Below are 72089 nucleotides of genomic sequence, written 5' to 3'. Positions count from 1 at the left end.
TTACATGGTGTATAACATAATGGTTTTAAATGTTTTGTCAAGAATTACAAATCTCAGCAGGTTTTTTACAATTAATACATCACCTCTCTTTCCCTTTGTTCCCCTCTAGGCTATCCTATGCCCTCTCTCTCTCCGGTTGCTCTCCTGTCTTCTCTCACAGTGATGGTCCCTTTCTTTCTTCATACTATTGACATACATTTTTACTCAAACCTCAGAAGTAGCTCTTCTGCATCTCTGCACATTGCAGAGCATTGGCCACTAGGGGGCAGATATGACCAAGATATTTAATATGTTTCTACCAAATATTTAAATTTTAACCCATTTGAAATAGTGCCTTTTCGAAGTCAAAGGTGTATGTGGTAAATTTCATGACAAATAAAAGCCCTGGGATTTATTTGATAACTCAGCTTTTAGTCTTTCTTTTTTTTATGAGCTATCAAATGTTATCTTTGTTCTCAATTATAATCAAATTAAATTTATAATAAAGGGACACAGCACATTGTGAGTTTGTGATTGTACTAGACAGGCAGTAGTTGTTAGCACATTACTCTGTACTTTTGAGTCCGGGCACTGATAGTCTTGTGGGTATTTATTAATTTTTTCGTTTGAGAAAAAAAATCTTTGAAAAGTACTGTAAATAGAGACTGCTCATTCATTTCCCAGCCACTCAGACCCGAACAATCACACAGAAACTATATTGATTACAAAACTGTTTGGCCAATATTATTATATATTGGCCAAAAGTATTCCTACTGATATTCTGTTGTACTCATAGATCAACACTTTATCCAGTCATCAACAGAAAGATTTCCTGCTGCAGCAGATGGGAAGACATATATTATGGGAAGGGTCTAAACTAGAGGTCTTTATCTAATCCCTCCCCTTCAGCTCATGGAATCCCAAGGAAGAGGAGGTGGAAAGATTGTAAAAACCAGAGGGGATGAAGGAAACCAAGAGAACATGGCCCTCTGAATGGACTAGGCAAGGTACATATATATCAGAAGTAGTAAACATGGAACATACATGGGCCTGCACCAGCTTCTTTGCATGTGCGCTATAGCTATCAGCTTAATGTTTTTATGGGACTCCTGACTGTAGAAATGAGTGAGCCTCTGAATTTTTGTGGCTACTCTTGGAACACTTTTCCTTCTGTTGGGCTGCCATGTACCACTTCATTATGATAGTTTTTGCTTCATTTTATTATATTTTATTTTGTTGTATTTGATTATTATCTCTTAGAAGCCTGTTCTTTTCAAATGAGAGACAGAAAGGGAGTGGATCTAGAAGGGAGAAGAGGTTGGAAGGAATAGAGGGAGGGGAAACTATCCTCAGGATATATTGCATGAGAAAAGAATGTATTTTCAATAAAAATAAATAAAATGAAATCTTAGGCAATTAATAATTCAGGCAATTATCTGTTGAACACCTGATTCCTTGATGCAATCTATGATTTGATGCAAGAAACTTCCACAATTATCTCCTTTAAACTTAAAGAGGAGAATCCACAAGTGATTTTTGTCATTACATCCAGTGAACATTCTCTGGCGTGGACATAATTCTGATGTCCTGAATGTCTGGTTTAATGCCCCTTTTACTATTGAAAAGAGTTTACTCAAGAAAGTGAGAGACTTTAATCTTCTAGAAACATTTCACTGACATGTTTCTCTTCAAACCCATTCCCAATCATAAGAGAAAGAGAGAGAGAGAGAGAGAGAAAGAAAGGAGAGAGGAGACACAGAGAGAGAAACACACACAGGTGGATTATGGATTGATTGATGTTTGGTTTGACTTGTCAGCACATCTGGTCATACTTCCTAATCAAAGAGCCACTTCAAATTTTTCCTCCTATTCACTCCTCCCTGTGTCCTTTTCCCCCCAAATCCACTCCTCCTCCATTTCCCTTCAGAAAAGAACAGATCTCCCAGGGATATCAACTGAGGATGTCATGACAAGATACAATAAGACTGGACACATACCCTCTTATCAGGGCTGGAAAAGGCAAGCCAGTAGAAGGGAAAAGGCTCCAAGAGTAGGCAAAACAGTCTGAGACATCCCCACTCACACTCTTAGGAGTCCCACAAAACACCAAGCTAACAACAACAATATAAAAATAGAGGTCCCAGTGTAGACCCATGCAGGCTCTGTGATTGCTTTGCCTCTTTAATTTCAATGAGCCTCTCTGGACCCTGCTTAGCTGATTCAGTGGGCCATGTTCTCCTGGTGTGCTCAGTCCCTCTAGCTCCTACAATCCTCCCTCCCCTTCTTCTGCAAGGTTCCCCAAGCTGCAAGGGGAGGGACATAGCGGAGATCTTGAATATGGGCTCTTTCTCCACCTAAACTCTGATAGACAAAATCAAAATCAGGAGTACTCAGTGAATTAAGGTCAATGAAATTCATGTAACCTTCAGTTTGCCGTCATTCACAAAAGTTCTAGCATTACAATGAGACACAAGTGCGCCATGATGGAATGATTCACCGACACACAGAATGAGAACATCCTATCCAAAGCACTGAGACGAGGGAGGTCTCAAAACTTTCCAAGCTGAATTTGTCATGAAGACAGTTGGAAGCTACAACTGTATCAGGAGATGGCTTAGAAAAAAAAACATATTTTCTCTTGCTTTGTAAAATTACCACAAATTTAGAGGCTTTAAAATACCTCAGACTTACTGTGCAGTGTCTGTGGGTCAAGGAACCAGGTGGCTCAGCTCCACTTTCTGTTCAGAACTCTGTTTTATTTTCCTAGTCTTACCCTCAATAACAGAGCAATCTTGTCTTGACCTCATAGCCACCTTCCTGTGTCAGTCTCTGTAGAAAAGAAGCTCTATGAGATAGATCAGAGCTTTTCCTAAGGTAGGGTCAACCACCACACTTGGCTCCCATGGTCTCCTCTTCAAGGTCTTCTCCTGAAACTCTGGATCAATCTGGTTCCCCGCTCATTCAGTTTACAAGAAGAACTCTGTTCCTTGTGTGTGTAAGACTGTGTCCTCTGTTTTCTTATTACTGACCAACCCTAAGACATTCTAATCTCCTAGATGATACTCCCAGTGCCTTGGAATTGACCTTCACAGTCATCCAATGCTCATCCAAGGTGACAACACTAGACATTCCCAAGGCCAGGTGCAGAATCTCCCCAGACCCATCAAATTTCCTTTGCATCTCTCCTAGTGTAGCGCACAAGGCCTGTCTGCACTCTATGCGCTACCACACAGATCATGAGCTTCAAGCAAGGGGCTGGGGATTGAAACACACAAAGAAAGACGCAGACAGAAAAACAGAGACAAGAACCTCTAGTCACTGGTAAGAAGCCCCTTATTCAATAGCACCACGGAGGCTTATATACCCAACACAGTCAGGTGGACCAACAGGTGAAAACCTCATCCTCTGTTCCTCAAGGCAAGGCAACACGCGCTTGTGAAGCAGAGCTGGTAAACAACTTTGACACAGCTTTCAGTAACTCAAATCAAAAGGAAAGTAAAGATCTCTAGCAGGGAAGAGCAGCTGGAGGCCAGGACTCCAAATGGTCCCAACACCTAGAAAAACTAACTTTTCAAAGGGCTTACCTAATTAGATCATGGGGAAATAATTTATCCTTCTTAAAATAAGAAATATTAGCCATAGAATCAGTATCTTATTGTATTTAGATATCACACCTGTAGAGTCTGGGGGACCCAAGAACAAAGCCTTTCTCTTGCAGCATCTCTTTAGCACCCTCTGCTGAAAAGGCTTATTCTCATGTGAGCATGTGAACTAAAATACATGCGAAGAACCTAGAGGCATTTTTAGAGCCTGAGCGATGAAGAGTGGGTATAGAGCTGGGAGACAATCAATGGATAACTGGAGGAGAAAAAGATATGCTGGTGTTGAGGGGGAGGGAAAAGAGGGAGGAGGAAGAGGAGAGAGGGGGAGGGAGGAAAAGGAGGAGTGGGAAGAGAAGAGAGAAAAGGAGAGGGAGTAGGAGGAAGAGAATGGGGGAGGGAAAGGAGGGAAAAAAGAGGAGGGAGAAGTGGAGGAGGAGGGAGGAGAACGGGAAGAAGGAGAAGGGCAAGAGGAGGGGAAGAGGACAGAAGAGAGAAAGAGGAGAGGGAGGAGGAGGGGGAGGAAGAGCAGGAGGAAAAGTGAGAAAATTGGAAGAACAGCAACTGTAAAAGCATAAAAGCATCATAAATAAACGCTATGGTAAACATTTGTTCCCTGTCAGTTTAGATGAGGGGAGCTGACCCCCAGTGAGATAGTATTTAGAGGTGCACTTCGTGAATGATATCGTTTCCCCTTATGGAAAAGAGATTCTGGAGAGCCTCCCCCCTTACAGTCTTTTGAAGACAGATAGAAGGTGCCAGCTGTGAACCTAAAGTAGATCCCTATTAGAGGCTGGGTCCGTCATCTCCATGACCCTATACTCGGCAGCATGCAGAAGTGTGAGAATGCATCCTGCTCTATGATTAACTGCATAAAGCATTTACAAGGAGAGTACTAAAGACACCTATAAATCAACCTATAGAAAAATTACCACTTCTCAACTGACCAGTGGATCTTATATACCGATAAACCATTGCTCAAAAGAGCAAAAAGAAAATCATCTACTACAAGAAAACAGGATTGATGAATATGGTTAATTAACTTAAAATTCGTGTATACTGGGTATAACAAAGATAAGAAAAAGAACAAAAGCAAAAAACAAGACAAAAACAACTACTCAGCTTTTTTTTTTTCCCTGAGAGGAATGTTGTCCTGCCAAAAGGGGGCTCCCTTGCTACACTCCACTACCCATGATGAACACTTTTCTCTAGAGAGTGTTGGGGTACATTTTGCCTATCATTGACTGACAGCCGGACAAGGCCACAGTCTGCTGAAACTGTCATCTACATGATACAATTTACACACTATGAAGGGTAAAATTTCCCCCACAATGACTGGGGAGATGGCCATTCAACAAGTACTGAAACTGGTTTCTCTGAAAACTGTCTTCTTATTGCTAAAAAGTTCATCTTAACTTGATGTTCAAGTCTTCCAGTATAACTCCTGACATCTGTATTTGCTCTGACACTTAGAACCCAATGACTGTGTTGTTGACAGGTGTAAATGCCAGTTAAACAAGAGAGGCAAGAGAGGTGTTTTCATTGTTGGCCTCAGGCCTCCGACTATTCTTAACCTCTAGCTGCTAGCACTCACCTGTGACTTTTTTCAAATGTTGTCGCATTTAAACCATTTATAGAATTCGCACTTCAGAGCTCCGCTAATCCTTATTAACTTTCTGTTAAAGTTAGGTAATTCCTATCTATCACAGCAATTTCACTCTGACTCTGAGTAAGCTGGGCTCCTCGCGTCTTGAGTTATACACTATTTCCTACCTCGTAACATTGCCAGTATGTGATAGGACTTCAATAACATTCGTCAGAAACAGCACATCCGAGCTTCTGTCAAGTTGACTTATTTTTCTCCTTTTTGTCCAAATATATTTTAAAATATGTTTGTTTTTCTACAATATACACTTGCTATCTTTGCAGAATTGCTTTCTTTTAGGTCTACTAAATTCTTCTTACAAAGAGAATTCATCTATCAGGACAGATCCTGGTTTCAGAAATGAGGATTACTCACAACTTACAATTTGTTTTTCATTAATGTTGTTGTTGCTGCTGCTGCTGCTGCTGCTGCTGCTGCTGATGATGATGATGATGATGATGATGATGATGCTGTTTTTTCACTGATTCACCAAACAAATACGGAGCACCAGCATGGTGTGCAGTCCTCCTTATAAAAGATGGAGCGGGCAAGGGTTGGCTGTGGCACCATTCTGTCATGAGACTTTATTTTCAACATCAGAATAAAATAATAATTTAACATAGGAAATAGATCTGTCATGATAGGAAAAGCAAGCTTGTGTTGCTGTATAGTTACAAGGATAAATAATTGTTTGGATAAGATGGCCCAGGATGATCTCTTTGAGAAAGGAGCATTTAAGTCTTCAAAAGTGAGAAACTGGCTGAGAAAGTAAGCAAAGAAAAGGTTTCATAAAAATGGCAATCAATTTCTGAGGCAGTAGCAAGCAGATCAGAAGAGAGAGAATGTCTTCATTGTGGTAGAAAATGAGAGAGAGAGAGAGAGAGAGAGAGAGAGAGAGAGAGAAGCTAAAGATGGGGGACAATGTGGTAGGAGAGCACAGTGCCACCAGCCCAGATGGGGGCTTGCAGCCACATCAGCGCGTTTACATTTAATTCCACTTGGATGAATTACATGCTATGGTTTCCTATTAAATGCATCATTGTGGCTACTGGAAGAAAGTGGGTTGAAAGTAGGGGATTGGCAAAAGTAGGTGCCAATTCAAGTGGGCTGTGACGGGTTGGTCTAGAGTCATAGTGGTAAGGATAAAAACAAGTGAAAACTCACAAAAATATTTTGGACATAAAGCAAAAACTCTGCAGTGGTTTGTATATGGGACTAGGAAGGGGAAAAAAGGCCAACTAAACATTTTGCTGAAGAAACTCACTGTGTTTTATGAACCATAGGGAAACTGAAGAAACGAGGTTTAGCAACAGAACCAAAAGATGCTTTTGGTCTCTCTCTCTGTCTCTCTCTCTCTGTCTTTCTCTGTCTCTCTCTCTCTCTGTCGCTGTCTCTCTCTGTTTCTGTCTCTCTCTCTCTCTGTCTCTGTCTCTCTGTCTCTCTCTGATGGAGGAAGGTCATTGGTTAAATAAAAAGAAACTGCTTGGCCCTCATTGGTTAGAAGATAGGTGGGAGGAGTAAACAGAACAGAACGATGGGAGGAAGAGGAAGTGAGCTCAGACTCCACAGCTCTCCTCTCGGGAGCAGACGCCTCAGAGAGACGCCATGCTCCCCGCTCCTGGGAAGATGCACGCAATGAAGCTCCAACCCAGGATGGACATAGGCTAGAATCTTCCCGGTAAGACCGGTGCTACACAGATGATAAGAAATGGGCTAGTCCAGGTGCGAGAGTTAGCCTAGAAGAGGCTAGATAGAAATGGGCCAAGCAGTGTTTAAATGAATACAGTTTGTGTGTTGTTATTTTGGGCATAAGCTAGCCAAGCAGGCGGCCGGGGTGCTGGGAATGCAGCCCCGCTGCCCTTATTACTACCTCTCTCTCTCTCTCTCTCTCTCTCTCTCTCTCTCTCTCTCTCTCTCTTCTAGCTAGATACCAGTGAGCCCTGAACCACTTTCTTAAAACTCCAGTCTTCCCCTCGTCTCACAGCCTATATTCCCTGAACCTCTTCTTCCAGCAGAGGGCAGTGTCACTTATGCCAGACACGCTCGTGCATCTCATGTCTGTCGCCACAGACAGCAAAAAAATCAGTAGGCAGACATTGTTTCTTGACTGTTCTTGAAGGCCTGAACCACTGCTAATAATGATATAGAACATAGCCACTGTGCAGAGAGCATGTAAACAAAACAGCACCTTCAAAACGTCAAGTAGCCAGATGCGATGGCACATTCCTGCTGTCCTGTCACTCACACACGGGAGGAAAAGTAGAGGTCAAAAGGTAACAGCAATTTCTGAACCAGCCCAATCTATGCAGAGAGTTCTAGGCCAGCCAGGAATGCAGAGTGAGACTGTCTCTAAGCAGCAATAGTGAACAATTAATTGGTTTAAAAATACAATTTTAAAACTTTTAAAGCCAAATCACAATACAAATTTAAAAAAAAAAGAAGAAGGAGGAGGAGAAGGAGAAGAAGGGGATCAAGCCTTTCTTTTTTTAATGACAGATCACCATTGTTTGCCTCTGTGTTTGTTTTCTCCACTAATCTCTGAGGTCACATCAATCCTCACCACTAAACCTGTCTGACAACGAGGAAGGTTCACTGAAGGGCAGTTGGAACCACTGAAGGTCCATTCCCCACACGACTCCACTTCATGTTAGAGGGAGAACTGTAGTGATCCATGTGTTGATTTTTGTCAACTGTGAAATGGGGTAATGGGGAGAAGCAAGAGGAAAGGGAGCCAGGGAGAGGGATCGCAGGACAGGACATGCGTAGCCAGGGTTGTAGACGTTCAGCTCAGTGTCTTAGCCATTCCAGTTCTCAGCTGATGGAACAGGACACATAGACTCAACAGCTTATGGGCCACAGGAATCTATTTCTGCCACCTCTGGAAACTGAGAAACCCGGGTCAAAGCACCATCAGACTTGCTGTGTGCTGAGGGCTGGTGTTCTCAGGAGCAGCTGTTTTCCTAGTAGCCTCCAACTGAGGGTTCTTCCAGGCCTCTTTGGAAAGGGCTTGTTCACAAGGGCTCCAATCCTATGTAGCCTTTCCCAAAGACCACATTTCCTAACGCCCTCACCCTGGGGTGAAGATTTTGACATATGAGCTGAGAAACAGAAAGACGTAATTCCTATTATACAAGTTTCTTTTTTCTTATTAAAAATTTGGCAAGAAATCATTTAGTTCTTGGAATTAAAAAAAAAAATCAGACCCTCCTAGACCAAACACTAGTCCCTAAATACACACACACACACACATACTAATAAAAGTTGATGTCATTGCTTAATGAGAAGAAGCCCTTACACCCAGACTGATAACCCACGCTATTGACCTGACTTCCTTACCTGAACCAAAAGAGCCAACTCCTAATATTCGCCCTTTGACCCCCACACATGTCTGCAAAGAGAATAGCATGCTGGTAACTTATGGACCATGATATGATGATTGTAACCACCTCACAGCCGGCCACTTAACAATATTGCCTACTGTTCTACCTCACGGTGTTATCTCAAGACCCTGACTCTCGGGGGTACACAACAGGTGTGTTCAGCTAAGTTGACTCTGTTCTCCATCTAGATTTCTCAGATCTTAGTCCCTAACATGATTTCTGGCTCACATTCAGTCCTGTATCTAGAATTAATGAAGAACAGTCTGATGTAGAATTTATCCAGAAAAAAGTCCAATTTTTTACGTAGGCTGTATGTTTCAACACAGTATAATCTTAATGCTTCTTCATATTTCAACATAATGATCAATTAATGAAATGTTGTGACACCTTACAATTCCATTTAAGGGTGCTCATAGTCTATATTTTAAATATTTTATAGTGTATAGCATATGCTATACTATAAGCATACGACATAGTAAGTATTACAGTTATGTGATATATTTGACTAAAATTTCCTTATAATTTCAATATATGGATGGGCTGTGTTTAGTTGATAGAATGCTTACCTAGCATGCATAAAATCCTAGGTTTGATACTCAGCACTCCATAAAAAATTTCAATGTATCTATGACTAATTCTTATTCACCACAGCTCTTGTTATGATTTTTCAAAATGTGGATGCCAATTTCCCCTTTTATATAATCAACACAGACGAGATTAACCCACTTTGCTAACTGCAGGACAGATTCCATTTCATTTCTAATTTTAAATTCAGAGGTTGAAATCTCAGAGTTCTGCAAATACTTCATTGGATTTTATTGACTTTAAATCCTTGCTTACACTGCATGGAGCCTGCATAAGGAATCGTGAACAAATTGTATAGAATAACACTCCATCTTCAGGTTTGCCTGAAAGTGCCTCTACCCATTGAACTATTTTGTTAGTTTTTGAGAAGTGTCTGTCTAAAAATCTAAAGCTTGTGTTGTTTTCCTTTGTAAACTACTTGGGTGACCCTCTATTGTTTGGGAACGATGTAAAATTTATTTTTTTTTATTTATTTTTTTTTCGAGACAGGGTTTCTCCGTAGCTTTTGGTTCCTGTCCTGGAACTAGCTCTTGTAGACCAGGCTGGCCTCGAACTCACAGAGATCCGCCTGCCTCTGCCTCCCGAGTGCTGGGATTAAAGGCGTGCGCCACCACCGCCCGGCTCGATGTAAAATTTATTAAGGCCCGGCCCCAAGTCCCATCACACTGTACAAACTTGTCTTTGACTGTATCCACCTGAGCCCTGACATTACAATACCATAACACGACATGCTTGCCCAGGTATCACTAGTGAACACACCCATCTCTGTGCCCAGGCTGGGCTTTCCCTGTAGTCTTCATTCTCATCTTCTCCTAGAGAAACTGCCAGAAAACTATGTGAAACACTTTAGAAGTCACCAGTAGGAAAGGGGGATCATTTTCATGACATTAATATATTATACACCTTTACTATTTATTAAAATATGGAGCAATATCAGCAAATCAGGAACATTCTAATTTATATATGAAAAATAGCTTCTGAGAGTTTGAATAATATACTTGTGTTTGAACAAATCAAAGAAAGAGGTATTCATAGATTAATCAGCGAGTTTCAGAAAATTTTCAAAAATCTAAGTACAGATTAATCAAGGATAAAGGCTAACATGCATTTTCTAATTAATTATAGTCAATCTATGCTTTCCTACTGCTGCTTTATGGATTATTATGAAGGGAATGTTCCCACAGCTTAATAATTAATATGCAGTTTTAATCTGTCCTTTTAAACACTAGCATGGACTGAAAGCAGCTCAGCAAATATTTGTTAAAAGGGAAGGAAGGACCGGCGCTCCCCTAGAGATGCTATTATCTTACAATTTACACAGGGGGATTAGTAGAACCAAGCATCTGGTTTCAAAGATATGGCATGTGCGGATCAGTAGCTAATACGTGCTGTTTCTGCTAGTGGAAAAAGCCAACTCCTCTATTAATGCTCTGTTCCACTGCCAAATCTTCTAGTAGATTCGGTAGAAATAGATTCAGCAGAAATGCTAAGGTGTAATCATTGGCCTTTCCTGTAGGCAATCCCAGTAAAGCTGACTTCGTATGATGAATGAACGCCTTTCTTAATAACGACTAAACTGCTTCCCAGAGCTTTCAGAGAGCTTTACACATGACATGCTTAGCTGTGTGAAGTTCTGTGAAAGGAGTAGTAGCAGATCACTGAAACCAACCAAGAAGTCTGTTTCTACACTTGTTTAGTGAAAGGACACCTTTTGATGCTTTATCTACTCACACATATGTTGATTCTCCCATTCCTTCCACCACTTCAACTTTATGAATAAAACATTATCTTCAAATAATTATAAATCTTCAACACTTTCAATGCCCAGTAAAAAAAAAATACCTTTGTGCCTAAGAAGAGATTTATTATCCTAAAGGCAGACATCTTTGTTATATTTCACTGCTGTGATAAACACCATAACCAAAAGCAGTATGAGGAGGAACATCCATCATCAGAGGAGCCAAAGCAGAAACCTGGATGCAGGAGCTGATGCAGAGGCCATGGAGGAGTGCTGCTTACTAGACTGCTCCCCATGGCTTGCTCAGCTTGTGCAACACAGAACTACCTGCACCTGGGTGGCACCACCCACAGTGAGCTGGGCCTTTCCATATCAATCAAGAAAATGCCCACAGATTTGCCTACAGGTCAATATAATGGAACCAATTTTTCAGTTGAGTTTCTCTCTTCCCAAGTGACCCTACTTTGTATCAAGTTACAAAACCTACCCGGTACAACAGAAAACTGTTTACCAGGAGTTATACTGTGGCCAAACTGGAACACATAGTATTTTGACCTCTAAGACATGTGATTGCACATATAAACCATATGCTTAGTAATCTTGCAAGAACTAATGAAGAGACAATGTGCTCAGACCTCTTCCTGTGGCAGTATAATTGATTGCTCACAGGAAAACACGTGATTGTTCCTTTAAAAGTGGAATCATTGTTTTTCAGGAAAAAATCCTTAGTACCTACAACAGTAGGTGATGTGGAATTGCCTCTGTATGCTGTGAATACCATTGGTTAGTGAATAAAATTGTTTTGGTCCTGTTGCAACACAGAATAGGGCAAGGCAGGGATTCTAAACAGAGAGAGGAGGAGAGAGTAGGCAGAGTTAGAGAGAAGTCATGTGCCATGCAGGTGACAGATACCTGATGCCGAAGGACAGAACCTTACCGGCAGGCCACAACCACATGGCGATACACAGATTAATAGAAATGGATTAATTTAAGATATGAGCTAGCCAATAGGAAGTGTGAGAAAATAGGCCAAGCATTGTTGTAATAATACAGTTTCTGTGTGATTATTTCAGGTCTGGGAGGCTGGAAAATAAATGAGCAGCCTCCGCCTACAAGTAGGTACCATGGCAACCAGGACCAAATAAATTCATTTGATCCTTTCCTCAATCTCTCACCACCTTATTTTCTGAAGTCGGTTTCTTATTAGATCTGGAATTCACTGATCTGGCTATGTTGACGGGCCAGCAAGCCCCGAGGATCCTGCAATCTCTGCCTGCCCAGCACTGGGATTCTAGGCATACTCTACCAAGTCTATGAATATGGCTGAGGTTTTTTGTTGTTTTGCTGTTGTTTTTATTTATGCTAGGGATCAAACTTGGTTTCTCATGCTTGCTTGCAAAGGATTTTTACCAACTAAGCCATCTCACTACCCACTCCAATAAATACCTAGTTAATAAAGGAAAGTTGGAAGAGTACCATGCTACTTGAGATAATTTGCATCCAAGTTAATTATTCTATCCAAATTAGAAAGAAATCATCAGTCAACATTTTGACATGAACGTCACAAACATCTGGCATTGGCATGTCTCTGAGTCTCCAGCTGCACTGGAATTATTACTACTTTTTGCTAATTTGAAAGTCTAAAATTCCTACTTATGGTGAAAGATAGAGACTAAGTCATGCTGTGTATTCTGAAGGAGAGACTGCAAATGTTGAAATTCAAACTGGATGTCACAGTTCCCCAGGCATAATGAAGCATCGGAAAACCCTGGAGCTAGGCTTTGTATAAAGTGATTAATGACAGGATTCGAGTTATTGTCATTATCTCTTCTTGAAAAGGACACCTGAGAGCATTGGCGGCTGCAAGAGGACTGTTGTTGAATGCTTTGCCAACCTCTGAACCATACTGTGGAGCAACGAGAGGCAGGACAACGAGGGCATCCAGGCTAAGCTGCTGACGTCATCCCGGCTCCTTCCAGCATGGGAAGTTGGACAAGGTCACAGATCTGGGTTTCGTCATCTCTAAAATAGAATAACAGTCATGTATGTTGTGCCTCCTACGAGGGTCTGCCTGAAATGTCACTTTTTATAGCAAGCAAAAGCTTTATAAAGCTCTTCTATTTTTAAATTTTGACTTAAAGCAGTTTACAAAACCACCACCAAATGTTTTAAACACTGAGGTATGCCCCTGTATTCCTAAGGAACGGGAGGTTTTGCATTCTTCGGCAATTTATTTACTGAAAAGCTTCAGTTAACCTGATGGTACTCTTGGTAAATAACTGCTTAATAAAAAACAAAAACCAACTTCAAAAACAGCTCAAAACTCTCCACCTCCTCCCCCTCTTCCATAGTTTCTTGAACCCCGAGAGGAGACGTGTGATGAAGACATCCCATTTGGGACTCAGTTTCTAAAGAGAAAGAGAAAGAAGACATAGACTTGGGTGGATGGAGAAGTGGTGAGGATCTGTAGGAAGTTGGAGGAAGGGAATACCACGATCAGAATATAATATATGAAAACAATTAATTGAAATATCCATGGTTAAAACAAGTGTATTTTTTGTTTTGTGAAATATCCAGTATGGGTTGACAGAGGTGTGGAGGAGCAGTGTACCCTGGTGCATATAATCATCCTGAGACCGGGGCAAAGAGGAAGTCTGCACTGTCTTCAGTATATGTCTGCATGGACTACTCTGGGTGCTGACATTACCCCTTCTTTAGAGAAGAGGAAAGAAATACATATAATCATACAAGGAAATGGTCTTTAATGAGGTAAGTAAGTTAAAGTTGATTGAGAAGGTGGACCCTAACCCAGACGTGAGTGATGACCATAAATGAGAAGGAATACAGACACAGAGGGAGGGCTATGTGAGGATGTGGGCACAGGCCACCTGTCTGTGTGACTATTTGTATAACTGCAATTGAAGCAGACCTTGGTTGAATGATGAAGGAACTGACCCAGTCCTCTGCTTCCCTTACTCTCTGGAACTATTCCCTTTTGTTTCTCAGTAGCAAACCTTGGACTAAATCTTTATTTAGACTATTCCTCTTAGTTTGTTAAGGATTTTGTACTATATTACTATAGAATGGTAGCAAAAAATAAAAAAAAAATCACTTCTCACACATCTGAGAGCTGAAAAACTGACAGTAAACTACACATAAATCTTGTGTCTGGTGAAGGTCTGTGCCCATATTTGAAAATAGCTATCGTCTTCATGACTCTTCACACAAAGGAGGCTAGAGAAAAGCAATTCCTCACTCATCCCTTCCTCGTTTTGTCTTGTTTTTGGAGACAGGGTTTCTCTGTGTAACAGTTCTAGCTGCCCCAGAACTAGCTCTTGTAGACCAGGCTGACCTCAAACTCACAGAGATCCGCTGGCCTCTACCACCCGAGTGCTGGGATTAAAGGTGTGTGCCATCACTGCCCGGCTTGTCCTTTCTTATATGGGTACTAAAGCCACTCTAGGGGCTCCACCCTGGTCATTCCTGTGTAACTAGTTACCACCAATGGCCCCACTTCTGTCTTTGGTCAGAGTGGGGTTTGGTGTTTCAGTACCTGAATTTAGGGAAATTTCAAGGTTCAGTTTATAACACTGTTGTTGGTATTATTTAGCAATATTTATTGTAAGTTTTGGTTTCCCAGAGCTTCTCTAGAAACAAACCAATTAAGTGGGTAGTATGCCAAATAGATTTGGTTGAAATCTCAGGTTTACAGATTATGGTGTTTTGTTTATATATTTCTCTCATAGCTGAGTAACTTAAAGTGAAATGAAGAGGCCAAGTTTCTAGGGTTGTCTACTACATAGGACTACACATAGGAATTTCAGCCATGTAACCATCAATACAGCCCTTTGAGATCCACAAAACTATAAAGATGGAAAAACATAAACTCACTAAAAGTCCTTTATGTCCACTCACAAGCTAGAGAATATCTTGATATTTAATTTTTCATATATTTTATGCATATTAAACATGTATTTTATTTTAACATTGAGTTATCTTGAGTTTTCCCTGACCTAACATCACTGAGGTATAAAGGTAGCATAACTTTTCATGTTTTCATGTAGAGCTTTCAGACATTAATATTCTCTCTCCAGGTTATAAGATGGTTCTTTGTGGCAAGCTTTTATTTGATGAGGAGAACCATTGTATTTATTAATATTTCTCACCTTCTGTAGGAGGCTCTGCCTCTGTCACTTCATGGGGTCCCTGAAAGCTCCGGAGACTCTATTCAGAGATGACTATTCTAAGACTCTGCACGATGCTTTCTGAAAAGCTGGCTTCCTGTGACTCCCAAGATTTTGCTGCACTTTTGTGTGAAAAGGGTAAGAAGGACAGGTGGGCACGAGGACTGTTATACACAAAGGGATCATTTAACAGGGCACCACTGAAGGAGAACTCGGGAAAATTGTTCTAAAGTTTTACAAAACCAAGTGAAAAAAGTAAAGAAAAAGAGAAAAGAGGGGTGGAGAGGTGACTCGGTGGTTGACAGCACTGGCTGCTCTCCAGCAGAGAGGGTTCAGTTTTCAGGTTTTTAGACTACGGTGATATACATATGTGAGCACCTATACAGGATCTCACAAGCATCTTCTCTCCACTCTGAAGAGATACAACACCCTCTGCTGTCCTCTTCTGGACCAGGTACTTATGTGGTATGCAGACAGACAAGCAGGCTAGACACTCAAGCACCTTTATAAGTATTCTAAAACATATTTTTGCATAAATCTTCTCAAGAATGATTAAATAGGAACAGTACAAAGACACCAAAATTACTTTATAAGGAGATTAGCTATATGAAGTCACATGGATTTATCTTTAATAAATCCATTATACATACACATTTAATTTATAACCATCTTAGTTAGGATTTCTTTTGATTTATCTATATATTTTACTTATCTATTTATTTTACATCCTGGCTGCAGCCTGCCCACCACCATCCTCCCCTCCCAGACCCTCTCCCTCACTCTTCTCCCACCCATCCCCCAATGTCCTCCTCTTCTGTCTCCATCAAGGAAAGGGCAGATCTTCTATGAGTGTCAATAAAACATGTTATATCAAGTTCCAGTAAGCCTAAGCACCTGCCCATGTTTTAAGGCTGGGCAAGGCGACCCAGTATGAGAAGCAGGCTCCCAAAAGCCAGTAAAACAGTTACAGCAGGAGGACCAAGCTACAAAGCTGTAACACATATGCAGAGCGCCTAGGTCAGTCTCATGCAGGCTCCCTGGTTGTTGGTTCAATCACTTCAAGCCTCTGTTAGTCCAGGTTTGTTGATTGTGTGGGCCTCCCCATAGTGCCCTTGACATCTCTGGCTCAGAAGTTACACAATTCATCAAGCTTTTAAAAGCAGTGGCCAACTGCAAGGAGAACAAGACTCTTCAGATGTTGAACCACTAAGCAGGTCTCCCAAGGATACAGCTTTCTCATGTCACCACCCATGCTGTGAGCATGGACATCTCTGAGTGACCCATGCTCCTGTTAGTCACCTCTCCCCCGTGCGACAGTGAAAAATCCCAACAAAGTTATCTGGTACAAGTTAGACATGGCTAGAGGCGTTTCCTTTATCTATTTTCAGTGCCCTAACTGGGATTAATAGGCGTTTATTTACATAATCAGAGGAGGGCCATACAACCATTACAAAGAAGAGAAACTCCAATGTGAATACAGGGCAGTATTGAAACTAGTTAGCTTTAGGCACATAGCACAATGTTATGTTGCCTTGCTCGGCATATGTGGACCCTGGTTTAGTTCCCAGTGTACACACACACACACACACACACACACACACACTCACACACAGAGAGAGGGGGAGGGAGGGAAAGAGAGAGGGGGAGGGAGAGAGAGTTTATGTAATATTCTTTACACAGTAACATCTATGTCAGGATTTTGAACGTAAGAGATTTGCTTAATTCCGACATAGTCATTTCTTGGTGTTCACAAGGGATACCAAAATCTTCAGGTGTTCAAGAATCATGTAGAAAATGAAATAATATTCATATCAAGACATCATCCTTTAAATCACTTCTAGGTTTTTTTATGTCTTTATATAACTGTATTGCTTAGAAATAATATCAATAAAAAGATGTCTACACCTGCTAAGAAGTCAAGAACAATGGCACTGGGTTTTGATCCTACTGCACGCAATGGCTTTGTGGGAGCCTAGGCTGTTTAGATGTTCACCTTACTAGACCTGGAAGGAGGTGGGAGATCCTTGGACTCCCCACAGGGCAGGGAACCCGGTCTGCTCTTCGGGGCTGATGAGAGAGGGGGAGTTGTTTGGGGGAGGGGAAGGGATATGGGAGGCAGTAGCGGGGAAGAGACAAAAATCTTTAATAAATAATTAAATAATAATAATAATAAGCCTCTACTGTACCCACCAAAAAAAAAAAAAAAGATGTCTACACAATGATCAACACATTGGCACTGTTTCATAAGAATGCTTTAGATCTCTGACTGGCCAAACCCCCAGCTGTGAAGTCTGTGGGTGAGGAATCCACTTTTTCCTAACACTAGGTAGCTGGAATTCTCATTAATGGATCTTATACAAGAGCCTTTTGAGCCTTACGAGGCAGGCAGTTTGTATGACACTTTAGTTAAACTGTGATGGTTTAAATTTCTTTTCCCACCTGTAATGCAGCCAGGATTCTTGGAAGCTGTGATTTTAGGTAAATAATTCCTATTTCATATATTTAAAGTGATATGAGGTTACAATGGCAAAATGGTGTCATAATAAAGATAAAATTGGAGAACTGGAAGCACATGAATCTAAAATTCTAGGCGGAAAAGGTTGATTTTCATGGCTTCATGAAGCCTGTGGGAAATCAACTTCGTCTTAGCACAGAAGCAGAGAAGTGGTGAACACCCTTGGCGCTGATGAAAGAGACCGGAATCTCACAGAGGAAAGGAGGCTTTCACTGTCATTGCAACACGGCATGACATCTACAAGGTTTATGCTCAAAGCTTCCACAGTGGAGTTGTGAAACAAAACAAAACTAATGTTCTAAGTAATCTCACAGTTTCGTGTTGGGTCACATTCATAGCTTCCCTCAACCACATGTGGGTCCATGACTTTCAGTTTGATACACCTGGGACAGGGGCTGTTTACTCCCCCAAGATGATACGCCGAGGCAAAGAAAAGAAGGCCTCTCTTTGTCACATTAAATGGTTTGAACTTGATCTTGTGGGCAATGAAGAATAAAATCAAATTTCAAAGCAAAGGAGTAAAATAATTCTTATTTTCATGAATCAAATTTTAAATTTGTTGTGAAAAGTCAAAGTACTAACTGCTCACGAGAGAGTAGGAGGAAATACAACAACCATAGCTACACATCAAGCAAATGTAGCCATGCCTGACCTGCAGTGGCCAAAGCAAGGAAGAGGGAGTAGAGAAGTCTTTCAACAGCAGAGCAAAGGATGGCTGGCATCAATCAAAGTACCACTGAACACGGATGCTCTAAATGCAACCTCTATCACAATGGTGTCAACATTTTAGAACTTAATGACTTTCAGACTAACTTGTAAACAGTATTCAGAATTAGAGTAAAAATACTGAGTTTTGTGGAGAGCTTATCATCTTATAAAGAGTTATTGTTAATGCCTCTGAGAAACAACTGATTTCTAACAATGCTAGATCAGCTTCTGCTCTCAGATTTCATGTTTTCTTTGGAAGTTGTTGGTATTAAAATCTTCCCTGATTGCTCTCCAATGCTTCTCCTCTCCGTACCTCAGCAATCTAGTAAGTTCTTAAACACAGATCAGGTGGGTGATGCTAATGCTAGTCAACAGGCTAAATGGTTGTTGTTTCCTTAGTTCAGAAAAAACTTCTATCTTAACTCTGAAATAAATTTCGGCAAATTGGTGCACAATAAATTTTTATTTTTGTTGGATGTAAGTTATAATAAGAGTAAATTTATGAAGATCTAAATGACCTGTCTCACTGGGGTCAAAGATGAGCTCTCTTGTGTGATGTGGGATTCTTCTCTGTAAGCTGTGAATACCGTTAATAAAAAAAAAAAAAAACTGGCTTGGCCTGATAGGGTAGAACAGAGCTAGGCAGGGAAAACTAAACTAAATGCTGGGAGAAAGAAGGTCAGGGTCAGGGAGAAACCATGGAGGCGCTGCCAGAGATAGACGTGCTGAAACTTTGCTGATAGGCCATGACCTTGTGGTGATACACAGATTAATGGAGATGGGTTAATTTACGATATGAGTTAGCCAGAAATACACTCAGGCTATTGGCCAAACAGTATTGCAAATAATATGGTTTCCATGTGATTATTTCAGGACTAAACAGCTGGAAACTAACAAACAGCCTCCTACAACAGTTGTGTATTTAGGAAACATGGAAATGAAACCCAGTTGGTTTCCTAGGTGGACATTGTTACACAAATCCTGTGCTTTCTTCCTTGGGCCCAAAGTACTGGGCTCTTTGTAGAAAACTTTTTGCTCATCCTAAATTTTACCACCTGCCTAGTTTAGATGAAAAAAAAGCCTTTTTAACTCCCAGGTCACTCCCGAGCTTTGTTTTTCAGTGTCTCTGTGAGGAAATCTCCTTATAAATTGAGCTCACAAATGCCACAATTCTAGAAAAACAACTCTGATTACTATTTCAGCTATCCTAATCACTCAAACTTTGAAGCTAGTGTCAGTGGCCATGAGATCCCAGGTGGATGTGAGGAGAAAAAAAAGAAGAAAAAAAAAAAAACAACTCCTAAACAAGCCAGGTGATAGTGGCACACGCCTTTAATCCCAGTGCAATGGTAGGCAGAGTAGGCAGATCTCAGTGAGTTCAAGGCCAACCTGATTTACAAAGCAAGTTCTAGGACAGCCAGGGCTATTACACAAAGAAACCCCGTCTTGAAAAAAAAAAAAACTTTGAAAATACATAGTAACCAACTATAAATTCCCCTCAGGAGGAGGAGGAACATCCCTAGAGGAGTGGAGTCTTGCAAAAGGGTAGCCTGGGTTTCTGAGTCTATAGATTCTGGTGTGTATGTGCATGTGTGTCTGTGTGTCTGTGAATTCAAGCCCAACCTGGTCTATAGAGAGAGTTCCAGGACAGCCAGAGCTACACAGAAAAATCCTGTTTTGAGAACACGAACAAATAAATCTTTAATAAATAAATGGACCTGATTATCAATGTGTTTTTATTTTGTTCTTATCCACTTAATCTCAATTGCCATTTTAATCCCATTGAATAGAATCCATTTTAATAATTTACTTGCCATGGAACAAAGGTATTAACCCCCTTGTCATCTTATTTGGAAATAAACACTCAGAACTCATCTAGAAAGCCAACAACCAACTAAAGAATTTTTTAGTTTGGTGGGAAGTGATTTTAAAACCAACTGGACTCAAACAAGAGTGGAAAATACCAAGATCAAAGAAGAGTAGAAATATTGTAAACATTGGAATCATAGGAAGGAAAACATAAAATGAATCCAAATGGCCTCAGATTCTTTTAAGAAGGAAGGAGGAGGGAGAGACCCAAAAAAGAAATGTTTAGCTATGAAGTCAAACTTCAAATAATATTCTAAGAGTTTAGTAATGAAATTTCATCTGTTTTCTGAACAATCCTTCTAAAACTAGTAAGAGGCTAGAGACCAGCTAAACCTTGTCTCACTATCTGCTTGGGTTGTTTTTATACAACTTCTTGTCCATATTCTTTTGGCAGACATTTTTTTCCCTAATCAATTTGCTTAGAGTTGGGGAGAAAACTAGGCTAGGTATGAAACAGCCAGTATGGAAACAGCGATGAAATTTTGCATTGTTACATAGGTCATTTATTTGTTCTTTGTGCATTTCATGCTGCAACATTTGGCTGGTTACCTGCATGCTCAAAAAGAAATATACCAATGGTTCCCAAAGTGTGTTCTTCAGACTAGCATTGCCTGATACCCTCATCTGAAATCTAATTACAAAATACATTCCTCTCCTACAACCCCAAACTTACCAAACAGCAGGTCACAGCAGTTTGTTTTAAGAAATCGCGCATCTCCAAGGTATGCACACCAATATTTAAGACTTGGTCCCTGTGTGTCAGTCACTGTAGCTGCATCTCGATGTCACTGTCTGTACTGCTGCTACAAATTGAATTGTGACCTTCCAATTATATATTATAATTATTTTTGTTAGTCAGATCTTTCTATGGTAACTAAGGTCAAAATGATAACAAGAATGAATCCTATTAAAGTTTGTCTGTGGCTGTCCTCCTCAGGAAAAACAGGGGCATAGATGTTCAAAGAGGGATGGCCACATGAAGACAAGGGGAAAAGACACATCTACAAGACAAGGAGACAGACCCTAACCATACACTGATCCTTCTAAGCTTCTGCAAACATAAGAAAAAGTCCAGCTAACGTCACTGGCTAGGCTCATTGTGGCTCTTTGCCACAACAGGTCCAGCAAGCTAAATACCTTCCTATCTCACCACAAACCATGTGATGTGAATAGCAGTGTATAATGGTGGCAATTCAAGTTTGAGTTCTCTGAAGTGAGTCCAATGACTAGATTGCTTACTAGACAGGAGCCACGGGCAAGGTGCAAGCCTTTGTAAGGGTTATAGCACTGACATTTAAAGCTGTTTGATATGGTGGACTTCTGTAGGGGAAGTGAGGCTCAGATAAAAGAACCAGAAATGACACAGATGAGTGGGCATGGGATGAGTAACTAAAGCATAAAAAGAAAATTGAAGTGCTCACCACGTAACAACAAATATCAATGGAGAGTCCCACATCTGTACGACTTCCTAAAGCCAACTAACCTTTTGTGATGAATATTAGCCCATGCTTATCACAAAGCCATTTAAAGTTTCAAGCCAGCCAAAGCTTTTAGACAGCATGCAGCTCATACTGATGCAAGTAATAGTATATACATATTATTATCGTTTACTCTTTTACTACAAGTGTGAATAGCACAAAACCCATTCCTTCACATAACAAAGGAACCACTAATTTCTTCTCCAATTGAAAAGTGTGAGTAATGAGTTGAAGTCCAACACTATTTACCAAGTGAAAAACCCTTCTGAGAACCGGGTAATGAATTAAGAAAATGTACAATCCCAGTTTTTATATTCAGATCCTAGAAAGCAGTTCATAAGCAGGCAACCCAGCATTTCAATAAAATCTCATTTTATATATTAGTGAGTACCCTTATTTAGCTCCTAACCTCACATTCAGCACAAAAACAAGACAGAATGAACTTTTAAGACTGAAAATGAGAAAATAAAACTATTTTCTGCATAACAGATACTCATTTATGTGCGAGTTAGTATCTAGGAATTTTCTGCTTCATATACAATTAAAAGATACATTCTGTCTTTAGAGTATTTCTGTCATCTCATGAAGCCCACCAGCAAATAGCAAGTTTTCTGTCGGTACCCACAACTAATTCAATTCAGTATGCTCTCTTGGAAAAAAGTGATATGCCTTTTATCCCATTTTCATTAAACAATTACAAAGACTTTAAAAAGGTCTGACATGTTTAGTGCTTATTTGCCTGTAAGAATGTTATTCTCCAGAAACCAGTGTTTGGATAGTGTGTGAAGGTACGTACAGTAGGAGACCTCATGAGACAGATTATAAATGTCAAAACAGAGCTTACACACTCACATCTGTGAGCTTGTTGGAGACATTTCTACTATTTATTATATGAATAAGAACAAATTCAGTTTACACACTGATAACTCAGGAGTTATCAGTGAGTACTTCCCTCCATTGCTCATTACCCAACACACTGTGCGATAGGTCAGCTTATTACCCAACATAACAGCGACAAGGACAGTTTTGGATTCAGGTATACATTAATTTTTTTTCCAATTTTTTATATTTACACTATCTGTTTAGCCTCATCTCAAGATCAGTTAAATTGCCCAAAAAGTAGGCTTAGAGAGTATGGATAAATTACCCAAAATCTGTAGAGATTAACTCCTTTGCCACTTCCCGGAGCCTTGCCCCCACCACACTATGATGTCACAGCATGGTCTCATTGCAGGTGCACATGGGCAGGGTGACAGCATAGCCATGAAAGGGGCTCACAGAGAAGGGACCCGGGGCCTCAGAGCAAGTTCTTCTCTGTGTCTTTCCCCAGCTGAAATGCACAGACATGTGCGCTGCCGAGCTTCCCCAACTACGACGAGGGCAGATGGAGACTGGCTTCTTCGTGTTGCAGTTTATAGGATGCCAATGCCTTATTGCTATTGGAAATAAATATCGGTTCTGAAAATAAGTGAACCATCCAGAAGTTTTTCCAAGCTGTAAGTGCTCTTGAAATTCAACATGATAACATTTATGTAATGTAACAGCAATCACAAACTGTAATGGCTTTTTACAATCATATGCATTATATATACATGTGCACATACAATACATAGACACACAAATTCATACACATAATACATTTACACTTGAACACACATACATACATGTATACATATGTACACCACAATAACCAACACGTGGTTGTCAGCTTAAGTTTAAACTGGGCACAACCTTTTACAATGTCAGGTCCAATTTGCAGAAGGACATTGTTGTCTATTATCTGACACATTCTCTACATGAGAATCAATTTTATTGTTGATGTTCTTATTGTCTTTAAGTTACGATTGTTGTATAATTATAGTATGTATTCCTTGCAAATTCACTACAAATAATTTCCTTTATGTCTTCAAAAGGCTATTTGCTGATTTTCTTTGAATTTACTCATGAGAATTTACCAAAATCAGTAATCATAGCTAATGTAAACTATCAACCAAAAGCAGAAATTTATAAAGGTACTAATTTAGTTTTATTAAATTCTCAGAATTTCTAGAATCCGAAATCATGTTTACAGATAAAAGCTAGTTTCGGAGGCTGAAGGAACAGCTTAATAGTTAAGAGCACTGGCTGCTCTTCTGGAGGACCTGGGTTCAATTCCCAGCACCCCCATGGTAGCTTACAACAATCTGTAATTCCAGTCCCGTGGGATCGGATGCCCTTTTCTGGTCTCAATAGGCGCCGGAAAGATACATGATGCCCAGAAAGGCATTCGAGCAAAACACCCATACACATAGCAAAGGAGGGGGGAAGTAGTATTTTTAAATACAGTCAAACTTGATGAAAGCAAGAACTTTTTAAATATAAAAATGCATTTCTTTGTCAAACATAACCACTAACCCTGGTCACCAGTGAAGCTACAATGCTCCGGATGACTACCGAAACCAAAACTCTTTCTGTTGAATTACACAAACAAGAAAAGAAGTGTGAATTATGACTGGGAAACTTGGGGACAGAGTCTTGTCTCTTGGTCTCTGGTTAACTACAACAATAGGTCTCCAACTCAGCCTAATCTCAGATCCTTCCCCTCCACACTGATAACTCGGGCCTTTGAAAATGTGGTCCAGCAGATTCGGTGAAACTGCTGTCAACAGAACTCCCTATGCCTGTGTTTGTAAAGCAGAAACACACTAGCTGCAGACAGACTTTGTTTGATTGGTTTTCTTTTATTCTCTGACACAGAGATGACATCTCAGATAAAGCAATATTTGCCCTGTGTTTGGCATGTACCACTGGGATCTAGATGGTTTACAGAGCCCACGATGAGGCTTAGTGGGTGTGCTACCAGGAGCTGAATCTGAGCTAAGATCAAGCCTATGTTTCTCTACAATTTTCAGAGGAAAAGAAGATCACTTAAACACTGATAATCAATTACTTTATAGAAAAAAATTCTTCAAACAATAATTGGCCTTCATAAAAACCAGCGCAAGCAAGGACACGTGTCAGTTGTGACAAAAACGGCCATGCTCACCAGCCTCACTGGGTCAGGCTGACCCAGCAGATGTAGTGGTCTTCACAAGCCACTGTGCATCCCACATGTCATGGTCACGCAGACATTGACCAAGGGCATGTGGACTGGTAAACCGACAAGAACCACACACACAAACAACTGAGTCTTTTGTCATTTTGAGCCTAGCCTATAAGTCAATGAAATGACCATTTCATGGTATAGGTAGCATTAAGGTATCTTGGAAAATAGGTAAAGTTCATTGGCATCGGGCTTCAATAGATTCATTTATTCCAAAAACACAAGTCACACAACTAAACTCAAAAGTTGCGTTCCACTCAACTCCACTGCATTGTAACCGTCTACCTCCTGTTGACAAAAACAAGTGAAAATGCACAACCATGCAGCAGCCAGTACAACAAATTCAGAAGCTGTGTCCCTCCAGTGTACTCCCGATCCATACACCGCAGTCCAAATTTTCCAGTTAGGCTATCGATCTGATTGACTGAGATGTTTCCAAAACTCCCCCCGATTTCCTTCCAGCTCTGCATCGACCTACAGTCCTGCTTCACTAGATGCTTGCTGACTCTCCTTCTCTGCCACTGGAGACTCAGAAATAGCGGCGACCTTTAAGGAATTCTTGATGGAGCTGAGCTCCCAGATGTGCAAACTGATGATGTGCACCCCGCAGCAATGACTGGCAAGCTTATACAGGTTCTTAAGGACGGCCTTCCGCAGCAGAATATAGACCCAGGGGTCTAAGATCTGATTCCACGTTGCCATACGGAGAGCAAAGAGTGTCGTTTCACAGGTCACTGGGGAATTGTTTCCATTTATTGCAATGTTGGCCATTGTTACCTAGAAAACAAGCAAAACAGGGAAAGCTGTTGGTCACAGGCATTGCTTTGGTCCCATAGTTTTCAACTTGACTACAGATGTGACATGACCTTTGTACCGCATCCCACAAAGCACTGCTATTTTGAAAAATACTGGGGAAATACGGTGTAAACTGTGCATGCGATTTTAATTCAAATTGACATGAACACTACAAAAATGATATTCCATTGTATAAAACAGACTCATGGGGGAACAAATATTGATATCAGCAACTAGCCTTATACTTCTGGGAATACAAATTTTAAATAAATACACATTTGCTTATTCAATAGAAGATGAAAGCATAGTTAAACAAATAAATTATACATAAGTTTTTAAAACAATGAACTTTGCTGGACACTGTAATACTGGTATTCTAAGAATCATGAGTTCATGGCCAGTCTGAGTTGCATAGAGAATCTCTGTCTCAAAAAGAAAATAAAAAAGAACTTTAGAATTTCCCTTTAAGTAGCTACAATATTACCAGCCTCTTCACCTGATACCAACAATCCTACTTTTCTTCATCTCCCATCTTTACTCAGCATACATTCCCAGGAGTCTGCATGGAACTTTCCAAAGGCTTTGTAGAAATGACTCTCTACATCAAAGATGGCTTAGCCATAACAATGTCTATTTTGGTGTCCTGTGTCCATTTTGCGTATACATTGTTGTAAAGACCATTTGTGGGACTGGTCGTCATCCTATATTAAAATAAGACAAATCACCAAGTCTAGCTTTGACTACCACACACGAAGTACCAAATAAGAGAATATTGAAAATATCCTGTCTATGAAAATGGATAACAAATAAATTAATAGAAGATAATTCAGAAAAATTATAACTACATTTGGTCCATTGAGCCATCTGGATTACAAGATTATAGAGCAAACCTGAACATTCTAAATGAAAAAATACCAAGACTGCTGTAGGAAAGAGAGGTCTCTGTCCACATCAATGGCATCAATGTCTGAAGGGTGGGGCCCTTCAACCAAGCCTTCATTGTCCTTACAGCACACTCCACAGTGGCTGCTGCATGATGCACCCAAAACTTGACCCTCACAACCTCAGATCACAGGGACAAACCCTCTGCTCTCACTGCTTGGGAGGCCTCACTGGTCCCAGGAGTATAGCACCCTTCTGAGCATCAGCTCAAATTGCTTTTCTTTTAAAATACTCTGCCATATTTTTCTGGTCACTAATTCCTACCTATTCTACAACCTTCACCTAAGAATAGTCTCACCTCTCTTTCATCATCCCATCAAAATGAGTTTGGAGCTGAGGTGCTTCTGGTTCCTATCCATGCCTACTTAGCCACTCACAACACATGCCAATCCTGAACTGATCTATTCATTTGTGAGTTCTTTTTATTTCTATTACCGAGTACAAAGTCGACACTTAAAATGTACCTCATAAACTCATTCACGTTTTTATTCCTCGAGGCTGTGCCTCACAGGCCAACTGATCACCGGAGAGACCTTGGCCCTCTCCTCACAAAAGTCCAGTATTTTGAGCCACTTAAACTTTCTCAGTGCTTCTGCAGCAGCATAAACTAATGGGGATTGCAGGGTAGTTTGATACCCCTCAAAAGAAACAGGATCTTCATCCCAAGCAGATCCTTTGGGAAACAGCTTCCTTTCCAGGAAAATAATGAATCCAGCTGCAGACCTAAATGTGCTGCAACCAACGAAATGAAAAGTGTATCTTGCAGAGAGCCCCTGGATCAGACGCAGCCTCCGTTACTGCTTCCCCTAACCATGCAATATGACCGAAGAAACCTACCTATAGGGGTCTCAGTCTTCGCAGAAAAGGGCCAGGACTTGATGGGCAATTGGAATGCGGTGTTTTCACTTTGCTTTTCATCTTCACTCATCCAATACCCATTTACCTCCTTCGGCCAGGCATTGAGCACAGGCTGCATAAAGCAGACACTGTGAAATCTGTCACCTGTCTGTGGGAATCTTATCATATTGGTTTTGGTTCAAGAACGAATGAGTAAATATTTATCTTGCCTTACAAATATAAAAAGCATATACTTTCTATTAGTGAATAAACCATGCCCCTGGTATCTCAAAGCTCAGCCAGACACAGCCCTGTAAATTTGGGAGCAAACGTTTTCCATGCGATCGCACCAAAGAGCCAGGCTTGTGCTGGTGACACGCACATTGAGAGAGCCTGTGACATGGCGGCCCCCCTCTGACTGGCCTCTCTCCTGGAACAGTAGTTTGACCACCAGATGACTGCGAAGAGGCAGTCAGTCATCTGCTGAAAGAGCCCATGTCCTAGCCTCTCTCTAGAACACAGATCCAGTGCCCAGCCATTCGTCACTCTGCTTTACACGGTAGCCTCAGCCATGAAGAGCAGTTACTCCAGGGCCGGATCATTAGTTAGTCATCAAGAAAAATATAGGCAGACTATTCCTGTAAACGAAAACACCAATTATGATGTTATTGATAATAGTACATCACTGATGGTTTAGAGCAATCATGGTATCCAACAAAGGATAAATTGTGGTCATAATGGACTATATGCAGGAATTGGTGTTGGGATTTAGTGTTAGCATAAAGAAAGTAAGGCACCAAATGATTTTTATATGATCTCAATTCTGAAAAAGAAATGGCATTTTATGCATGCAATAAAAATAGAGGTATTTATCAATGTTTCGTTGGTTTTCCTTTGTTTTTTTGTGTAGTTTAATAATATTTTAGTGGGTTCACACATTGCTTTATTAAGCAGTACCTCTCCCAGCTCTGGGAGTTTGTGGAAATAACAATTTGATTAAAGAATAAGAACACATGGGGGCTGAGTCCATGTTAGCTAAAGTTTTGCTATGGAAAATATTAAACCAACATATATTCTGTGTTTGCATGTGTGTTGACCTGAGTCAGGACTCCAATGGCCATTTAGAAGTGAAAGCAGTGGTAAACCAGACATGATGACACAGAATCCCAGCACTTGAAAGGCTAGACTCAGAGTATCTCAAGTTTGAGGGCAGCGTGGGTTACATCACAAGAGTAAGCAAGCCTGAGTTATGTGGTAAATCCTTGTCCCCAAAACAGAAGACAAAATCAAACAGTAACGGCAAATTTCAAAAGTGTGTTTATGTTTCTGTCTCTTTGAGCTTCCAAGAAACAGACTAATCTAGCAGTGAATGGATCTCACTGCAGACTGTCCAGGTGTTATGTCCAGGTGTTATGCAAGCTTGCCATGATACTGAAGCAACACTTAAGAAAAATCTTTTTAAACAAATGATTAACTTAGCTTTGTTTTCTAGCCAATCATCACACTAAATTATTGTCATCTCAAGTGCACATTCTTTTGTCTGACCAATTTGAGACTCTTGTCTAGCACCTGACTTACACTAGGATAATCGGGTTTTGTTGGGTGAATTGGGACGTATAACATCTCTAAGTGGAGAGACAAACATGATGCAGTTATAATACTGCATGTAGCCGGGCGGTGGTGGCACATGCCTCTAATCCCAGCACTCAGGAGGCAGAGGCAGGCAGATCTCAGTGAGTTCAAAGCCAGCTTGGTCTAGAGTGAGTTCCAGGACAACCGGAACTGTTACACAGAAAAACCCTGTCTCAAAAGCAAACAAACAAATAAAAATGCTGCATGTAGCACAGTAAAGATAGGGAAGTTGCTACAAGGAGTGCTGTTTATAAACACCAGCATGAAAATACATTTGTCTTTGGAAGTTGCTACACGGAGGGCTGTTTATAAACACCAGCATGAAAATACATTTGTCTTTGCAATGTTGTACTGCATTAGCTCATCAGTTGTTCCAGCTTAACTAATTTAAAGAGCTGGAGCTGCAGCTGAGTGGTTAGACACTTGCAGAGCAAGCATGAGATCCTGGAACTGACCAGCGCACATGAGAACAAAAATGCTGCTATTGTTTGAGCCGTTCTGAACTTCGCATCCTTCAGATGTAGAATTGATTTTTTCTTTGGCACAGCATTTTTTAAATGATTTAAGTGAATATATAATCAAATCATTTCCTGGAGAAATGCCCTATTCTTAGATACCAAGGCCTTTGTGGAATGGTCACAAGAGTGCTTTCCATATGAATGACGTTTGTGAAAATTACATAGAGTTCTCGTCTAGTCATTGAAGCAGATTAGGCAGGCTGGTTTTATGTCAACTTGACACAAGCTTGCGTCATCCGAGAGCAGGGAATCTCAACTGAGAAATTCGCTTCATAAGATCTGACAGCAGGCATGCATATAGGGCATTTTCTTAGTGATTGATGGGACAGGGCCTGCCCATTGTGGGTGGTGGTCCTGGGTTTATAGGAAAGCAGACTGAGCAAGCCATGGGGAGCAAGCCAGTAAGTAGCATCCCTCTGTGACCTCTGCATCAGCTCTTGTCACTGGGTCCTCTCCTCTGAATTCCTGCCCTGAGTTCCTTCGGTGACGAACTGTTACATGGAAAAGTAAGTGAAATAAACCTTTTCCTTCCTGTGTTGCTTTTGGTCATGGTGTTCTTCACAGCAATGGAAATATAACCAAGACAGGAGTTTTCACCAGGCTTGACTTCACATCATAGTTTATCTTAACCTAAGCAGATCATTCTTTCTCTGTCAGCTTTAGAGAAGGCTGCTCAGTCCTCCAACAGATCACTTGGGTATAAAGAAGCACAACCCACTGGTTGCCAAACTATCATCCTTCATAACGTTGTCACCTGAGGGTAATCTTCACATTTTACTCTTAAGTACAGAAAGCTGATCATGACGACTCAATGAGAACCCAGTCTCACATATAATAAAAGAAACTCTTCCCAGTATGATGTGGGATTCCCCTCTGTACGCTGTGAATATGTTTTATTACCATTTGTTAAAAGTTTCCGTAGATGCAAGTAGGCACCATGAAGAACTGAGCTGAAGCGTGAATTGCTGCTGGCTTTTCACCTTGTCCTCTTATACTCTTTCTGTCGCGTCTCAGAATCACCCATCAAATGTAAAATCTTAATTTAAGGGTTTTCAGCAAATAAATGATTGAGATATGGAAATTCTATAATTTAGTCAGGGAAAAATCTTCATACTCAAAAACATTTATTGCCAGGCAGTGGGACACACGCCTTTAAACTCAGTACTCAGGAGGTAGAGGCAGGTTGATCTCTGTGAGTTTGAGTCCAGCCTGGTCTACAGAGCAAGTTCTAGGACAGGCTCCAAAGCTACATAAAGAAACCCTGTCTTGAAAAAACAAACAATAATGACAAAATCTACAAAAACATTTAGTCTGCCAGAGTCTGTAATTTTCATTTTGTATTTTTAAATATATATAATATATTCCTATAATTTATATTAATTCATATGACTATTATTCTGGAACTGCATAAAAGTAAGAATTATTCCCATGCAGGTTATTGTCACAATTATTTTACTTTTTTGAGTCAAAGTCTCAGTATGTTGCCTAGACTGGCCTTGAACTCAATGTATAGCTGAGTCTGGCCCCTGATTTCATGTCCTGAGGTTGTTAAGTGTGCAATGCAACTCCCTTTTTTTAAAGATTCTGTTTTCAAGAACAGGATCAATCTGCAGAGCTAAATCACCTCAAATGTATTTAATCACAAAATAGCTTGTAAATGCCAACTTTCCAAACACTAAGGGCCCCAGTGCATTCCCTCCACAAAGTTCTGGTGTGGATGGAGGCTACTTGTTCATTTACCCATTACCCAGGCCCAAAATAATCACGCAGAAACTGTATTAACTATAACACTGCTTGGCCTATTAGCTCAGGCTTCTTATTGGCTAGGTCTTATATCTTGAGTCACCCAATTCTATTGATCTGTGCATCACCATGAGGCCATGGCCTGCCAGAAAGATTCCAGCAGACTCCAGCAGATGTCTTTCTCCTTCAGCAACTACATGGTGTCTCCTTGGCTCCGCCGACTCTCTCTCTCTCTCTCTCTCTCTCTCTCTCTCTCTCTCTCTCTCTCTCTCTCTGAGAGAGAGAGAGAGAGAGAGCAATAAGAAACCAAAAGGAGATCAGGGGGATACAAACTGGAAAAGAAGACAAACTCTCACTGTTTGCTGATGATAGTTTGCATAAGTGATCCCAAAAATTCTACCAAGAAACTTCTACAACTCACAAACACTTTCAGTAATGTGGCAGGATACTAGATTAACTCAAAAAAATCAGTAGCCTTCCTGTACACAGATGATAAAAGGGCTGGGGAAGAAATCAGAGAAACAACACCCTTCACAACAGGCACAAAGAGCATAAAATATCTCGGAGTAACTCTAAACAAACAAGTGGAAGACTTGTATGACAAGAACTTTAAATCTGTAAAAAAAGAAATTGAAGAAGACACCAGAAAGTGGAAAGATCTCCCATGCTTTTGAGTAGGCAGAACTAACATAGTAAAAATAACAACCTTACCAAAAGCAATCTACAGATTCAAAGCAATGCCTAACAAAATCCCAGCAAAATTCTTCACAGACCTCGAAAGAACAGTACTCAACTTCATATGGAAAAGCAAAAAACCCAGGATAGCCAAAACAATCCTTTACAGTAAAAGAATGGAGGCATCAAAATCCCTGACTTCAAACTCTACTACAGAGCTACAGTACTGAAAACAGCCTGGTATTGGCATAAACACAGGCAGAAGAACCAATGGAACCAAATAGAAGACGCAAATATTAATCTCACGCTCCTTTGAACACCTGATTTTTGACAAAGAAGCAGAAAATATCAAATGGAAAAAAGAAAGCATATTTAACAAATGGTGCTAGCATAATTGAATATCAACATGTAGGAGAATGAAAATAGACCCATATCTATCACCATGCACAAAACTCAATTCCAAATGGATCAAAGACCTTAATATAAAGCCAGCCACACTGAACCTTATAGAAGAGAAAGTGGAAAGTGCACTCGAATGCATTGGCACAGGAGACCACTTCTTAAATATAACCCCAGCAGCACAGACACTGAGAGAAACAATTAATGAATGGGACCTCCTGAAACTGAAAATCTTCTGTAAAGCAAAGGACACGGTCAACAAGACAAAATGACAGCCTACAGAATAGGAAAAGATCTTCATTAACCCCACATCAGACAGAGGTCTGATCTCCAAAATATATAAAGAACTCAAGAAACTGGTCATCAAAAGAACACATAATCCTGCCCTGTGGGAAGTCCAAGCCCCCCCCCCCCGCCGCACATCCAGGCCTAGGAAGTTTTGCATCCAATAGACTAGGGTCCCAAAAAGCCAGTCCATGCAGTAGAAACAAGTCCCAGTGCTTTTATCAATAGCTTCTCAGTCAGCCCCCATTTTCAGCCACATTCAGAGAGTCTGGTTTGATCACATGCTCATTCAGTCCTAGTCCAGATGGATTTGGTGAGCTCCCATTAGAAGACAGTATGCAAAAGTAAGTCTTCAGATCAGTCCATCTAGAATTTGTCAAAAAATGATCATTTTCCTAAGAATAGTAAGAGTCATTATGCTGAAATTATTGCTTATTTGCAAATATATTGAATGTGTAATTGAAATACTCTCCTAAATTGATGTTCTAATAAAAATAAGACTACAAAAAAGAACACATAATCCAGTTAAAAAAAAAAACGGAGTACAGACCTAAACAGAGAACTCTCAACAGAGGAATCTAAAATGGCTGAAAGACACTTAAGGAAATGTTCAACATCCTTAGTCCTCAGAGAAATGCAAATCAAATCAACTCTGAGATTTCATCTTACACCTGTAAGAATGGCCAAGATCAAAAACACTGATGACAACTTATACTGAAGAGGTTGTGGGGTAAAGGGAACACTTTTGCATTGCTGGTAGGAATGCAAGCTGGTACAACCCTTTTGATGTCAGTGTGGCAATTTCTCAGAAAATTAGGAAACGACCTTCCTCAAGACCCAGTAATACCACTTTTGGGTACATATCCAAATGATGCTCAATCATGCCACCAGGACATGTGCCCAACTATGTTCATAGCAGCATTGTTTGTCATAACCAGAACCTGGAAACAACCTGAATGCCCCTCGACCAAAGAATGGATAAGGAAAATGTGATACATTTACACAATGGAGTACTACACAGCAGAAAAAAAAGACATTTTGAATTTTGCAGGAAAATGGATGGAGCCCGAAAACATCATTTTGAGTGAGGTAACCCTGACATAGAAAGACAATTATCACATGTAGTCACTCACAAATGGTTTTTAAACATAAAGCAAAGAAAACCAGCCTGCAAATCACAATCCCAGAAAACTTAGAAAACAAAGAGGACACTAAAAGAGACATACATAGATCTAATCTACATGGGAAGTAGAAAAAGACAAGCTCTCCTGAGTAAATTGGGAGTATGGGGACCTTGAGGGATGGCTAAAGGGAGTGGGGGAGAGGCAGGGAGAGTAACAGAGAAAAATGTAGAGCTCAATAAAAACCAATTAAAAAATCAGTTTTAGTAGAAGAAAACTAGCATATATCCTACCAGAATTTGAGGCACTTTTTTTAACCATGCATTTTATGGCACTGTGAATTCTGGTTTCCAGTAATTCTGACTGCTATTAAACCCACAGTTAATATAAAAATCTGTTTATATTCTAAATATAGACACAGGCATTTTCATCCTAACCAAGAAGTGTTTATCTTTTATGGCACAACCAGAGCGATCACAAACACCATATGTATGAATTATGATGAAAATGACGAGCTGGAAGCTGGTCACAGGACTAGAAAGGCTTTGTTTCATGAGCAAATCCTACTGTATTTGACTGTTTACAACATGCCTTGTATAGCAAAAGCAGACGGTACCAATAAGGTGTTTTGGTAAGCCATCTGTCCTGAAACACATAATGTTTTTCCAGAGAGAAATTTCCAATTGCCCCAGTGGTTTGTTATTGCAGTAGTTTGAAAAAATTGCCCAGAGCATTTCTAAGCTCTAATACAATCATTTGTCGTTAGATGGGCACTCTTAATGAAATGGGTGTCCCATTAAAAATAAAAAGACAGTCATAAATTTTGGAGAAACGAAGGATTTCCAAAAGCCATCCCAAGCTCTGAGACCACATGTGCTCTCCACAGCTCTCTGGGTAATTTTATATTCTCTTTCCAGACAAGGAAATGGAACAGTGGATTGCACAGCTGGAAGGAGCTGGGCCAGGATGAGACATGAGGACTGCTTGACTCTAAACCAAAACTGAAGCATAGTGAAAAACAAAATGCATACAAACTTCTGTCCAGGAAGTGGCCGTTGCTGATCAGTCAGCCAAACTAATTTAAATCATTTTAGTTATGATTTTTTCATCCATTTACTTAATGAGTAACTATGATAAGACAATATCAGTTATTGGTGTTTAGCTTCTGAACTAACCCATTTAGGGTCATACAGTTATGCTTTAGTTTGGTCTTTGGTTATTTCTCATTTTTTACAAGGTTTTAGGTAGCCAAGGCTGGCTTTAAACTTACCATGTAACCGAAACTAGCCTTGAATTTCTTTTTGTGTTTACCTCTTGCTTCTTCTCCACAAATGCTGAGATTTCAGGAATGTTACCATGCACTCCTACAGCTGTGCTTTTAATTTTCTTCAGAGGGGAGTAGCAAGCTGAAATCCCTCTTCTTTGAGAGTCATAACTCATGATAGATACTAATGTTTTAGATTACTGTTTAGAATTAATTAATCTAAACATTTAGATTAATGTTTAGAATCTTTGATAAAATTTGCCTTTGCCTATGTAATTTTCAGCAGTTTGAATACCCATCCTATCTATCTATGTATAGATATAGATAGTTGTCTAAATTTATATATGTATAAATACATATAGTCTAAAATTCTTGGCCATGGAATGCTACACTTTGTGTATTTCCTTGAAATATCTAAGTTCACAGTGGTTTCTACAGTAGAGACATGGGTCAGAGGTCTCAATCCATGGTCATTAGGTACCAAGACTTTTGGTGGCAAACCAGAGAAAACTGTTCACCTAGTGACATCTAGGAGCAAGGAGTAACAGAACAGGAATTAGAGTCTCAAAGGTATGCCTACAATTATCTAACATCCTTCCACTAGACACCATCCCCAAAGCTTTTACCATGGACCAGAGCTTCAACAAATAGGCCTGTAGGGTACAGTAAGATCCAAATTATAGCAATGCTTTCCAAGAAATGTCATTGGGGGCTAAGAAAATGGCTTAGTGGGAAAAAGCACTGTTGTTCAGCAACTATGAAGACGTGAGTTCAAATCTGAGTATACCCTCAAAAATCTGGGCATATTTCTAACTGTAGCATGGGTTGGGGGCAGAGAGAGGTGGATCCTGAAGGCTCACAAGCTAACAGGCCTAGCAGAAAGAGCAGATGGTTCAGTGAGAGACCCTGCCTCTAGGCAACAGTGTGGAGAGGAGCAAATGAGCACACTCTGTGCTACTTCGGCTGTCTGGATTTGGGCTGCAGAGTCCTGGTGGCGCCCAGCAGAGGGCAATGGCAGCTGTCTACGAAGGAGGAATAGGCTGCCTAGCCAGCCTATAAAAGAGAGATTTTTATCTTACAAAAAAAAAAAAAAAAAAAAAAAAAAAAAACCAAGGTGAATGGAATCTGAGGAATGGCATCTGAGTTGACTTCTGACCTCCACAGACAGGTGTGTGACACATGCACCCACATCCATGTGGACACACATATATAAACATACACAACACATACACTTTCTTAAAGAAAAAAATCATTTCTCCCATCTAAGGACTTTCCTATGGTCAGGGCAAACAGCACAACTATGGCACAAAGGTTAAGACAACTCAGAGACTGAAGAGAACAAAAAGAAATAACAGAATAAAGAACAGGTCTACAGCTCTGGTGGAGGGGAGTTAAAAAGGCAGTTAATCTATGGCCAGCACCCAACCAGCAGGATGGCCCTCCTATCCCGCCTGAGGGTACAGGGTCAAAACTACAGCTTAGATCCTTCTCTATGTATGAGCTCGGACTTCTTCCAAACACATGCGCCCTGGAAACCTTGCCATGACCTGACCTCTGACTGGGAAATGACAGAGTTAAAAGGCTCTTTTGGAAGTTCACACTAGGGCCCCAGGGAGCAATCAAAAGACAGTGTCAAAGCCCAATATCTTTCTCCAGAACCTTGACACAGTTTACCACAGTGATGCTGTGTAAATAAACATGAAAAAAAACAGTTATCAGTTCCAAATTGTTCTTAAATTGTGAAGACATTCAAGAAGGGCAACAGAGAAACCTTTGTGTGTATTTTATAACCATTTCCAAATCGAAAGCTTAGTGCCAGCAATCAGTATCCACCGTTCTCCTGTCACTCCGTAACACTAAGTCTCTCTTCCTCTGGAGAAATCAACGAATATCAGAGAGTTTCTTGTTTGCACGACTGCGTGAAACTGAACCTCAAGTCCTATCAGCCTTTTTTCCGTTATATTATTTCTGCTACTTCTTTCTATCAAGTTGCCAGGCCTTGTGGTATTATTTGTAACACCAGAAAGCCAAGCCCTTGCTCTGCAGTTATGTGAAAGATATTGTATTCTTGAGAGGTTTTGCAAGTAATGCCACAAAAATGGCCTCACTTAAAACAATATGGTTTCTCTAGAAACATGCAAGAGAAAATAAATAGAGCCAACGCCTTGGATTCCGGTCAACTATTACGGATGATGAAGTGGATTGGCATCCCGATTTCCTTGACGGGGTTAACTAGTGTCTAGTATGAGATACAAAATCCCTCAAATCCTGAACCCCAGAAGTCTAAACTCCCAAAAGGTAATGAAGTCTAGTTGGCACCTTAGAGAAGATTTGATTTTATTAAGCATGCTCATATTTAAAAAAAAACCTGGGATATTGCATGAACTTCTAATGGCATTTGCTACAGTTGTGGAAAGAAATGTACGAGGAGAAGACAGGGCCATTTAGCCCATGCAAGAAAAGAAAGTTCATGGGGCTGGAGAGATGGCTCAGAGGTTAAGAGCACTGCTTGTTCTTCCAAAGGTCCTGAGTTCAATTCCCAGCAACCACATGGTGGCTCACAACCATCTGTAATGGGGTCTGGTGCCCTCTTCTGGCCTGCAGGCATACACACAGACAGAATATTGTATACATAATAAATAAATAAATATTAAAAAAAAAGAAAAGAAAGTTCATGAATTAACAATAAAACTTAAAAGGTCCTTCTCAAAGAGAACACAGGTAAGAACTCATTTCACAAAACAAAGGCTAAATGAGCCCAATGTCAAGGGTTATGGCCAAGAACACAGTATTGACTTCCTATGGAGGAAGTTTCCTCTGAAAATGAGCTCCTTGGAAGGCCATGGGTCTTCTGTAACAGAGTTAGTCCTGCCCATACCTCCACAAATAAGCTACACATTCCTTTGAAGTTAAGATCTTATTTTAATCATGTTTATATGTCCATGTAACACATGTGAAAATGTCAGCGGGAGGTATTTGGTCACTGCCTTTCAATTACCACAGAATTTTACAACCAGGGCCATAATAGTGTTAAGGAGTAGGTAGTACTTAATTTATTAGATGCTTAGCTGGATAATATGTGAAAACACATATGGTCCTTAATCCATCTTTATCCAAACTGAATTTCACATACTCTTAATAATTTGTTAAGGGACATGTGGTTAGTATGCTCACAGTTGGGGGTAAGCAAATTCTGCAGCATACATTAAGCTATAGGAACTGACTTCACGGGTGTAGAGGTTGAAACACAGGCCAATGAGACTCACTTCATATCCCCACTGAGATGGACTGAGTGTATTCATAGGCTTGGAGTCAGCAGTGACAGAAATCACACAGTTGAGGTCTCTCTGCACTTAGTGACTGTCAAATGTTTGGTAGGTGAATGCAAGACCAAAGTAGGAAAAGCAGAGTTTCTTGTTTCTCTGGGAATCAATACAAGACTTTCCTCCCCGGTGCAGAAGCTGGAATGAAGTGCTCAGAAACCATAGAGACCTCAGGACAGAATTTGCTGAGGCTAATTGTGGTAGCACCATCTTTCTTTTTCTCTTCAGAAACGTTTGCTTCTTTCGGGAACTCATTAAAATAGTGTAAGGTCTTCTAAGAAAAAAATCTTGGGTGTCATCCAGAGCTGTGCTCTTTTAGACAATGCACTATCTATGCTATCTAATCTAAAACAGCCTATACCAACCCCAACTCAGGGTAACCATAATTTGGAAACCTTCCTGATAATTTGTGTGCTAACCTATTCCCTGTCCATCTCTACACTGACCATCACACTCTGTGACCAACACTCACAGAAGAACCTACCCTTCACAGGCAAGAGATACTGACCACTTCACGGCATAGCCTTAGCTTGAACAAACATGGACAAATGAATGCATTGAGGAAATATTTAGGGAATAAATGAGTGGATATTTGTAAGAATTAAATTTACATATATGTTTCCATTGGCTTATTTTAAAAATGGTAAATTTTCATTAAGGCCATACCTTTGGATCCACTCAAAAAATCAAGAGCTTGGAGCTGGAGAGACGACTCAGCAACTAAGAGTAAGTACTGCTATTGCAAATTCAGTTCCCAGAACCCATATCGGGTGGTTCATAACTGTCTGTACCTCTAGCTTCAGGATCCAGCTTCTGATCTACAAGAGACACTAGTGTGCATGTAGACACACATACACGCATGCATGTACACACATGCACACACAGGATGGGGGTGTGAAAGCGTGAGAACCTGAGCTCAGATACCAGAGCTCACGTAAGAAGCTGGGTGCTGCCATGAATGCCTATAAACCCACCACTTCAGAAGAGAGACACAGGAGCATCCCTGGGGCTCAGGGACCACCATCCTGGTTCCATATTCAGTGAGAGATCCTGCCTCAAGGGAACAAGATGAAGACAGAGCAGCCTCGCAACTCAGGTTTTCCCATGCACAGATATGGATATGCATAGAAGACATACACACACACACAAAGAACTATGATGGTCTCTGAGTACAGACCCATCTAGGTATGAATGCAAGCAGTAGTGCACTGATTCTAAAGCCATCAGAGGTTCAAGACACTTGGGCCAATAAGCATTCTATTCGAAGTGAGATGAATACAACAAGAGAAAGGTTTGCTTTGTTTTAACCAAGATGCTACACAAGGCCCCTCGCACCTTCCTCCGGTTTTAATCAAAGTCTGGCAGGTCTTGGTCTGCCATGAACACAGTCAAGGGTGACCTCTGGGTAACTGTAAACACATGGGAGTGACTTGTGACCTCTGGGTGACTATGAACACATGACAGGGACTTACGACCTCTGTGTGGAGTTTTAAGATTCCAATTACAGAGGTAACAATGTTTCTCAAAGACCAAAATACTCCTTACAACATTAAGAGTGATTTTAATATCCAGTGCCAACTAACAGGACTGACTATTTTTAAATTTGGAAATTTTAGGTTTTCTCAGGTAAATTAGAGATTAGTTTAGATCAAGGAGGGAAAATGAGAGACTAGGAAATGTCATGGTCTATAAAGGAGAAGAGAGTAATTTTTTAAATTATTTTAAGTGCTAATTTTAGCAGATTTGTTCCAACAATCCTTTAGTCAGACCTACATTATCATAACAATAGAATGAAAATGAATACTCTTTTTAGTCACATTATTTTTCTCCACAAATCACAGTCAAATTTTTATATTTTCCTTGTGTCAGAACACCTTTGGCCTTTGTCTGGGGATATTTTATTTTTAACTAAAATTTCAGATATAATGAGTGACTAATTGTGTTGGATAATATGTCACAGTGCTAAATACAGACCTTGTAAGTTGTTACATCCTTTGGGTTAAGCTCTCCAAATACTCGCTAATGCTCTCTGTGTGTGAGGACAAGTACAAGAAGAACACTGTGGGATTCAATAGGTTGGCATCGATAAGGTACTTTGAGCCCTATCTGCCTGTGTAAACAGCAGGAGATAGGCATGCAGGGTGTTTCTTAATACATTCATTAATTCTGAATTCTTAGAACAAAACTTCTAAACGAGAACTTTACAAACAAAACAATCACTGCAATGACAGTTTTATAGTTATATTTCAAAAACATTATAACATTCTTCAAAAAATATTTTTCAAGCAAAACCCTTATATGACATCCTGGACACTTAATAACCATTGCCATAAGGATATTATTTCCTTCATGAATTTTTATTTGTGATTAAAGGATTTTAAAGGACGAGCTGTGTTTTCCTTGGGCCTTTCTAAACCACGTACAAGGCACCAAAGGAAGCAAAGTAGAAACAGATGACGTTGGCTTGTCACTAAGGAGTTTCCACTAACTTGAGAGACAGCCAGTCACCAAACAAACACACTAGGAACAGATCAAATTTGATCTGTTTCATCCAATGTGAGATAAATGTAAGCTAGAATAATCAGCACAGGTTCCATAGAAAATACAATAAAGGTAATAAAAGGCAAATCAAGAATTCCAGGATTACAATTTAAAAGAAGAATTCAATTAATTTAATGTTCTGTAGCAACATATTATTTTGTTGTTTGTTGATTTGTTTTGTTTTATTTGTTGTTTTGGGTTTTGGTTTGGCTTAGTTTGGGGGGATACAGTTTGGAGGGAGAGGTTTTTTGTTTTATTTTATTTTGTTTTGGTTTGGTTTGGTTTGGTTTGGTTTTGGTCAGAATCTCAGGTAGCCTAGGTTGGTCTTAAACGTAATTTATATCTGAGACTGACCATGAACTCCTGATCCTCCTGCCTCTACCTTTCAAGGTAATATACTCTTAGAGATGATTTTCATCTCTTCCTTCATACCCAGAAAACACTTTTAGCATGAATGGTCAGTGTTGAAAAGCAAAACCCACTGCCCACAGTCACACATTTAGAATTATTTCATCTTTTTTTTCATTGTCAAAGTAGTTGTTTGTGTTCCCTTGATATAAGAAAGAGTTGGCCTTAGCTGCTTTGGGCTTTCAGTGGGGAAAAGAACTACCATGTACCCTACAGAAGTCCTTTAACTTACTGATTTTTATAAGGACTTTAGATGTTTGTTTCTTTGTTTGACTGATTGTTTTGTTTTGATTTTAATTTTTGGGATGGTGGGTACTTTTCTCATTTGGAGATAGATATGACCTCTACGGTTTAAGGTGGGTCTTTCTTCTTGCCCTAACTTCATTGATATGACCAAAATCATCAACACCATACAAGTCTACCAACCTTGGCAAAAATGGATGAAGAGCTGAGATGAACTCAGAATAGGGAAAGTAGGATCACACACTAAACTCTGGGAACTACTAGTGGTAAAATTATAGAGAAGAGAGAAATGCAATTAAATTATAATCTCAGGAATAGAAAGGTTGAATAGATCATTGGAAACATACGACACTAAACTGCATCAGAAACACTCTCCATTCATTGGACAACAGAGCCTTCTGTTGCTCTCTTAGTTACACTTAGGAAAGGAACTGAAATACTAGGAAATAAGGGACATGGAGATCGTCACACGGTTTTATTCCTCCTATGAGAAATTCTATTCAAGCCTTTCTGAAAAGAAACATTTCTTATTTAAGCAAACCCTTAGGGTGTGCCACACTGGGAGGAATTCTCAGAAGTGTCTTACTAATACACAGGTCTTGGGCAACACTGAACCCAAACCATTCAGGACTACGAGAGGGATGGGGTAATTCCAGGTACTGAGGACCACTGTGGTCAGCACCAAGCTCCCGGAGTTCTTTAAAAACAACCTTTTAAAATGGGATTTATCCACACTCTTCCGCTCTCTGATCCCCATCTAGTTTACCTTCACATTTTCTGAATTAGCAGAGAAAGCATCTATTCAGATACAGGCTGTGGCGTGGGGATAGGAAGTTTCAGCTGTGTAAGAGAAGCAAGTTTCTAACCATATTTGATTTTTTTGCTCCCAGCCTCAAGCGCCAACCAAAAGGCACTGAAGACATGAGAGATGAGAGAAGAGGAAAGGAAATCTTGACCTGTTTTGCTTGAAAGATGCGTTTCAGGAATGTCTATACCCAAACACAATGATAGCTTGAGACAGTCTGCAAGTCAACTCAGTGCTACGTGGCTATGCTGTTCGTTCCAGCAACTTACAGACAAAATTACCGCATTGGCAAAAGTCACATATTAAATTAATTTGACATTGTAAAACCAGTTTTTATTGTAAGAATGTGAGTTTTGAGAAACAATGACCTATGTGGTTTAAGCAAGTGACTCATTCTTCATGCCCTGATTCCATCAGCATGGCCAGTTCGTGGCACCTTCCACGTTTACTACTAGCCTTGCAAAGAAAGTGCAAAGAGCTGAGGGGCTCCGTGGTAGGGAGACGGGACCACAGTGTAAAGTGGGCCCTGGCACTCTATGGGGGACAGTAACTCAGTCCCTGACTATCTGTGGTGTGATAAAGGCAGCCACAGCTTCCATTCAGACTAACAAGGGCCAAGGTGAAATAGGGGCTGTGCACAGGTGACCTTGGCTATAATAAAGCATATGGAAAGAGGTTTCTCATCTAACCCATGCTGTTTCCAAGCACACAGGAAACTACTGTTACCGAATTCCAGAATGCAACCAGTACGATAAAAACAGGACATCAGATTTCTTCAGATAAATTGTGTAGAATTTTGTGAAGGAAAGAATGAAAAGATGCACATGCTGGATAAAAGGGAGATAAATGTGTGAGCACAGTGGTGTATACCTTTAATTCCCCATTCTGGAGGCAAAGGCAGGGGATCTCTGTGAGTTTGAGGCCAGCCTGGTCTACACAGAAAGTTCCAGGACAGCTAGATCTACAAAGGGAAACCTTTCCATAAAAAGGAAGAAGAAGAAGAAGAAGAAGAAGAAGAAGAAGAAGAAGAAGAAGAAGAAGAGGAGGAGGAGGAGGAGGAGGAGGAGGAGGAGGAGGAGGAGGAGGATGAGGAGGAGGAGGAGGAGGAGGAGAAAGGAAAGTGGATAAATAGAATTGGCTAGCAGGTTTGACAAGATCAAAATGTGTGCTGTACAAGACTTCCATGTACACTCACTAGTTATTTGAGGACAACCAGCTAACTATTCAAAATAAAACTCAGATTATTAACTTTCAAATCAAGCCAAATTGAGCTGTAAATGTATTTAAAACCTAAACATCATGGGGATTATGAAAAGGATTCCGTGGCAAGAGTCCTTTCTATGGAAACATGAGGCCCAAACCCTGAAGGAGAAAGGCAGCCTACCTACGAAAGGCTCTAATCCAAGCACTGGGAAGCAGAGGCAGGCAGAGTCTAGGAGCTTGCTGGTCATATAGAAAGACAGAGATACAGATGTGATGTGTATATAGACATATACATATATTAAGACATAGTTATGAATGGGGCTATAGATAAGTATATATAAAAATTAAGGGTCCATGCTAGAAAAGAGAATACAATAAATATTGTCACATCAGTTTTTCTTAGAAAATCACTTCCTATGCACCAAACAAAAGTCAATAACCACAAAAGAAACTGATCAATTTCCTACCTACAAAATAAGTACTAAATTAAATTGCAATAAAAATTGAAAAATATTTCTGAACCTTGTGTAATTCATTTTCCAATTATTTTAAAGATCAGAATTATCTGTTCTTTGCTATCCAAAGAGCTTTTCAAAACCACTTAGAAAAATACATATGCCCTTGCACAAAAGAGACCTAGCAATCAGTGGGACAGAGAATCTTTAGCCCATTAATCAAAGACCCAAAGTGACAACCACCCAGGCTATCTGAGCAGAAGAAGGCAAGTAGACTGTGAATGGTGGTTCCCTCAAGGTAGCAGGGTTTAGAAAATTTGACCCTCACTTACAGTCAGCTATGCTTTTGACAAAGGTCTTGTAGCTAATGAAGCCTCCCTATGTAGCTTAAGAGAATGCATTTCATGAAACTGATTGTTCTTCAGGGATAACAGCTGTGGATGTGAGGGAAGCCTTGCTTTCCAGCAGTGCTCCTAAGCAGGCCCTGCACACACACACACACACGCACGCACGCACGCACGCACGCACTGCCAGGCTTCTTCAGCCCGCATAGCGTTGTCTGCTCTCCAACCCCATCTCTGCCTTTTGCCTCCCAGCTATCCACTCATTTCAAACTCCCTTTCTCTCTTTTGAACCTGAGCCAGGTGAAAATATGAAAAGCCAATTGATGAACATGTGATAATCACAACAGCTAGTCACTGCTGTGTAGCTGCTACGAGCATATGATTGGTGCTCAGGCATGTATGTCTGTGCTCCACCCAGGGCTTCATGGTTAGTGAGCAGTTAATCCCTTGTTTGTTCCAAGAAGAGGCAAGAAAATAGAAATTGTTATGCCCATCCCATATTAAAAATGGATTTGTGTGTAGCAATTAGATTTACTAGACAGACTGTAGACATGCATTAGAAATTAGTTTCATTACATACAGGTATTTTTTCAGGACAAGGATTTACTTTCGACCTTCTACATTCAGAACAAAGTTCTCAACACTTTCTAGCACAGCCTGTGAAGAAGCTGGCAAGTCTGTTTCTGAGAGTCCACGGTAATTGTTTTCCAAGGGTGTTTCTCCTACTGCTTTCTCTGCCTCTACCTGAGAGACACCCAGTCCTTCCCTCAGAAAGGAACAGGGCAGTGAAGGAGTTAGTAAGTAAGGAAAAAAATCTAAGAACTTTCTTAGCTTCACAATTTCTATAATTAAAATTCATAGAAATTTTAATTATTATTTTTAGTCTTTTCCAAGACTAAATGCTTAGAAAGTTCTAGAAACTGCTACAGTTCCCTTTTCTCAAATGGTTTATGTGTCTTCTCCATTCTGAGTCATATCACTTATCCAAAGATTGTATGAAATATTAATTTATAATTCAATATTTATTATCTGTTTTAATTGTTCTAGTGTTCATTTCATTTCTTGAAAATTATCTCTTAATATTACTTCACAGCAGACCCATGTCAGGATGAGTGGAGGGAGGGGAAACTGTGGTCACAATGTATAAGAGAATAATATATTTTCAATTTAAAAAATATGAATTCTCTGCAATCTACTGTATTCTAATGATGTTACAACCTGCACAAATGACACTGTCTTCAATGCACACTGTAGACATTACTCTTTTCTCTTCTTGGTTTTAACTACTACGTACCTTGGCTTTGGATTTCCATGCCAAATAACTTTTCTTTCTAAAACATACTTGAGACAATTTTCCATTGTACAAATTGTCAACGATACTTCTTGAATTTTGCGTACAAATGGATGGAAATAGAAAACACTTTCCTGAGTGAGGTAAGCCAGGCCCAAAAAGAGGAACATGGCATGTACTCACTCATATTTGGTTTCTAGCCATAAATAAAGGACATTGAGCTTATAATTCGTGATCCTAGAGAAGCTAAATAAGAAGGTGAATCCAAAGACAAACATATAGGCATCCTCCTGAATATTAACCTTCATCAGGCGATGAAAGAAGACAGAGAAAGAGACCCACATTGGAGCACCAGACAGAAATCTCAAGGTCCAAATCAGGAGCAGAAGGAGACGGAGCACGAGCAAGGAACTCAGGACCGCGAGGGGTGCACCCACACACTAAGACAATGGGGATGTTCTATCGGGAATTCACCAAGGCCAGCTGGCCTGGGTCTAAAAGAGCATGGGATAAAACCGGACTTGCTGAACATAGCGGACAATGAGGACTACTGAGAACTCAAGAACAATGGCAATGGGTTTTTGATCCTACTGCACGTACTGGCTTTGTGGGAGCCTAGGCAGTTTGGATGCTCACCTTACTAGACCTGGATGGAGGTGGGTGGTCCTTGGACTTCCCACAGGTCAGGGAACCCTGATTGCTCTTTGAGCTGATGAGGGAGAAGGACTTGATCGGGGGAGGGGGGGGGAAATGGGAGGCGGTGGCGGGGAGGAGGCAGAAATCCTTAATAAATAAATAAATTTAAAAAAAATTGATTCACTGAATACCTAAAATTTAAAAAAAAACAAATTGTCAAAGATAATCTCATACAAAATAAAATACCTCCTATTACTTTATTTCAACTTCTGACACTCCCCTCTACCTTATTTGAATACCCTTGTTTGAGGATATAAATTTTAGGAACAGTTGAATCGTAGCAATTGATATTCTAGAATAATATAACAGGACCTGCCACATGATAAGTGCCTAATAAGAATTTGTCAAATCAGTACTAACTACTAGTGAGTCTCCAAAGTGGGAGAAACAGCTGATCATGCCACACTCATATCATTAACTCGGTGATTATAAAGTCCCTTAGATTATCTCATTAACAAAATTGCTATATGACAGAACTGTCATTTAATAGTAACAGCATCAATAAAATAATACCATAATAACTGGAAACACATAGCACGTAATGTACATGAGACATGCTTTTAAGTGCTTCTTCACACATATTCATCTACCCAGCTTTGCCACAAACCTATAAAGCGGGTGCTATTGAGATGCCCACTTTGTACGAGAGCAAATCATTCCACTCACATGGCCAAGGGTGAAGAACAGTGGGCTTGCCCGGCAGGCTCGAAACCCCTGCACTCTGCTGTCTTTTCAAGAGCAAACACCTACACCTCCTACTTCATCTGCATTATGCCTCCTCTCTGGAAAGGACCTTGTCTTCTTCTCCCTGGCACCACTCTCAGCCTCAAGCATGGCACCCTGCAATAGTTCCAATCATTCTTGCTAACTTTAACTTGATTTGCTACCTAAAGTCTAAGAATACTCAAATGGAGCAAAGAGCGAGTGATGGGCAGGCGCCATCTACTTTGGATGAGACACTGAAATAAAGATTCAAATCAGGAACAAGTAAAAATTTCCAAAGCACTTCCCTGAAACTGTAAAACCTTCTACCCTTTTCCTGTGCCTCAATCAGACCTTCTCAGTGGGGAAAAAGCGTGAAGAACATCTATCTGAATTAAACACAAGTCATTTCATCAGCACGGTGAGCAGAAACCACGGCAATGGCTTCACAAAGTGTTGTTGCTGTTGCTGCTGCTGCTATTGTTGCTGTCTACTGCGTGCCGATGCCTCTGTTATGGTTTTCAGCAAGTCACATGATTTGCCCCAATAATATCTCAAATAAGTATTCTTATTGCATTCAGTTCCCATAAGCGCAAAATTAGTTGAGGGTCACTCCAAGGGGATAGCTAAGAGGTGGTGATGTGCATGGTCCTGCTCCCAGTCTCTGTGCTCTAACTGCTCTCAAGGGAAGGCTTGGTTTCCCACACAGCTCAAAAGGCTAGGATGATTGCACCTACAGAATCCAATTGCCTCTGTCTCCTTCACTGTCACACCACAGCCCCACTCCCTCTCAGCATCCTACAGTCTGGTTTTCATTTGAGGAGGAGTGAGGAAACTGTCTCCCCGTCTGTGTAAACCATAACTACACCCAGTCCTCTGTGGCATTAACACCCTCACATCCAGGTCAGAGCACAAACAGAGTGACATGTTTGTACAAGCGTTGAAAGATACATTTACAAGGATGAAAAGATGAATTTCCCCCACTCCTTCCCAAACACAGATAAACAACATGGCTATGCCAGCACAAATTGGCCTGGCTGTTAAAGCCTTCCCAACAAATATAGATATGATTGTATTTCCTATACCTACTGTTCACATCGTCCAAACATGTAAAATTATGTCTGTGAATCCAGAAAGATCTGGAAATATCCATATCTTGAATTGTTCCTTAAATGTATGAAGGCTCAATAAAAATCCCACAGAGCAAATCAGAAAACCCGAGGACATAACTATAATTCACATGTTTCTGATTTGTTTATACTTAAATGGTTCAAGTCATGTTTTGTAAGCGTTGTCTCTGTGTGACATCTTTGGGCATTTTTACGTCTTTCTTCTTGAAAACAAGAAATCTTGTTTTGCTAAGAACAAATGAACTTAAAATAACACAATCTTTCGGACCACCCTGCTCATTTTAAGCAACTGATTTTTGTGTAATTTCTCAACCTCGTGGTGTATTTTCTTTAACTAATTGACACTCACTGGGAAGATTTTTCCATGGGGAAGAAGGTTACTTTTCTCAACGAAGTTCAGTTCCATATACAGAGTACAATATGCCTTTCTGGTCCTGTTTCAAATCTATAGGCAAAATACTTTATATGTAGATAAGACTGGAGCAGACAGATTTCCAGGAAATTAGCATTGAGTTGGAGGTCTGTACATCAAACCCTTTCCAAACTGTGGGTCCATGAGGGTAGCAAGACTAGGCAGAAGGCAGAAGACAAGTTGCCAAGAAATTATGAGTAAAGCCCTCTGCTGATACCTCAGCATGCCTGAATGCAGGAAGTGCCCTGTGGACATGTCCCAAGTGAGACACAGGGCAAAGTTCTCCAGTTTTATGCCTATATATTACTATATAGAATGACTACAGACAGAGACAGTGGCATAATCCTGGGCACGGTAGCTACCCTCAGCTGAAGGAAATATCCCTGAGGAAGATGCATTCCCATCCACAGACACAGGCTGCCTGGTTATTCTAAGGACTGGTTCCTAAATATAAAATGTGCCCTGTCTTCTAGTCTTACTATATAAACCAAGAGCTGGAAACCTGACCCGTGGACCAAATGCTTGTGTAGCATACACAAAGCCTTGGATTCGACCCCTAGCTCTGTGTAAATCAAGTGTGGTGGCCCACACCGGTAATGTTACAATTCAGGAGGTGGAGATAGAAGTTTGAAGTCTGCATAATGAGTTTAAGGCCATCCTGGGATATCTAATACTTGCCTCAAAAAATATACAAGTCAAGATATAAATAGGAAGTTAGGCAGGTAAATAGATAGATAAATACACACACACATATTAATTCAACCAGCCAGTGGAGACATGACAATATCAAGCCCAATGTTAGACAAATTTCTACATTTAGAGTAAAGATTTCACTTTATGGCAGTGAGCAAGCCATATCTAGAAGTCTTTATTCTAAGTACTTTTTCCTCTTGCTCTCTGGCAAGATTCCTACATGTATTATAGGGTGTCAGGAAAGAGAAAGACAATGAAAACTATTGGGATAGATTATACTACCTTTTGAGGTTTTTTTCCTTAATATTTTCTTTTGCCTCAGTACTTCTCATTCGGCACTTGGTTTATTAGCTTTTGTTAAACGCTTGTTGACTAATCCAACGCCCCAGTGTTTATAAATTAAAACACAAATTCCATAAGGCACAACATCAAAGACCACTGAGACTAGTTGAGGAAATGACACATAACAGACTATTGTAATAATAAATAATAAAATCCCAAGCCTTATTTATCTATAAGATTCTTCTAGATGCTAAGGTTCTAAGTTCTAATTCAGATTCAGGCTTCAAAATGTCCAGGGTTCTCTCGCTTGGGAGCCTCCAGATGGAAGTTTTCCTCCACCCAGGATGTTCCAATTCTAATCATGAATTGCAGGTCTAAATCCAACCAGCTCATGGTTTAGAATGCAAAGCTGAGACAATATGGTCACACCGTAAGCATTCCTTTGCATGATATTCTGTTAGTACCGACTATACAAACCAACTACAAGCACCAAACAGGTCTAAGAACTGAGGATGTAGCAATAAAGAAGGCTCGGCTCCCTCTACCTTTTGGAGCTTACATGTGAGAGGCAAAAACCAAATAACTACAGACAAACTAAGAAATATTACATACTTCTGAGTGCTTTGAGGGAAATAACGCAGAGGAAGGGATGAGAGAAGATGTGTTTTATTGTGTTTATTTTATATTTCTTTACACAGGGTTTCTCTGTATAATAGCTCTGGCTGTCCTGGAACTCTCTTTCTAGACCAGGTTGGCCCCAAAACTCACAGAGATCTGCCTGCCTCTGCCTCCAAGTGCTGCAATGAAAGACGAAAAGACAGGCACCACCACTGCCCTGCTGAAATGTTATTTTTTAAGACTGCCCAGAAGAGGTAATATTTGAGCAATAAGAAAATAGCATAAAAGTGGCAGGAATATCAGAAGAGTGTTCTAGGCAAAAGATGCCAAGACTCGGGGTCGGAATGTGCTCCTAGAGTTTCCAATCCACTGCTGTCCAGCCACTCAGTGACCCTTGCTGTTCCCCATCGCATGCCTACCAAGTGTGAGAAGGCTGCCCTCACCTGCATGGCTCACACGGTGCTGGCCCCATCCCACTTACTGTGTTCCTTCTTCTGAATGGAACTCCCAAGTGTGTGTGTCTGAGCTGTTGGGTACCTGTAGAGAAGCGGAACCCGGGAGTCACAGATTCTGCCAGGGACCTGACTGTGATGCTCATGTTCTAAAGACTCACTGTCATTTAGGACGGAAAGCAGCTGAGACAATGGAAATCAGCAGCAATCCTCCAATGATAACAAAAAAAAAAAAAACCACAAACAAGCAAAAACAAAGAGAAAACAAACAAAAAAGAAACAAAACACCTTTTGCCAAGGTAGGAAATAGATAGCAGCGTGAGAGTCCGTTCTGCTCTGTTTGTTTGTGTGTTCAATTTTTTAACTTTTATTCTTTCATTCATCACATCCCTACTAAAGTTTTCCCTCCCTCCACCCCACTGGCCCCTTCCCCCACCTCCACTCTTCCCCAGAGTCAGAGACAGCCCCCACTCCCACTGAACTGAGAAGCACTGACCCTGTCTGAGACTGAGCTGTCTTCTGCATATACCTTATGGCTAGGCAGCTTGGTGTCCACTTTGCTCCTAATCTCAGTGGAATCCCTTCTATTTGACATGGTCAGACACAAAGGTGTTATTAGTTAATAGTTTTAATTTTGTACATAATTTAACAATTGTGTGTGATCTCTCTCTGCATGTTTACATACATGTATATAAATATATGTATATACAGATGTACAAATGTGTATTTTATATTATGAAAATACATATGGCACTGGAGAGATGACTGAATATTTCCCAGCGCTTGCTTATCTCCCAAAGGCCCTGAGCAACTCCAGCTCCAAAGACTCTGATGCTCTCTTCTGACCTCTGAGGGTACTTGTATATACATGGCTTATATTGCACACACAATGAATAAATAAATATAAGATAACAACTAAAAACTTTAAAGAACATACATTATATACACACTACTTATGTACATACACACATGTTACAGGCACAGGTTTACACATAATCGATGTTTGGCTGACTGTCATCTACACAGAATGTGAAGAGATTAGAAATGTTTGGCCAAGATCCAGCTCTAAATGCATGTTTATGGATTTTCTATATTTTCTTTTCACTTAACACGTATAGATTCGTATTCATCCACAGTCCTTCAGTGCCAAAAAAAAACAGAGATACATAGAGATTTCTATTCAGTGTTCTTAAAAATTGATGAGAATTGGCTTTCCAAATAGCCACAGGATAGATATCCTCATCACCATCATTGGCTCCCCACTCTGTAAAACCTGCTGACTATAACACTGGGACCTTCAGCAGTTTCAGTCAAAGTGAAACTAACCACCCAACTGATCTATATGATAATCACCTTAAAGACTAAATATTTAACTACAGAGGTGACTAGATGCATTTCCATAAGAGTTACAACCTCAGAAAAAAATAAAATTCAATTCTACATATAGAAAAGAAGGCATTTCTTGGGTAAACTCCATACAAAGGACATCATCTTGTTCCTCAAATACTTCCTTTTCCTTCCTCTAAAATTATCCTTCTGAAGAGGTAGTGAAATAAGCACCTGGCCTCTACCAAGAGACAGCTGAATGTCAGCAGCTCATAAGCCGCAGGTCCTGTTGTAGAACACAGTAAAACTTACCATTTGACTTCGGTACTTCCTTAACTCTTACCTACAAAACTCAGAATCCATTCTGGTCAATCATTGCCAATCTCTTGACTTCCTTCCTACCTAAGTTTCAATCAACCAGTTAACAAGTATTTATTCCCCTACCAAATTTGAGAAATATGCATAGCAATTGTAGTAAACTCCTTTGAAAGTTATATATTCTACGAAGAGAGCATTAGAAAGGATCATTGCATATACAAATACAAAGGCAAAACAAAGATTATTAAGAAATGGTTACTTGGAGCTGGGCACAGTGGCACATGCTTGTCATTCCAGCCCTCAGGGATCAACAGGAGAGGACAGGCAGCACCACAAGTTCTTCAAGGACATCAGGTCTACCTAGTAAGTTCCAGGTAAAGGTACTTTGCCTAGGACGCTCAAAAGATCATTTAATAATTGTTGTTTGGCTCTCAGAGATTGGAGTGAGCGTATTTCTATGGAGAACTCCAAGCTTATGTTTGTCGGCTGGAATTTTAATTCAGTGAATTTATCTTGAGTTAATCATAATGACGGTTATGAGATACAGATATGCAAAACCTAATGTTACTAGGAAGTTATACTTTAAGGAAATGCAATGTTTATTCGTGACTTCTAAATCTCAATTCCTGGGAAAAGCAACTTCTATTTTCCTCCTCCATGAAATGAAATATACCATACCACCTGGTTACAAGCCAGAATGGGGTGATGGACAGACACTTGGCAAACCCTTCGAATGGCTGAAAGCACTCCTAATACCAATCAACGGGGAGACAAGTACACTGTGTCTCCTCTGCACCCTACACAGGAGGAATCGCACACTGGGAAGCAACAGTTCCTAAAGGAAAGTGAAGGGAATGCCTCAGGAAAGCCTTACTTAGCATGCTGATCAAAAGGAGAAGGAGGTGGAGGAGGAAAGAAAGCGGCCTCATAAAAATAAAACCCATTGAAAATTATTCAAAATATAAATTAAATCACATTATCTCTCCAATCAATAAAAGAAACCAAAATTTCCAGCAAAAAAAGAGAAAATGTAAACATATCCATGGCAAGAGTCTGGGATTCCATTCTTCCATGGTCTTAAAGGAGGTAATCTTCCACTCCAGTTCCACAAAGTCAAAAGCCAGAGCTAAACAGAACCTTCATGATGATCGGAGACAAATCAGATACACCTCAAGACACCTGGTCTGTCTGAATTGCTTGTCCCCTTTAATTCTCTTATTGCCGGGGCTTATAAGCTATGGCCTTCACCCTTCACACTCAAAGTTTCCCTAACATTCCTACCCACATTTTTTTTTATTTTACCTCCATATAATTACCAAATTAAGAACCGTTCACTCAGCCTCATTTTGTATTTTAAAAAAACACATTAGTTTGAAAACTTAAGAAATTCTTTTGCCAAGTACCATATACTTACATTAAACCACTCAAAAGGAACACTGATGAAATTCAAAAGGTTTTATCCAGTTTTTGTCCTTCAGTTAGAACATTATGCTACTAAGGACAAAGCAGACTCCAGACTCAGGAGACAGCATGCAGTCTTCCAGAAGCTGAATTGTCATGAATAAGCCCAGCACTCTGAAGTGGACCATTCTACCTGGCTAGTCCAGGGAAAGTGTGAATAGATTCCTAAATGATTTAACAACTGAAGAAACTTAACTGAGATTGCAAGGCCATAAAATGAGAACAAATGAGGGTTATAAAATAGGTCTCTTTTCTTGGCCCCTGAGCATGAGCCATACTCACCACCTTTTGTGTGCACAGCAGCCGTCTGTGCTGTGTATCAGAGCTGTGCATTCTCAGACAGCTGGTATACTTGGGATACAGGAAAGTGCATGACCAACAGACCTTCAGCTAACATCCTTTGTGATTACCATACCCAGCACTGCCTCTAGCTCCACCTTGATTTTCCTCCTGCCTCGTTTCGATTTTTGGTCCAACCTGGATTCTTTCTCATCTCTGGATGCCAGCCATCCCCACCACTGCAGCAAAGGAATGCAATCACCTGACTCTCTCCCTTCCTCTTACAGAAGTTTGGATTTCCTCTCTAATTGAATATTATTATTCCTCTCAAAATAAAGTGAATTTGGTGAGTGAGCTTGGGCCATAGCTTCTCTTACAGTTTTTCTGTCTTCTATCTGGAAAAGAATATGAAAGCTTTACAAATTCCTTTATTTCCAGATTAAAATACCAAGCTGTCACATGTACCTGCTGACTACAGAGCTTTTAAAGCAATGAAAGTAAAAGGATGAATGTCTGACCTTCTTGTCAATCATCCTCCCCGCCCCCCCACACTGCCTCAGCATCACCCGTCAATCATGCTCCCCACGCCCCCCACACTGTCAGCATCACCTGTCAATCATCCCTACACACACACACACTGTCAGCATCACCCGTCAATCATCATCATCTCACACACACACACACACACACACACACACACACACACAGTCAGCATCACCTGTCAATCATCATCATCTCACACACACACACACACACAGTCAGCATCACCTGTCAATCATCACACACACACACACACACACACTGTCAGCATCACCTGTCAATCATCACACACACACACACACTGTCAGCACCACCTGTCAATCATCACACACACACACACACACTGTCAGCATCACCTGTCAATCATCACACACACACACACACACACACACTGTCAGCACCACCTGTCAATCATCACACACACACACACACTGTCAGCATCACCTGTCAATCATCACACACACACACACACTGTCAGCACCACCTGTCAATCATCACACACACACACGCACACACACACACTGTCAGCATCATTCTGGCCTTAGTGATCTCCTCTTCTTTATCTACGGGGTTGGCTGACCTGTCAGTTAGCCCAGCTCATCCCATAGTTGGCAAGTTGTGACTTCATCTTTACATGTTAGAAGTAACATTGCAGCTTGTCTACTCTGCCCACAGATTCAAATTTGTGTCACTTTCTATCAAAACCCACCTGATTCTGACACAATGGTCTATCACAACCACTCATTCTATCAACATTTTAGAGGATAATCACACCCGGTATATGGAAACTACTACTTAGGCTACTTCACACTGTCCCACGTGGAAGCAATAAAGACTATGATTACCCCTGTTTGGAAACACATTTAATTTGGAGCCTATGGGAAAATAAACATGTCATCCAGAGATGAGCTTGGAGTCAATTTTAGCATTTCAAAGCTTGACATTCTAGACCAGCAACCCTGATAAAGACAACAGACCTTGCACAGAACATAGGTAAACCCCAGAAAGCAATACTTTAAGATCTTACCAGGAAGGGGCTCCAGCAGATGCAGGAGACACACATTATGGCCAGGAGCTGAATGACCATCTCGAAGTGATGAGATCTGCCTTGCCTATGCTGTTGACTTTTAAACTTCACTCTTAGGAGTGTAACTCCGGTGATGGCGTTGCACAAGAACGACACACCAAGAGCTAAGAGGCCCAGAAAAGAGAAGAACAAGAGATAAAACCTGTCCTCCCAGTCTTCAATGTGCTCAGTGTTGTAGAAACACCAGGTTCTGGATGCTTGGATTTGATAGTCTCGGTGTCCAAGGATGGGTAACAAAGCCACGAAAACGGCAAACATGCACACGCCACCCAGTATCATTTTCACGTGTTTCGATGTGATTTTCGTAGAATGGAATATAGGATTGGTGACTCCAATACACCGTTCGATGGCCATCACACTGCCTAGGAAAAGTGGGCACAGACCGGAAAACACCATGGAGATCCCAAAAACACTGCAGAGGATGTTTGACTGATCAAAGCGGATCCAGTCCTTATCAGAAGCATATACGAAGACAGCTATCCCCCCATTGATGAGGTGGCCGAAGAAGTCTGTGATCACGAGGCCACTAGCCAGGAGCAGAAAGGAGGCCTTCGACTTCTGTCTAAATCTCTGATACGCCTTCATGAGAATGGCAATGGCCAGGCTGTTAGATAAGATTCCCACTGTCATGAAGATTATTGAAAAAAATACTGAAAGTCGGTTTTGAGTTTGGCAGGTCGTGTTGGCGATTAGTCCAGCTGCAGGAAACACTGGCTGTTTGGAACTGTTCATGGACATTGTTGTGGAGATAGAAGAAGTCCCCTCAGGTCATCTCTCTGTCACCACTGTGTAGTCTCAAAGTGCAGACATCTGTAGCATACAAGACAGAAATTTAAAAGACCAAATTGCTGGTCATCTGACGTTTAAAACCAAGAGCCCCCAGCACCCTGGGCTGGGGTGAATTTACCCAGCCTATCATAAGTCAGGTGGCAGCATTTTGAAAGCAGCATGCATCTGCTGGATTCTTTTTTCTCTTCAAGGTAAAGATGCCGCCCACATTAACAGCTGTCAGTTCACTTCCCTCTAAAGACAGAAATCTCTGAGAACCCTTCGGACATGTAACCGGCATCTTAAATCATTTGATGTCTTCCTAAAGCGTGAAGATTAGATTTTAACCCAATGAGTTTTCGAAGCATGACCATTTATTTAAATAACTAATCCTTTAAGCACTTGGCATTTTCTTTATGGGGCACTGACCTGCAAGTAGGTGAGCTTCTGGGTGAGGCACCTGCTTGCCCTGTTGCTACAGCTTATGTAAACTTCCAGGGCTTCAGCTAGCTTACTCCTGCCAAATAGGACGCTTCTAAAACCTCAATCATAAAAGGACAACACACAGAAACACACACTCATTCCGGGGTGGGGGTGGGAGAGAGAGAGAGAGAGAGAGAGAGAGAGAGAGAGAGACAGAGAGACAGAGAGAGACAGAGAGACTGACTCACACACAGGCTCGCTCACTTTGACTCCTGGAAGAAAGTGTTAAGGCTCTGCTTTTCCCTGCTCTCCTTTTGCCAGGGCAGAAATCCCTACGCAAGACTAGCAAATGGGAAAGCATCGTCCCCTCAACACTTTGGCCTGAAAGATGCTGTCGGGTTCGTCCAATCCCCAGTGACAAGTACTGTATTGTTGTTTTTCCCCCAAGGCACCCTCACTAGTTACAGGACCACAGCCACTCCTCCGCTAGCTAATTAGATAGGTTTCCCAGAGAAGCTTTCCCGGAGGCCGGGGAACCGACAGCACAGTGGCTTTATGGGCCCCAGGGAAAGGCTGGCTACCCCCTCCGTGTCTTACTCACAGGCTGACTTTCGCCAGTTGCAAACCCCGCACCCCATGGGACCTCAGCTTGCAACATCGTCTCAAACCCTAGCCAGCTTGCTGAAACTTTTTGCAATTCCTCAAACTCCCGAGAGTTCTTTTCCCTCCCACCCTGGAGGGCGCCAGAGGTCTGTGGCAGACTCGGTAAGTACCATGAAGGGCGGTCAGCCGGGAATCTCAAGGAGAGTAGCCTGCCCGGTTTGCCTGCTTCTCTAATGGAGGGATCCTTGCTACCGAGCCCCATCCATACAGCCCAACCCAAACACCATTCTCTCTACACTCTCTACACAGTGCACTACGAATTGGGTCCAAAATCACTGCCATTAAGACTCTCTCCACCAGGACCCCTACCGCTGTCTCCATAGGAGTTTATCAACTCTGGATTCGGCTGGGGAATCCAGGGACCGTGGGAATCCGGCCGTGGGAATGCAGCCACCTGGGTTGCTGGTTACCTTGGCATCGTGGGCCACCGAGTGGCTGTGTCCGGAGTAGAAGAGCTCTGCCCCCCGCTTGCCATGGCGCACCCAGCCTCGCGCAGCTGCAACCTCAGGCTCCGCTGCTCAGGACTTCCTATGTTCTCTCTGCGCCTCAGGACCTGCTTGCCCAAATGTGCCCTGAACTCCAAGGCACCTAGCGATGCTCGCTCGCAGCCTCCGCGGTGTGGAGGACTCAATGACCTCCGCCCCTTCCTTGTCTCTCTCTCCTCTCCGCCCCCTTTTCCTTTCCGCACAGAGTGAGGCTAAGGCATGATCCTCTGATGCTTTGGCCACCCAGCAGCAGCAGACAATACTTCCAGCCACCGGACAGCTACGGAAAGTTTTGCTTTAAACTCATTTCCAAATAAAAAGGGCCATTTCTGAGTCTGCAAGACAGGAATGAGAAGGGCCAAGGCATGTCTCGACCCTGATGTGTTCGGTTGTGGAATGCAGCTTACAGAATAAACTCGTTCCAAGCCCAAACAGAAAGGGGTAAGGGAAGAAACGGCTGCCTGTTTGAAAGAGAACTTCGTGGCAGATAGCTGCTGTAAGCAGAACAAATTTGGGCTCCACTGTCACCGGAGCCTAAGTCCCTCTGGGTAAGGGAATGTGGAGATGGTGTGACCACCTGCTGGCCTTTTGGTAGCATCAAAGACCTTGAGAGAATATCAGGTGACATCCACAGCAAAGGATGTGCGCCTAATAGGTTTTGTAAAAATTCGTTAATGATCAAATCAAGACATGCTTCTTTTTCATGAAGAATTGTTACTTGAACCCAGTTATATCATAAATGTGTAATGTTGAATGAACTTGTACAGTGTGAGTCTTTTTTTTTTACCACTACAATTGCTTTCAGCAGATAACGGATCACCCCACACCTGTTAACATCTCGTTTCCCATCCCAACACTTACACGATTCTATTACTGCTCTTAATTTCTCTTCTGAATTCAGTAAAATGTTGTCACTGGCTGGGGGGGGGGGGGGAACAGTGCCACATCGAGATAAATCTGTTTCTCCATTCCAGAACCACGAGGCGCTTCTGAATTCCTGAAACTTGAAAGGGATCATAAAGCGCAAACGTGAGATAAAATAAATTAGCCATTAACTGTGGGAAAGAACAATTGCACAGTCCCCTCACCCATGGTGGAGATAGAGAACTTTTTAATTGATATTGTCATAGCATGTTTTAAACTGTTCCTGGGGTATGGTCAGAGAGTTGAATATTTTAATTGGTAGAAAATGTGACACTGAGCGCCACTCTTTCCCTTAGTGACTAACAGTCCTTAGCCACGGTGCAGCCTGCGGTTGGTTTCCCTTGTGCCTCCGTCACCAAAATGAACCTCTACAGAGGTCTTGGCCATCCTCCCTGTCCTCACCTGGGACACCAAATGGCCTCCCGCCAAACCACTGAGTTATAAATGCTCTAGTCAGCGTTTCCATTTGGGAGCTCTGCAGCTTGAAGAGTGGGGAATCTCACACCAGCTGCCCTGGCGCTGGGCACGGAAGGAAGAAACATGCTTGCTCATTCAGTGTCAAACTGAAGCTCTTAATCCAATCAAAGCAATGGTGATTCCTTTTCCAAGTACTACATAAATTGTACCCTTTTTTTTCAATCCGCTCTCCATCTGTAACTGGAATTCTTTCTTTAGTACCACGTTCCTTCCCCAAGACATAGCTCACCTGGGTGCTCACTAAAAGTCCTAAATGTCAACATGTCTTCTTGAGACCAATAGACATATTAATATTATCAGGGCAAGCAGTTGTGGAAAAGTCAACAATGAACAACTTTCAATGATACACCCCAAGCCCATGTGCAACCCAAATCTGATCCCCTACTTATATTCCCCAAAGATAGCTCCTGAAAACCGGAAGATCCACAGAAAGGAAAACTTTCCGACCAGAGAGTAGAGGGTAAGAGGCTGGTAAACCCTTTTAAAATGTAGTCTAATATGTATATATTCCATACTTTCTTCATCCATTCTTCTATTGAAGGGCATCTAGGTTGTTTCCAGGTTCTGGCTATTACAAACAATGCTGCCATGAACATAGTTGAGCATACACTTTTGTTGTATGATAGGACCTCTCTTGGGTATATTCCCAAGAGTGGTATTGCTGGGTCCAGGGGTAGGTTGATCCCGAATTTCCTGAGAAACCGCCACACTGCTTTCCAGAGTGGTTGTACAAGTTTGCATTCCCACTAGCAATGGATGAGTGTACCCCTTTCTCCACAACCTCTCCAGCAAAGGCTATCATTGGTGTTTTTTATTTTAGCCATTCTGACAGGTGTAAGATGGTATCTTAAAGTTGTCTTGATTTGCATTTCCCTGATTGCTAAGGAAGTTGAGCATGACCTTAAGTGTCTTTGGCCATCTGAACTTCTTCTGTTGAGAATTCTCTGTTCAGCTCAATGCCCCATTTTATAATTGGGTTGATTAGCCTTTTATGGTCTAGTTTCTTGAGTTCTTTATATATTTTGGAGACTTCTTGAATTTTGCATGCAAATGGATGGAAATAGAAAACACTATCCTGAGTGAGGTAAGCCAGACCCAAAAAGAGGAACATGGGATGTACTCACTCATATTTGGTTTCTAGCCATAAACAAAGGACATTGAGCTTATAATTCGTGATCCTAGAGAAGCTAAATAAGGAGAACCCAAAGAAAAACATATAGGCATCCTCCTGAATATTAACCTTCATCAGGCGATGAAAGGAAACAGAGACAGAGACCCACATTGGAGCACCGGACAGAAATCTCAAGGTCCAAAGCAGGAGCAGAAGGAGAGAGAGCACGAGCATGGAACTCAGGACCGCGAGGGGTGCACCCACACACCGAGACAATGGGGATGTTCTATCGGGAACTCACCAAGGCCGGTTGGCCTGGGTCTGAAAAAGCCTGGGATAAAACTGGACTCGCTGAACATAGCGGACAATGAGGACTACTGAGAACTCAAGAACAATGGCAATGGGTTTTTGATCCTACTGCATGTACTGGCTTTGTGGGAGCCTAGGCAGTTTGGATGCTCACCTTACTAGACCTGGTTGGAGGTGGGTGGTCCTTGGACTTCCCACAGGGCAGGGAACCCTGATCGCTCTTTGGGCTGATGAGGGAGGGAGACTTGATTGGGGGAGGGGGAGGGAAATGGGAGGCAGTGGCGGGGAAGAGACAGAAATCTTTAATAAATAAATAAATTTAAAAAAAATAAAAATAAATAAAATGTAGTCTAATCTTATTGTTGCCTGTGAGAAGATGACACTCCTATAAAGGTATTTATCGGCACATATAATAACAGATTCAGTGAGAATTAGCCCTCTGCCCGTACTGTTTCTAGGAGACAAACATAACTCCATGTGAGGAAGCACAGAGCCCCGCACTGCATGGTTACAGCTAGGATGCAAACATGCTCCCACAGCAAGCATATGATGGGGTTTAGAATACCAGCATCCTCTCTATCCTGAATGGAGAAGACAACGTTGATATCTCCACTCAGAAGACAAGGACGTAACGTACTGCATGTGTGTGCTGAACAACCATCACTCAGGACTAGATATGAAGGAATTTAGACAGAAGGTGTGCACACTTCGTGGCATTGAATTAGAAATAAAACACCACAAAAATCAAGAAGGAATGTTGAGAATCGAGTTTTGTCATTTTAATTAAACTACCCACAAAGGTTTATTGGACTTTACCATCAAGATCAAAGGAGGAAACATGCTGCAGTTTGGTTGTTGTGAAAATAACAGAGCTAATATTTTCATTTTTATTATGTAAATACTTGACACATAAAAACTAATATTGTAATACATTTGTGAGTGGTGAGTTTTAAAAACATAATAAAGTTAACCAATGGATCTAACCTAATGGAGGATGTGCTAGCTTCATAGAGTTGTGGAACCAAGTACCACATACCAAGCAACAGAAACACAGAAATCCGTGGCTCTGGAGTAAGTGACTAGGATCCAGGATCCAGATGTAGGGAAGAAAGGATGGGTTCGAGGTTAGAGAGGGCCGTCAAGGGACTCTCCTCTGAATGAGGCAGAAAGAGTTGGAAGTTGAAGGCACTGTCTGGGCACATGTAGTGGTTCAGGACTTTTAAGAACACTCAACTGAATATCTCTGGATCAAGGAATGAAACTCTAAAGAAGTAATTCGAGTAATAGATACAAAGTAGGTTGGAGGAGTGGCTCGGTTTATGCAGGACCTTGACAAAGAAATCACTACTCTTTTGACTTTTAGATACAAGGGCTACAATTTGGCATTGAAAGAGTCAGCATTTCCTTTCTCTCCACACCTGGAGCTGTGGCCCAGAGCAAACAGTTCTGCCCCCTCAGCTCTCTGCCCCATCTCCCCTCTGTGTGAGGATGAAACCAGTGCAGGCTGCCAGTCATGTGTCAGCTGAAGGAGCTTATCACAGGCTGGCCACAGGACAGGAGATCCGAAATGTCTTTCTTTAAAATAAATGTTATTTTTAAATTGCATGTATTTAGTTGTTTTATGTGCATGTAGGAGGATGTGTTGCCTAAGCACGAGCATATCATAGGATGCATGTGAAATTCAGGGGATAATCTGGGGAAGTAGCTTTTTTCGCTGTTGAACAGCCTCCCTGCCCTCCAAAATATCTTTCTCCTCAACTTCTCCTCACTTTCCTTTCTCTTTATCTCTTAGTCTTTCTACACTGTCACCACATATAGTTAACAACAATAATGAAGAAATGTCATGGCTGACCTTAGATGTTGTGAAAGAATGTGGATTGGGTATTACAAAAGCTTCTGCACCCAAACCAAAACAATGCAGATGTCTGACTTTCTTCTGGTTTAGTTCTCAGCAGCAACCTTGGATATAGAGGACAGCACTCCATGTTTTATTAAACCCAGGGCTACATGAAGACTTGGGAAGAGTACCAGCCTGTGGTCAGACAGACTTGGTTTCCTCACAATCTGCTTGCTGTTCAAGAAGCTAAATTACTTCCTGGTGGTGGTGCTGGAGCATGCCTTTAATCCCAGCACTCAGGAGGCAGAGGCAGGTGGATCCCTCTGAGTTCGAGGTCAGCCTGATCTACAAGAGCTAGTTCCAGGACAGACTCCAAAACTACAGAGAAACCCTGTCTCAAAAAAAGAAAACAAAACAAAAAGGCTAAGTTACTTGACTTCTTTGTGCTTAGGGTGGTGTTTAAGTCACTTCATTAACTCATTCATTTGTTCATTTGTTTCTAAAGATCTATCACAGCATACAAAGGTGCCAATAATATGATGATTGATAGCCTACAACACAGACATCAGTCTTTCTTGTACAATACAGATTCCGGAAGACTGACTGGGAGTCAGTTATTGTCTGAGTGATCAGGGCAAGATTGTAAAAAAATAGAGAGGATTTTGTATGAAGTTTTGCATATTTCAGAAGCTAAGGGTGTGAAGCAAAGCCTTCAAAGGGTGAGGGATGAGAGGTAAGCCTTGGGGGAGAAGTAGCTGGGTAGGCCGAGAAGGCTTAAGTAGGAAGCTAGGTGAAGTAGGAAAGCATTGGCAAGAGCACTTCTCACACGGTACTTCCCAGTGGGTCTAGAGTTCAGAGGGGCCTAAGACCATTATCTACTTTCTGGAAGATCGACAGTGTTGATTGATTTTTTTTTTAAAGAATTCTGTTCAACATTTGTTTAAAAGCTTTCCCAAAAGTGATACATGTGAAAAAGTATTAACCTCCTGTGGACTGAGAATCCAAGAAGGTGTTTGGTGGAAACAGGAATGTATTTCCATTGTAAATTAGGGACTAATAAAAATCACATGGTATTAAATAAAGATATAGCAACAGCAACTACAGACAGAGCTCTAGATACCTTTTTAACTACTTAATTTAATCCTTGTAACAAGTCTGTGGTGTGGATAATGATGTCTTTTCATCATTACAAGGAAGAAAACAAAGATTAGGGAATTTGGTAATTTCCTTAGGTTACATAACAACATCGTGTGTGAAAAAACTTGAGTTATGAATTTGGTCAGTGTCCTTCATGGCTGGTATACCAAAGACCAGTCTAGCTGTGTGGGAAGGTATGTCAGACAAGAGCCAAAAGATACTAGAGACAATGAGGAAGGGGATTGTTAGTGTAATTCTGACAGGAGTTATTGTAGATGTAACCACAATCATGGCTGGAATAACTTAGACTTGTAGTCCAATGTGATTTGAGGTCTTCAACCATAGACAACCAGGTAAGGGTGTAACATGGAGGTGTCCACACACAAGTGAAAATCAAGGTGTAAACTGGAGTGATGTAGCTACAGAACCAAGATCTCCAGCCAAGCCCCAGGCAGGAACATGGCATGGAACAGATTCCCACCATGGCTCTCAGAAGACCTAACCTTGTTGCCACCGCCACTTTTGGATTCTAGCCTGCAACCATAAGAGACTAAACTTTTGGTTTTCCTCAGACTCACCCACATACCTGAGGATAACCTTGAGCTTCTGATCCTTTTCCTTCATGTCTCAAGTGCTGGGGTTACAGGCGTGCTGTCTTGTTCAGTGCTAAGAAAAAATCCAGAGTCCTATACATGTTACATGAGCATACCAACTAAACTACATCCTTAGGTTCAGTTTATGTTGTTTCTATGACCCAGTTTGTAGCACTTGGTTACATGCCTCTAGAAAACAAACATCTTTTGTTGGCTATTAGATTTAATGGTTAATTTTATTATATTCTTGAGATTCAGCCCATGTAGTCTCATTGAGCATGGAGACCAATGGTTGCTATGTTTAAAGTCAATACTGGTCAGTCACCGTCCTGACATATTAGTCCTTTGCATTTAAGTTTACATTTTGTAAGTATGCAGAATGATAACAGAACAATAGAGCATGGGCCAGGAACTTGGAACCCCAGATCACTGCAGTCCTGCTTCTCCAAGAAGGGCCTCCCTAGAACCCCTTTTCCCCCAGGACTTTCCTGTTCCCAAAGCCCTGCATTTTCTTCTCTCTTCTTTCTCACCCATGTCCAGTAGCTGCTTCTGACTTTCCCTGGGGACAAGTTAGGGTCTCAAGCTAGACAGCATTAAGCATGGCCACAGATACCTTTTGGCAATTCCATGCCAGGGGAGGGGAGAAAGATTCTTGAGTCCACTCTCACCTAGACACTGGCACAGAGGCTTGAAGATTTTCAGATGTTACCACTACAACACAAGTTAGAGTGATGGAGACAAGATCCCCTTTTCCACAGGGGAGGGGAGAAAGATTCTCGAGTCCACTCTCACCTAGACACTGGCACAGAGGCTTGAAGATTTTCAGATGTTACCACTACAACACAAGTTAGAGTGATGGAGACAAGAAATTAGAACATGCTTGGCCCGGTAGCCCCATATACAGTCATTCCCTTGGATGCTGTGCTTAGAAGACAAACTCAAGATCCCTCCGGCTCAACAATGCATAGATGCAGCCTAAATCCCTAAGCAGGAGTCTTAGCTGCCTGTGAGGATCAGTGTTGGCCCCACGAGGATCCCTACATTCTAAGTGCTGGCTGTTGGCTTTGTGCCTGTGAGACTCCTGATTCTTCCTCCCAAATTCTTTGACACTGACTTCAGTCTTTCTCCTCTAACCAGTTAGAGTCATGCATTTGAAAGAGGAGCCATGGAATAAAAGTTGCAAAATTCTGTTGATTTTCAAAACAAATGAAATGTTCTATTTGTATTTAAATTGGGATTGTACAGTAAAGACGAACAGTAAATTTATGATAGTAACATGATGCTTTAACTTTATTTGAGTATACCACCAATGACTTGGCTTTCTCCCATTTGGCCTCTTCTAAATTTTTCCACCTCTTCTAGGTAGCTGCATAGGCTGGGTACCGCAACTTATCACAAGAGCCTTTTAGGGAGCTCCCGAGGTTGAAGCTAGAGTATAGAGTGAAGAAATGAAAACCAAAGAAGTTATTCGTGAGTCATCCAAAGAATAAGGTTGAAAAAAATATTGATAGAAAAGCATTTTCATCCTTAACTTTCCAGCCAATTCTCCAATTTTCCAAATGTGTCTTCTCCAACTGTAGCAAAGGGCCACCCCTTTCTGGCAGCTCCTCTAATAAGGTAACTCAGATTCCTACTGGGAAATTTCAAGCTGGAAATCAGAAGCACAAGATTGTGATGAAATTTTTAAATGTATAGAGGGGTGGGGTCTGGAAAGATGGCTCAGTGGGTGAGAGAGCTTGCTGCTCTTCCAAAGGGTCTCAGCTGTGGTCCCAGCACCTGCATCAGGTGCCTCACGACTACCCCTGACTCTGGCTCCACGAAATCTGTTTCTGGCCTCTTCGGGCACCTATACTCACTTGCACTTACCCACATGCACATACAACACACATATACACTTAATTAAAATAAATGTTTTTCTGAAATGTGTTAAAAAGTAATTCTACTTTCAGAGTACAATTTGATATCCAAAGAGCATCATTTTACAAAGATTATCCATGCCAATTAATTACTAAGCAAAAGGAATAAAATGGATGCCCACTGTTATACCTGAGAAATAAAAATGAATTTACATGTAGAAACTATTCTTTTCTACAGTTAAATCTTTTCTCTCCCTGGATACCATCATAAGAAATGTCTCTGTCTACTGCTTCGCAATATCTCTGCCACAGTGAATGGTTTAAATAGATACAGCTTCCTGACATTGCTTTCCACATCCCAGCAAGCCAGAGTAGCCGTCATCATCAGTACCTCTCCAGTGCCGGAAAACCTGATCATCTTATGTAAGTCGCCAGATCACTCTGCGTTTCAGATGTCTTATCTGCAACCCAGAGAGCCACGTGGAACTTGTTTCAGTGGGAAGAGAGACAGACAAGCTACAACCATCCCTAAGACTTTCTATTAAGGCTCTCTAAGAAACAGAGTCAGCAAAGTGTGTGTGTGTGTGTGTGTGTGTGTGTGTGTGTGTGTGTGTGTATGTGTTATGCATGTATGGTGTGTGGGGGCTAAGTGTGTGTATGTGTTATACATGTATGGTATGGGGGGCTATGTATGTGTGTGTGTATTATGCATGCATGGTGTGTGTGGGCTGTGTGTGTGTGTTATGCATGTATGGTATGTCTGGGCTGTCTGTGTGTGTATATGTTATACATGTATGGCGGGAGGGCTATGTATGTGTGTGTTATGCATGTATGGTGTGGGGGGCTCTGTGTGTGTTATGCATGTGTGGTGTGTCAGGTCTATGTATGTGTGTGTGTTATACATGTATGGTATGTGTGGGCTCTGTGTGTGTGTTATACATTATGGTGTGTGGGGGCTATGTATGTGTTTGTGTGTTATGCATGTATGGTGTGTGGGGCTGTGTATATGTGTGTGGTGTGTGTGTGAAACAAGGAAAAACAAGTGAAGGCTTTGGTTCACTCCACCTAAAGAGGGTGAAACCCTAACACACTGGAGTTTGAAAAGCACCAATGATGCCCTCCCCACTGCAATCAGCCATAGACTGGGTAGATATTCCAGCTCCGATCTGAGGACAGTCTCCAGGAGAATTCCACCTTGCTGGAGGAGGCTGATCCTAGTGTTCTATTTATATTTTCCACTGGTTCAAATGAGGTTTACATTATTGAGAGCAATCTGCTTTACCTAATAGTAGCTAACTGAAATATTAACCTCATATAAGTTGATAAGTACAGTAAACTTTTATAGATTCCTTCTACAGTACAGATGCTTGATGTGGGATTTCTGTCTGTATGCTGTGATTACCACTAATAAATAAAGAAACTAATAAATAAAGGCAGAAAAAACTAAGCCCAATGCTGGGAGAAAGGAGGCAGAGTCAGAAAGAAGTCATGGATCCATCGCCAAAGACAAACATGCTGAAGCTTTGCTCGTAGGCCATGATCTTCTCTTTTTCCTTATCTTTACCAGCAAGCAAACCCACCTGCCTTCCAAATACACCCTAGATTTCTGAAATCTGTGCCTTTGCACACATCAGCTCCTCCTGAAATATCTTACCTCAGTTCTCTACATGTAAATCTTGTCTATACTTTATGCCCTATCTAGTGACCATCTTCTCCACCCAAACCTTACCCAAATGTTCCTCTTACATATTTCCAAGTGGAAATCTGGACCATAAAATAACTATAGATATATCTTTCATTCTTTCAAAGTTAAAACTTTGTTTTTTTCAAGATGGATGTGTATGTGTGTATGTATGGGTTTTTTTTTCTAATTATCCCTAGTCACTACTAATTTCTTAAGATCACAGATACCAGTTAAATGTTTTAATGGGTAAAGACACATGTCTCTGTAAGTGGGTATGCAGTGAGGTTTTTGAACAGTCAGATCTGCTAGGACGCTAATGGCTCAGTGTATACATAAAAACACATATGCCTGCATGTGCATATAGTTGGACATATATATATATAAAGAGAGACACAGAATACTCTTTCTCTGATAAATCCCAACACGTATCTCGAATCCTATTCTTTAGCCTACTGTAGGAAACTTCTCCTTTCTATCTTGTAAGTGGCCAGGGATCCAAAAGGCCCAGCACTGAGATGTATCACCAGATCCACAAGGAAATTTGGCATAGGAAAGAAGCCAAAAGGTGAGTCTGCTTGTCCATAGCTGATGCGTTGGGTAACAGAAGACTCAGCTGAGTAGACCTGCAGAAACTAGGACTCACATGGGCACGATTGTAGCACTAATAATAGAAACCCAGGCACAGAAATTGGGGTTCAGCCTGAAAACCAGAAAAGCAAAGCTGCCAAGTCACTAGAGAAGTCTTACCTCTACCAAGGCTGGCAACCACAGACTAAGCAGCTAAGTCTCTCTCTCTCTCTCTCTCTCTCTCTCTCTCTCTCTCTCTATCTCTTTCTCTCTCCCTCTCCCTCTCTCTCTCTCCTCTCATTTTATATTCCCTCCAATCCTGGGATTAAAGTTGTGAGACTCCCTAGGACTGGGATTAAAGGTGTGACCCACCACCACTACCTAGATTTGTAGCCCAGGGTGGCCTTGAACTCACGGAGATCCACCTACCTCTGTTTCCAAAAGCCTGGGAGTAAAGGTGTGTGTCACCATTGCCCTGACCTCTAGTGGCTTCAGCTTTGTCTCTGGTCTTCAGGCAAGATTTATTTATTAAAATACAAATAATATACCACTATACCCCATGTGGGAAGTGTTTCTTCAGCTCCTTTCTGCAAACACTGTGGGACACTGAAGAGACTTCACTTCATATCAGACCAGACTCAGCAAGCTGTGAGACGTAAAAGTTAACTGAAGCCAGGACAGGCAGGACAGCACCCCCAGCAAGCCCCCACCCCACTGCCTCCAGTCAGTTCTCACACTGGCCTATTCATGCAGTCAACAAATGCTTGTTTATTTACCTTGAGCAAAATTCTAGATACAGCAACTCTACACAGTTTCTGGAGTTTGCAGAGATTGTTTTTGCCAGATTTTAAATGAGCAGGCTAGCACTGATAGAACAGGCCTGATAAACCTAATCCAAACACAACACGAGAAGAAGAAAGTGAGGCTGACTCCCAATTACACACATCTGCAGGTGATTTCAGGATTTAATCACATCCAGGGTGTGGAATGGAAAACACATTGGGTAAACCCTGTCTTAGCCGAAAGCTCCAAGGTACTTGGAATACAAAATAAGCATGGGGCCAGCTGTGTGCTGGCTGCAGCCACCATGTGCCTGTGACTTCCACTTTCCAGGACAGCTGCTCCAGGAGATCACACCAGGCCAACCAAACTCAGGCCCTATTTTTGATATTCTGGTTTCACACAAAGAGTCAGTCACAATTTCAAATCCATCAAATATACACGTAGGAGATACCAAGTGCGACTCCTCTCATCCAGATCTGCGTGCTCACAGAAATGAAGAAGTTATTTCAACAAAGTTTTCAAACTCTGAAAACAATCAAAATGTTATTGAAAATAGAAGAGCAAATTATTGAAAGAAATTTATTCAGCGTCCAATCTGTTTCTTACCTATTTACACTCCAATTCTATAAGAAAGTATTTCATCTATCTGCCCTCCAAAACACAAGTTCTGAATAGCATATAGCACAGCATCACTGTTGTAACAATGATTGCATTGTATCTCAAGTTATAAAATTATCTCAAGCATTTTCAAGAAATAAATACTTGAAATGACAGTAATACTAATCACCTGACAAAATCAACGCGCATCATGTCCACCTGCTAAACTGCCACACTGCAGCATAAATTTCTACAACTGTTATGTTTTAATTAATAATAAAAGTTAAAATAGCTTTGGAAACTGTGGAAGCCTTTTCATGCACTAGAACAATCTGCCTGCAGGTTTCTTTCTTCTGTGTCTACGGCGTTTGGAAGTTAAAAAGGAATTTGTCTACTTTGTTGGTAATCTTGTTCATTGAAAGCTCTTTTACTGAAGTGACAAGATAACCAGAAAATTAGTTCTAGATGACTTAAAAAATGTTTCTTCTTGCTAAGAGCAGACTTTTCAACAGCTGTGAAAACAGTTATCTTTCTAATATCTTTCCTCTTGCTTTCACTTTGGTGGCCTCCTTTTCCGTTTTCTTGTTTGTTTGGGGGGTGCATATGTGTGTGTGTGTGTGTGCGTATGTGCATGTATGTATGCGTGTGTGTGTGTGTGTTTTCTTAAACACACCAGATAGGCTCCAGTTTAACATGTTCAAACTACTCCACACTGCCCCTGGAATGGCCTTCCACAGACACAGCTAAGTCTTGCACCAACTTCACATCTCCTCTCAGATCTCACAGTCTCCAAGAGATCTGTTTGTGCCCCAGCTCTAAAACTCCTGCACAGAGACAGCAACCAGCTCCTGCCATTTCCTTTCACTAATACACTTGATGGTGATCAGCCAGTTGATAGCAGTTCCTAGTACTCTCTACCTCCTCTTCTACAACAAAAGCCCTGTGGATGTTTATTGTTGTGGCTGCTATAACAAATCACCACAAGCTCAGTGACTCAAAACAAGAAATGAGTGTGTCCACTCAGTTCTGTAAACCAAAAACACAGGTTTCTTATGTAAAAGTCATGGCTTTGGCAAGAGGGCTCTGAATGTAAAATTATGAAAGTGTGGATTTGAAAATGAATTCCACTGTTTCAGCTCTGTAATCATCCGCTTCTTCATGTGTCACCAGAGATGAGACCCACGGTGCTGTTCTGGAGAGTAACTACGTGATGCACTGCCCGTGGATGGTGTGGATGCTGTAAAGGATTATTGAGCAGGGCTAGCCGTGCAAGTTACGTGAAACTGTGCCTCACGGGAGGCAGGAAGCCGTCAGCATCCATGCCTGGGGAACTGTGCCTGGTGGATACATTCCCATTTACTGTGAGAAGTTTCCTACCACTCGTCTCTTACAGTATTCACAACATTCAAAGCAGTCCATAGTTCTGTCTCTAGCAATAGTTCTTGTAAAATAATTTTCAATATGTTAACAAAAAAACCTTAAAGTTAGTCAAACTTGGTGGTTCTTTTTTTATGCATAATTTTTATATTGGTGGTTCTTTTGTGGTGTCTCATTTGCTCACCTTACCAAGCACAAACGTTGTCTTACTTTCCCCACAAAGTACATCCTGGAACATCAGCACCACAGCAAGCTGGCTCCCAGCTTTGCAGGGATGTCTGTCTTGCCCCTGCCATTAACAAAACAATGGCCACATCTCATTTGGATAAGGGCTCTACTTCTCCAGGTCGTTTATCTGACATTTAGTAACTGCCTTGGACTGCTGGGTCCTCGAAAATTCTTGACATTCTCTGTTTTCTACACAAACTTAGACAACAGAGAGCTTGGACTTTTTGAAGGACTCAGCAGCGTGTGAACACCTGCTAGGTGCCCAAGCATTGACCCAAGTACTTCGCATGTGTTAGCTCACAAGTGCATTTTACTCTTGGGGCAGCACTATTATATATATACAATATATATATATAGATATATATATATGTATATATACTATTAGACATATGTTCTTATTTCCTCTTGATGCAGGTGAGGAAACTGGGATACCGAGAGGCTAAGACCCATGTCTAGGGTCTCACAGATAAATAAAGTCAGATCATGAGGATCCAGAATCCACATCCTTAGCCTGATTCTCAAGACTGAGCCCACAACAAGGAGCAAAGGGAGCTGGAACATAAGCTTTTGGCATTTCACTCCAATAAAACTGGGAATCATCCAAAGAGAAAGGAAGTACACAACTGTAGGGATCAAGGTAGTCTTTTCACCCTCCAAAAAATAACCCCTCTTCCTCCTCTGTGTCCCT

At 41.1% G+C, this 72089-nt stretch overlaps 1 protein-coding gene across 1 annotated transcript; it reads right to left on the bottom strand.

Moving 5' to 3' along the window:
• Positions 1–24960: 24960 nt before the first annotated feature.
• On the bottom strand, positions 24961–56374 carry Ptgfr (prostaglandin F receptor). Its single transcript, XM_041660469.1, has 2 exons — positions 55523–56374; positions 24961–25539 (listed from the first exon to the last, which is right to left on the bottom strand). The coding sequence occupies exons 1-2, from the start codon at positions 56318–56320 to the stop codon at positions 25237–25239; spliced, it is 1101 nt and encodes a 366-aa protein (XP_041516403.1). The 5' UTR covers positions 56321–56374; the 3' UTR covers positions 24961–25236.
• Between the last annotated feature and the right edge of the window lie 15715 nt (positions 56375–72089).

The sequence above is a fragment of the Microtus oregoni genome, unplaced genomic scaffold (genome assembly GCF_018167655.1).
Source record: "Microtus oregoni isolate MIOR12 unplaced genomic scaffold, Mior012 000000F_ref0000247, whole genome shotgun sequence".
NCBI lineage: Eukaryota > Metazoa > Chordata > Mammalia > Rodentia > Cricetidae > Microtus > Microtus oregoni.
The sequence above is the reverse complement of the archived record's forward strand: the minus strand, read 5'-3'. Positions and strand labels throughout refer to the sequence as shown.

Excerpts from the sequence above, each read along its gene's own strand:
- Ptgfr (XM_041660469.1), bottom strand. The coding sequence starts at position 56,320 with ATGTCCATGAACAGTTCCAAACAGCCAGTGTTTCCTGCAGCTGGACTA. Across the intron at positions 25,540-55,522 it reads TCTGCTGGAGCCCCTTCCTG|GTAACAATGGCCAACATTGC; the intron begins GTAAGATCTTAA and ends CTTGTTTTCTAG.